The 57,280-nt window shown below is 44.7% G+C and overlaps 3 protein-coding genes and 2 long non-coding RNA genes across 6 annotated transcripts; 1 reads left to right on the top strand and 4 right to left on the bottom strand.

Annotated features, from left to right (window-relative positions):
- Window positions 1-3,359: 3,359 nt before the first annotated feature.
- On the bottom strand, window positions 3,360-8,466 carry LOC143420299 (uncharacterized). The gene is made up of 2 exons (XR_013100116.1): window positions 7,975-8,466; window positions 3,360-7,435 (listed from the first exon to the last, which is right to left on the bottom strand). It is a non-coding gene; the product is annotated as an uncharacterized LOC143420299 (long non-coding RNA).
- A 5,182-nt stretch (window positions 8,467-13,648) lies between these two features.
- Window positions 13,649-33,110, bottom strand: fbxo38 (F-box protein 38). Of its 2 annotated transcripts, none has more exons than XM_024803889.2 (22): window positions 32,952-33,110; window positions 32,292-32,491; window positions 31,593-31,726; window positions 30,414-30,577; window positions 30,034-30,199; window positions 29,583-29,858; window positions 28,442-28,535; window positions 28,051-28,181; window positions 27,717-27,887; window positions 27,427-27,569; window positions 26,954-27,134; window positions 24,614-24,666; window positions 23,905-24,022; window positions 23,639-23,794; window positions 22,795-23,430; window positions 21,031-21,131; window positions 20,761-20,863; window positions 19,400-19,566; window positions 18,346-18,491; window positions 15,717-15,820; window positions 14,347-14,460; window positions 13,649-14,270 (listed from the first exon to the last, which is right to left on the bottom strand). In XM_024803889.2, exons 2-22 carry the CDS (start codon window positions 32,423-32,425, stop codon window positions 14,092-14,094), a joined length of 3,471 nt encoding a protein of 1,156 aa, XP_024659657.2. In that variant the 5' UTR covers window positions 32,426-32,491; window positions 32,952-33,110; the 3' UTR covers window positions 13,649-14,091. The 2 variants fall into 2 exon arrangements, with proteins under 2 accessions (XP_024659657.2, XP_012778862.3); XM_012923408.4 differs by having other exon boundaries at window positions 23,905-24,025; window positions 32,952-33,109.
- Window positions 33,111-39,611: 6,501 nt separating this feature from the next.
- LOC143420296 (uncharacterized) lies at window positions 39,612-44,397 on the bottom strand. The gene is made up of 2 exons (XR_013100110.1): window positions 44,287-44,397; window positions 39,612-41,636 (listed from the first exon to the last, which is right to left on the bottom strand). It is a non-coding gene; the product is annotated as an uncharacterized LOC143420296 (long non-coding RNA).
- LOC112435394 (piggyBac transposable element-derived protein 4) lies at window positions 44,302-46,318 on the top strand. Its single transcript, XM_024803890.2, has 2 exons — window positions 44,302-45,686; window positions 45,785-46,318. The coding sequence occupies exons 1-2, from the start codon at window positions 44,433-44,435 to the stop codon at window positions 46,199-46,201; spliced, it is 1,671 nt and encodes a 556-aa protein (XP_024659658.2). The 5' UTR covers window positions 44,302-44,432; the 3' UTR covers window positions 46,202-46,318.
- A 2,759-nt stretch (window positions 46,319-49,077) lies between these two features.
- Window positions 49,078-56,885, bottom strand: LOC143420293 (immunoglobulin-binding protein 1-like). The gene is made up of 3 exons (XM_076888105.1): window positions 56,376-56,885; window positions 54,453-54,785; window positions 49,078-49,576 (listed from the first exon to the last, which is right to left on the bottom strand). Exons 1-3 carry the CDS (start codon window positions 56,850-56,852, stop codon window positions 49,304-49,306), a joined length of 1,083 nt encoding a protein of 360 aa, XP_076744220.1. The 5' UTR covers window positions 56,853-56,885; the 3' UTR covers window positions 49,078-49,303.
- Between the last annotated feature and the right edge of the window lie 395 nt (window positions 56,886-57,280).

The raw sequence follows: 57,280 nt of genomic DNA, 5'->3' as shown, positions 1-57,280 counted from the left end.
GCACACATGCAGGAACTGTAGGTGCAGGAAATGGTTAAACTCACTGCAGTATACTGAACATGCAGCGTGTTAGAGGCTGGGGTTAGGTGAACATGGTGTCATCATCCATGTGTGCTTACTGTAATAATTCATTTTGAAGTATTGATGTATATAAATGGTGTTTTTATTTTAAATTAAATTAATTACTTCAGTAATGTTTAAATGAATAAAATAATGTAAAAATGAATTTATTAATGCATATTTTATGGTGCTGTTCATTACTGAAGCACAAGCATCTTTGATGCACATGGCTCTTCTCCTCCATATCCTGCTGCCATGTGCACTTACAGACACTCGTGTTTGAACACAGTGTTAGTCATGTGCAGCTTGGGTTCAGGTCAGGCAGGCTGTTCCACCCAATCACGCCCCTCCACATCTCACCGTTGTTGCCCACATGAGCGCTGAAGTCTCCCAGCAGGAGGCCTGAAACTGTCGTGTGCTGCATAAGCGGCAATGATGGTGAGGTCCCACTCCCCGACCTGAAGGTGCAGGGAACAAACCAGCGAGTCTTCTTCTGGCCTCTGACAGTGGACTCATCTCTGTGCTTGTCCTGCTAGACCTCAGTGCAGCGTTCGATACTGTCGACCATAATATCCTATTAGAGCGATTAGAACATGCTGTAGGTATTACAGGTACTGCGCTGCAGTGGTTTGTATCATATCTATCTAATAGACTCCAGTTTGTGCATGTAAATGGAGAGTCCTCTTCACACACTGAGGTTAATTATGGCTTGAAGGAAAAATTCCCTTTTAACAGGAAGAAGCGTCTGACAGAAGCAGGCTTTGGGAGAAGCAGCCATCTGCACCTCCTCCACCTCCTCCCTGCTCTCGTTGCTGTCCCAGGTGAGATCTGCGCTGTTGTCTGTGAACTTCATGATGTGATTTGTACTAAACTTTGCATCAGCACCCCTGAGGAGAACCAGTGCTTGGTAGAGACGTGGTAGGTGTGTTTTTAACCACGTGTTGCCCGTGAATCAAAACCAGTACAGGAGAAATCTGCTCTCTCTTTCTAGTCCCTGTCAGGACTCTTGCTGCAGCACTTTGGATCAGCTGAAGGCTTTTCAGGGAGTTTTTAGGACTTCCTGATAATAATGAATTACAGTCGTCCAGCCTGGAAGTAATAAATGCATGAACTAGTTTTTCAGCGTCACTCTGAGACAGGATATTTCTAACTTTAGAGATGTTGTGCAAAAAGAAATCAGTCCTACATATGATGATGGATGTCCAGGTGTGTGTATGACAGCGGTGTGCTAAGACTGTGACACACCAGCACTAACAGAACAACCTTTGATGTTCTGGGCCGTGGCGGTCACGTAGATGAAAGTGCATTTAGTGGATTCTTCGTGTTTGCTTTGCAAAGACAACGAGGAGCAAAAAACTGTGCAAAGCACAATTAAAAATACATTTTCTGAAAACAAAATGTAAACAGGAGCCAGGACCTGTGCACACACTTGGGAACCTCAGCGATAACTATGACCGTTCAGCCTCCACGTTCAGTGCATTACAGTGAGAGGTGCTGTAATCCATGGAACCATGAAGCCTGCTGTGCCAGGAAATCCTGAAGGATTATATTCAGTCATCGGTTTCAAACGTGTCAGCGAGCGTCCTGGTGATTGAGGTCCTTTGACATAACTCAGTGAACACGAGTACCTCACGACTCCTCCACAGAGACGTGAAACACTTAATGCCTGATTTATATTCTTGCTGCTGAGATATCAGGTTTAGGAGGCGATGACTTTTTCACAAGCAGCTTTGTCTAGTGTTGTTTTAATAAATAAAAAGGAGAGAAGACAAAGAGACGAGGCCAGTGTCAACATCACAGATGCAGCTATAAGAAATAATAATATGATAATTCTATAATAATTCTTAGACCTGCCCAGTGAAGTCATTGTACCGCCTCAGCTGACTTCTTTTGCTCATTTTGAAAGTTCAAGCTTCATTACTCGGTGCTTCTGCAGACGTCGGGGTAACCAGCGTGGCTGAGAAGGCCGCTGAGCAGATGCACGTGTGCAGACTGTGTGCAGCACATTTTTATGGAGAGAAATATGTGTCAGGATTGCAGCTGTGTATAATCCACAGGAGTAAACCCACATGGCAAAGGGCTGGGATTAAATCTGTGTGTACTTCCTCCCACTGAACTGAAGCAGAGCAGTTGAAGCTATATTGAAATGTATTAGCTTCATTTTCTAAACCATTTCTTTTCTTTGCTGAATGAACTTTGTTTACATGATTGAGATAAATTAACAAACATATAAAACGATTTTACAAACGCACACATCCAAACCTGAACAAAGACTCGCAGTTTATTAAGCTCAGGAATCATAGGGAGCTTTCTGTGCACACAAACGTCTGAAACCGCAGGAACATTCGCCGTAAACACGCATGGACGAATCGCCTGATACGCACAGGTCACGCCGCGCGCCCACGTGGGGTTTGGGGACAAATTCGCACAGATCCACAAACGTGAGCTGCTTCCCAGTTCCACTGTAAAACTGGGACATCTGTGCTTCCACTGTGTACCTGTGTTTTTCCCCACAAATAAAACCAAAACAAAGATAGAAAGCGCGCTTCAGCAGTCACACGGTTTAAACCACCTGCTGCTACGTGCTGGACACAACAAGTACTGAGCATGGATCATCCTCTGGAGCATATCTGACCTAATCTCTGTATATTTTATTTAATCTGTGTAATGTGGAACAAACGTTAATCTTACTGTTCTGTAATAACTGCAGGCTCACATTAATAATCATGTTTTTGCAGGTTCTCATACATCTCACTGTGCGGCAGGCTGCGCTGTGTCTATGAGCTGTTCTGTTTATTACAGAAAAGAAAAAAAAGAAACGTACACACACAGAAGTTCACGGGGGGCTCCTGTCGCCCACCCCTCTGGTAGCACCCCTGGATAGCAGTAACATGTAGCCCCATACGGCTCGTGGTGAAGAAACGTGGCTCGACACTGAGCTGTGTGGCGGCTCCACCACGAGGGGAACAACGTGTCACCGTTTGTGTGGATGTGACTCCCGCAGCTCCAGCTGGTTTGGACCAGGTCGCATCTGTGGTGCTTCCTGCTGCAGCCTAATGTTTGATCACGTTCAGCTTCATCACCATGTCTGTCATGATGTGGTCATGTGTTCAGTTAGTTACTTATGGACGCAGGTGATGCAAGTATATACTCCTTTGTTTGGAGGCACTGTACTTGTACTTGTTTATATTTTCTGTTACTGCTTTTCTTCCCATTCATATGGAAACACGTTTCATTGTACTACACTGGAAAACCTAATGTTGACATCATTAAGGAAGTAAGAAGCACAGCAGACATCAGCAGTTGGAACAGTCACGAGGACTTTTCTTTATTGTTTCTGAACAGACGAACAACATAGTACTCCAGCACAGGCGGGATCATGACACACACACAAAAACGCTTCATATTCAGGATGAAATCTTTTTAAATAAAATGTAAAACCAGTTATTCTTCCATCTTCACCTAACGACGTGTGACAGTAAATATTTCTCCATCACGGTAACATTACAGCCGCTCCTCACTTTGGTTTCTCTTGTGTTTAAATAACACATGAATTCAAAAGTCAGTCAGTGCAAATAATCCGTTTTATTATACAGTTAAAGCATAAAGGATTGCTGATAAGCCCCACCCCCAAGAACAGTATTTCCAGGAATCCCCCTTTCTGATAGGTCAAGGGATTCCTGGGAAAACTGGACCCCAGGAGAGAGGAGAAGAGGAAGGTACAGTTTGTTCTCAGCTTGTTTCCAATTTCGTTTGTTCTTGAAATGGGACAAAGCAGCATTGTTAGAACTGGAATAGTTATAAATTCAATTTAATAGTCCAGTCACCTAAAATCCACAGCCATGCCTGCAGCTGCCTCCTTTCACAGGATCCGGGATTTTTTCCTATTCCAGCAGCAGGTCTGTGGAGACCTGCTGCTGGGCTACGTGTCCTGGTGGTGGATATGTTTAAATTGGTATTTGCGCCCTCCGTCCCGAGCTACAGTGCTTCATCTCAGACTACCAACTGACCAGAGATGCAGCACTGCACCATGGGCCGCAGGGATGGAAGGAAACTGCAGAAACACAGAGGGAAGCAGTTTAGATATGAATGAAAAGAGAGGACCTCAGAACACATATAGACAAGTCACACTTTCACGGTGCGTGTGTGTGTGTGTGTGCGTGTGTGTGCGTGTGTGTGTCTCTGTGTGTGCATGCGTGTGTGTGTGTGTGTGTGTGGGTGTGCGCGTGTGTGTGTCTCTGTGTGTGCATGCGTGTGTGAGAGTGTGTGTGCGTGTGTGTGTGTGTGAGAATGTGTGCGTGTGTGTGTGTGTGAGAATGTGTGTGTGTGTGTGTGTGTGTGTGTGCGCGTGTGTGTGTCTCTGTGTGTGCATGCGTGTGTGAGAGTGTGTGTGCGTGTGTGTGTGTGTGAGAATGTGTGCGTGTGTGTGTGTGTGAGAATGTGTGTGTGTGTGTGTGTGTGTGTGTGCGCGTGTGTGTGTCTCTGTGTGTGCATGCGTGTGCGTGTGTGAGAGTGTGTGTGCATGTGTGTGTGTGTGTGTGTGTGTGTGCATGCGTGTGCGTGTGTGTGTCTCTCTGTGTGTGCATGCATGTGTGTGTGTGTGTGTGTGCATGCGTGTGCGTGTGTGTGTGTGTGCATGCGTGTGCGTGTGTGTGTGTGTGGAGCGACTGACATGAAGTGCAGAGTTCAAACATTTCTGCAGGAATAATCGAGCCAGAGATGATTTGATTTGGTAGCTGTGCACCGGTGTCCCGTACTGGTTCAGCTTCTGTGTGCACGCAGTCACACACATCGTCTCAGGTTTTGGAGTTTTGTGCACCTGAAACACGTGAAAGACATCTGCAACATACACGAGTAGAAACAGAAGACGCCCTTTACAACGGCCGCCTCAGTAAGCGAGGAGTGGATTCTGCTGTGGCCTGGTCCTGGTCTGTGACACGGGAACATGCCGCTGCTGTTTGGGCCAGTCTCAGAAAGCTGTTCATCTCTCCCACAGTTTGGATGAGAGCTAAAACTCTGCCGAAGGCTCGGGATGGACCGGCACGTTACTCCGGATCCATCTGAGAGAACTACTAAGCAGTGATTATTCATAGAATTCCTTTTTCCGAGCTGTTCATCCATCAAAGGAAGGTGCAGCAGACTGAGACACTTAAGGCAATGGGAGAAGCAGAGGCCGGGTGTTTTCCACAAATGTTCTGACTCTGCTCAGCTGGAAACTCCCAGTCTGACCATATAAGGCAAGTCTCTTATTTTGAGGATCATGGAAAATGGGATCACTGCTTTGGATAAACATTCCCTCTTCCAGTCTGCGATCGCTCCCACTGATAGTATGTGACCCCCCCACCCCCCAACCTTCACCCGCACCTCCTCCTTCGGCAGCAACATTCCCTTTTCTAGTCACACCAGTAAAAGACTCACTTAAAAGGCAGCAGAGAGAGGAGGTCTTTATCTCACTCAGTCCTGCTCCGTGTGCGTTTGGCTCAGCACGACCATATTAAGAAGAAAACCCAGCTGTTTGCCTTTCTCACACACAGTGGCTGGCTGTGTGTGAGAAAGGCCACAGTCCCACAGTGGCTCATATCTGAAGAGACGTTCTCCACAAATGGATTCACATCAAAACAACGTTGCAAAGACATTTTGGTGCACTTTGCATTTAAATGACAGAAATAAAGTTTCTCCTGATAAACTGAACATTTGTGGGGAGCAGCGGTGGTTTTTGCCATTTATCAGATGCTTCTGCAGTTTGCTGTTGCTAAAAAAAAGCCCAATAATCTCTGAATATAAGAGCATGATGAATAACATCTTTACATCAGCGACCCAGTCTGAACTAATCATTACATGTTAATAAAGCTCGTCTGTAATCAGTGACGTTTAGCTGCTGGGAATCTGTGTGTGTTTAGACAGAGTGTGATAACAGTCAGAGCCGTGTCTTATGCTAAGACAAACATTGCCAAATATGGTCTTCTTTCTCTTCCCCCTGGCTCCCTAAATCACACACAGGAAGCCCCTCTCCCCATCTGTCACATCCTTACTCGAGTGCCCCCCCCTCTCTCACTGACAGGTGACACCTATGTTTGTGGAATTCATCTTTTTCAAATAAAAGCTGCAGGACAGCCTCGTGTAGCCAATGAAATGGTAAACAAAGTCACACAGTGTGCAAAAGCAGCAGGAGCCATAAAAGAAGCTTAAATCATCATTACTACCAAAAATGGTCATGTGCATGTGAGCACCGAGGCGAGCTGGGTCCTGATCAGCTGACAGTGTGGCCTCTAATTAGGGAAGAATCAGGGAAAGCAAACATACGAAGGAGTCGTGGTTTCTTCAGCCTCCCACCCTGAGAACAGGAACCTGAACGAGAAGAAACAACCACCTAAACCACTTTGGACAAATATCAGCTAAAAACATGGCAGGACGTTAAACACTGTAAATATCTACAAGTATTTAATCTAAACGTTTGTGTGGGCTCTGCAGAGTTACATGACCCCATCTGACTTTTGTGTGCAGGCAGGAAAAGACGTTACAGCAGCCGACGCAGCGTCAGCACCACAGACACCTGAGGCGAACACGCGGCCGCTCGAGCGGCTTTTTACACATTAGGATCAAAAGACTCAAAGTGTGACATTTGTGTGAAGACGAATGAAGAGCGAAAAGTATAAAAAGCACAAAGTGCTGCCTCACGAAACGTCTGATAATTATGGGATGTATTGCTGCGCAGCAAACGGGTAACAAACGCAGAGAAGCATCGAAAATCTGTGTGAACAGACTCTGGCTTCCCACTTCACAGACCCACTCCCACACCACCAGCATCACCACGAACCCCCTCGCCTTCCATGTGAAAATTGTCCTGGGAATCGCTGCTCTTTGGTCCCACAGGGAGCGTCTGAGTGTGTACAGGGGGTTATGTGAATGTCCTCCTAACTACCCTTAAGAATTTTGACTCCTTGGGAAATAAATACAGCATTTCCTCCCTCTCTCTCTGCCTGCACACTTTCTCACGTCCGTCACGGACCTCACAGGGGCGCCCACCGTGCTGCTGCTGTGACCCTGCCTTACAAAGAAAACCAAACTGGTAACCTGCAATGGATAAAGTCAGTCTGCAGCTGTCAGTGTGATTACGCAGATGAAAGCTCTCCTGTATTACGGCCCAACACTCAGAGAGAGAACAAGGTAACTGAGTGAAAGTAAGCAGTGCTTCATTAAATGCATGAATCTTTATCAGATGGATTTAATGAAACGTGTTGTTCTCGTTTGCACTTCTCCATAAACTTTATTAACAGCTAAACTGGGAATATATGGGGAATGCTCTTACCCAGGCTGTTGCTTCCACATATTCTCCTCTTCCATCTTTTCTCACTTACCACAACAAAGCAGTGTCCTGAGGAAAAAAGCAGAAATTAAGTGCTTTGCATTCATGAGTATTTTGTTCCTGTGACCTTTTCTTTCATCACACTGCTTTATACACCGACGCTTTCACGGGGATCACGAGCTTCAATCAATCAGTGATCACATCATTGAGGTTAGAGACATCCGGCCTGGGAAAGCAAACGGTGCGGTGAACCATCAGGCTCCTTGGTACACAGATGATATACAAACACCCTGTTAGAGGTTCCTGCTCGGTGGACCTTACAATCGCCTCAGCTTGTGTCTAATAACAGTGGAGGAGCATTCATTCACATCTAGAAACAGCAATGTGGAGGCTACTGTGTCCTCCTGCTACGATACAGATACACTCAGTGTAATGTTGGTGTAACAAATAACTTCCTAAAGGCTGCAAAGCAAAAATCGCTGACTTTTTAAAACAGCGTAACAGAAGACGTTCAGTTGCATCGTTACAAGATTACAGGCAGTCAAATATCGCTGTGACATCAACACGTTCCAGACCACAGTGCCCGAGAGACATCGCCAACATCATACCTGACGCTCTGCTGCAGGTCGGCGAGCTGCGGCGCCGCTGGGCTGATGAGAGGACTCTGCTTTTCATCTTCACTCGCCGGGTGCTCAGCGTTGCCTGGTGAAAGTAATTAACTGCCCTTTACTTTGGTTGTGTCTCTTGTTTGGTAGCTGCTGGTGATGAGGTCACAAATGTATCTGGCTTCCTTTAAAATTCCCTAAAGTTAAGATTTTTTCCACATTAAGTGGGAGCTCGTGGCACGACTGCTCATCAGAATGGGTCGCCCTCTCCTCCCGGCGTCTCGCTCTTATGAAGCTGAGACATTCCACTGTTACCTTGTATGGCTGTAAGAGGATGGGCCATACACCAGGAAATGCCCCCTTAAGATATTACTGATTGGATAATATTAGAGGAACCAAGGATCCTCAGCTAGGACCTGAGGAGATGGAGAGACAGAAGATAGCAGAGAAGAGAGGGAGAAACAAAGGAGTGGAAGAGGAAGTGGGGAAAGGGTTGTGACAGGAGCAGGAAGCTGAGAAACCAGGGCAACTGGAAGAGAGAAGGGGAGGTGCAGCCAAAGGGAGGCGGGAAAACTGGGAAGCGTAAAAGGAAAAGCAGGAAGAAAGAAAGTGAAGTGAGATTAAACGCCTGGCGTGTTGAAGGAGTTCATCTCCTCACTGCTACAGCTCAGGAGGCCGAGACAGGCTGACTAACAGCACCTCCCCCAGCCAGCTACAACCACAGTGACTGTACTTTACCTTTAGTTCAGGCAGTTTTACAAACGTATCAGCTGTTTGGGAATCTTTGGACAATTAACTGACAATTTTTTAATTTTTATAAAGCACCAAATCACAACACCAGTCATTCCCGAGCACTTTACCCTGTAAGGTAAAGACGAGGAAGCACTTTGGTGGGAAGCTGCCAGGCTGAAGCAGTAATCTGAAGCAGACCACATCACATGGTCCAGATATGTGTGGATCAAACTGTATTTATTCTGTAACTGTAAAGTCTGAGGTTCTTAAAAAGTCACCATCTCCTAAACAAACAGCTGCTCCTCACAAACCAATTCAAACGTTTCTCCACAAAAATGTCTGAACCTCGAGCACAGTGTGTGTGTGGGCCGGAGCAGCACATAAAGTCACTGTGGTCTGATTAGTAATTAATAATTATTGATATTCAGTGTAGAAATATCCAAACTGCACACGGCACAGCTTTCTGTGGATCCTTCGAGAGCTGAGAGAAGAAGACAAACGCAGACTTTCTGCCTCGTCCTTTTGTCTTAATAAGGTAATGTTTAAAAACGGGCCGCACACACACACAGAGACACACAGACACACACAGACACACGCACACAGACACACACACACAGACACACACACACAGTGGGGGATGAACTGAATAACTCTTCAAAGGTTAGACGACTGTCTCTGTGTGTGTGTGTCTCTGTGTCTGTGTGTCTCTGTGTGTCTGTGTGTCTCTGTGTGTCTGTGTGTCTCTGTGTGTGTGTGTCTCTGTGTGTCTGTGTGTGTGTCTGTGTGTGTCTCTGTGTCTCTGTGTCTGTGTGTCTCTGTGTGTGTGTGTGTCTGTGTGTGTCTGTGTCTGTGTCTGTGTGTGTGTCTGTGTGTGTCTGTGTGTGTCTGTGTGTCTCTGTGTGTGTGTGTGTGTCTGTGTGTGTCTGTGTGTCTCTGTGTGTGTGTCTCTGTGTGTGTGTCTGTGTGTGTCTGTGTGTGTCTCTGTGTCTCTGTGTGTGTGTCTGTGTGTGTCTCTGTGTGTGTGTCTCTGTGTGTGTCTGTCTGTGTGTCTCTGTGTCTCTGTGTGTGTGTCTGTGTGTGTGTGTCTGTGTGTGTGTCTCTGTGTGTCTCTGTGTGCGTGTGTCTGTGTGTGTGTGTCTCTGTGTGTGTGTCTCTGTGTCTCTGTGTGTCTCTGTGTGTGTGTCTGTGTGTCTCTGTGTGTGTGTCTCTGTGTGTGTGTCTGTGTGTGTCTCTGTGTGTGTCTGTCTGTGTGTCTCTGTGTCTCTGTGTGTGTGTCTGTGTGTGTGTGTCTGTGTGTGTGTCTGTGTGTCTCTGTGTGTGTGTCTCTGTGTCTCTGTGTGTGTGTCTGTGTGTGTCTCTGTGTGTGTGTCTCTGCGTGTCTCTGTGTGCGTGTGTCTGTGTGTGTGTCTGTGTGTCTGTGTGTGTGTGTCTGTGTGTGTGTGTCTCTGTGTCTCTGTGTGTGTGTGTGTGTCTGTGTGTCTCTGTGTGTGTGTCTCTGTGTCTGTGTGTCTGTGTGTGTCTCTGTGTGTGTGTCTCTGTGTGTCTCTGTGTGTGTGTCTCTGTGTGTGTCTGTGTCTCTGTGTCTGTCTCTGTGTCTGTGTGTCTCTGTGTGTGTGTGTCTGTGTGTCTCTGTGTGTGTGTCTGTGTGTGTGTGTCTGTGTGTGTGTGTGTGTGTGTCTGTGTGTCTCTGTCTCTGTGTGTGTGTGTGTGTGTGTGTGTGTGTGTGTCTGTGTGTCTCTGTGTGTCTGTGTGTGTGTCTGTGTGTGTGTCTGTGTCTGTGTGTCTGTCTGTGTGTGTCTGTGTCTGTGTGTCTGTGTGTCTGTGTCTGTGTCTGTGTGTCTGTCTGTGTGTGTCTCTGTGTGTGTGTCTGTGTGTCTCTGTGTGTGTCTGTGTGTCTCTGTGTGTGTGTGTCTCTGTGTGTGTGTGTGTCTCTGTGTGTCTGTGTGTGTTGCAGTGTTTCACGAGCTGCAAGTTTCTGCATCGTCTTCAATCATGGAGGCAACAGGAAGTGTCAGGTTTCATACTTCATAGAAAAACGTTTATGCTTCAGAACAAAGACGTTTTCTCATCTTCTGTCCTCATGCTCAGTATTTTTAAGGACTCTTCCGCTGCAGTTATTTCATGGTGACGTGTCGACACACTGATGGCAGGAAGATGAACCGTGCCGTCGTGTGCGTCTGTGCGTAGAACAACACCTAAAGGCAAACCCTCAGAATCACCAGCTGGACTTCATTTCATGCTTTGACCTTACATTTACCATTACAGTAAATTTCACAAATAAGAGCAAGAAGTGAAGGTTTCAGCAGAAGGACGGACAAACTGCAAGTGTTTCAAGAAGTCAGTACGTTGAGAGAATTTTAAAGAGACAATTCAGTCCCTACGATCAGCAGCCTGAGCTGACCTGATGTACAAGAACTCTTCCATCTTTCCTACTTCACATATTTATACATATAAATGTTTGTGAGTTAAAAAAAAACACCCAAAAACAAGATCCTAAATAGATAAAAAAACAACACCCACGTCTGAACAGATAAACTGTTTAACAGATCGAGTTACATTATTTAAAACTATACCAACTCAAACTGAAAAGAACAAAAACATCTCTGTGAAGTCGAGCAGTTGTGAAAAGCAGCATATAAACTTTGAACCACAGCATCTGAACGCTTCAGAAACAGAACGAAGCAGGTTTCAGAAACAAAAACCATTCAACTCCGTTATTCTACGATCTGGAAGAGTTTGGATTGAAATGAGTGCGTCTGCTAATATCTTTGTCACTTGTTGCATCATTGTCACATAAAATTATTGTCAATCAAATCTGTGCGTTCCAACCTAAAGTTTGTTATATTGTGCGTTCAAACACTCACACGTTGTGCCGTCCCAGACTACAGGTCATGACTGACTCAGGCCTTTGTCTTCAGCAGTTTTTACCACAGTCGTGTTCAAATATGGATCTCGAAGCACTGAAAGCGAGTCAACAGAACATTTAAACATATCTTGAGAAGTATTTGCTACACAAAGCTAACATTTCACAGCACTCGTATATGAGTGACACTCTGAGATGGGCTGTATTATAAATGAGTCATTTTAATGTAATGTTGCATTTTTGCCAATAATACTCCAAATTTGTTCACTACCTAAAATCTCTTAATGCAGGCCTCCCGTCCTCTGTAACTGTTACCCCCTTTTCTCTTGTAGCTATGGCTAAGTGACTTTAGATGAAAGTGACGGCTGGAACGTTTTAGGAAAATGACACCAAAGGGCCGTTTTATTGATAAACAAAGACTCTGTATCAGTTTTTCAAAGGGTCAGAATTACAAAAGTAGTGCTTGTACCTAATAAAAGACAAAGAAGGAAGCATGGACAGTGACACAGCCAGTGTGAGGTCCAGCAGGCAGCTATCTGGCCTGGAGCGAGTGCCCCGTGCTGCAGAGCATCGAAGCTGGTCTATGTCACAAGAAGCCCACAGCAGCAGCAGGAAGTGCAGGCTCGACGGAGGCGGGAGACACAGTCCTGTGTTTACACTGACTGAAAGCAGGATAGGAGTCACATTCACTGGAAACATGGAAGACTCCATCTTGCTTGTCAAAGCAGGAAGAGATGCGATTAGCGGAGCCAGAAATGGGATGAAATATGCAGGTATACCTGCCATGTCTCCACAGCTGCCAGAGCTCTGGTTTGTGTCACCCACTGGCTCTCCTGTAACTGTATAACTGGAAACACAGTAAATATGGATATTTCTCTAAGAACTATTGATTTCATAAATGTATTTGAGTGGTAACTTGATCAGAACGAACTCGACGAGCAGCCAGTCGTTATAGATGCCAGCAGCTCTCAGAAGACTGACCAACACAGCTGGAAACGTAATGTTTCACTAATGAACTGGAGACTAAAACAGCTGTGAGAGTATAAACGCGACAGCTCTGCAGAACTACACTTCAAACCAAAGCGGCTCATTTTTAGGTGGATATCATCAGGACGGTGCGGGGATGATTAGGACAGCTGGTTCAAAATAAGTGAAAATAAAAGTCGAGGATGCACTGATTCTCAAGTCAGCTGAAAGACACGTTGGCGTCTCCCCAGATGACCTGGAGGAGGTGGAGAGGGAGGTCCTGGTCTCCTGTTTAGACGACTGCTCCTGCAGCCCAACACTGGATAAGAAGCAGACAGTGGAAAGGTGGATGAACAATGAAACAAACTTGCTGGGTGGTTAAATTAGTAAGTTAGTTCAAAGTTCACACAAAGCCGAGCTGAACAGTCTGTAAAGCAGAGGACGAGCAGAAGACGAGTCACTGAAGCACATCGGCACAGGGAGACGTCGGGGAGGGGCTGCATTTCACAGCAGAAAGACCACAAACACCAAGGACGTGTGGAGCAGAGTCGGGCTAGGAAAACAGAAGCGGCCCGACCGTACGAGGCCAGACGACCTTAATCCTTTAACAAAGTCCACGTTCAGCATCCACGAAGCCAAAGGATTACGAATGAACGACTGTAGCTGCTGGGCCTGAGAACATCAGCTGTTGTGTAACTCTCAGCTTATATCAGCACAACTTTAGATGTGCCACAGAAGGATGCTAGGAGACGGGCCCTCTGATTGGTTCTGACAACACAGAGTTAGCTCCGAGTGTGCAATGTGAATACGTCAGGTCAACATTAAGAGCTACATATCTATATTCTCACTCAATCACACGATGCGACTGTAGCTCCGACAGAGGAGCTTCAAAAGGTGCAGAGGTGACTGACGGTCAACCATCAAGTTGTTTTACATATCCTTCAGCAACAAACAGGTCTCTGCTTATTCTGCTTTCTGATGAAACAAACTCGACAAACAGCGACACGGGAACGCTTCCCAACTGCAGTGCGACAGAAAACTGCAGTCGTGCAGACAATGCTGCCAGCGAAGGCAGGAGGACTCGAGCCTTTATTTGGAACAAAATCAACAACGTCACATGTTTGACCCTTTTTTATTTACTCTTGGAATTAATGAGTTACCATACGTTCAGAGTCGTGTATGATAAAAGAGAAAACCAGCACAGATCTCGAGCTTATCAAATCCCCCAAATAAAGATTGAAGGCATGTTCTTGTATTTTTTCAAAGAATTGAAAAGAGTCGGCCTTCGGTGTGAGCCAAATGAAACATCATCATCACCCTCTCCCCACAGTGTCCACGTTTCACTGTCCAGCTCATTAGCGCCCCCTTGTGAGCAGCCTTAGACTCTGCTGTTCCTCCGTAATGCTACTGAAGAGTCATTAAATATTATGTGCATGTCAGTGCTGACCTGCAGCTTTCAACAGGAAACCAACTTTCTCATTTTTTAATAAAACCAAGTGTTTTCAGTCAGAAGCCCGAGCGTCGAGGCTGACATCCTTCTGGTTCTCGGTCTTTGGTTTCTAGATGTAGTCGTCATCCACGGGTTCGCCTGGAGTATCACAGTGATGAAGGAAGAGGACCACTACTCTCTGAAACACTCCTCTTTTGCTCTGCCGCCGCTCCGAGATCTCTTCCCCAATGGTCTCCATGCAGATGTCAGCCGACAGCTGTCCTTTGCGCCGTGGGGCGTAGATAGTGGCTAACACAGGAGAGAAAACCGTTTGAGTACAGAGAGCAGCCGCACGGAGAAACTGCTGACAGACTGACGCACTCACTGCTTTCATCGTCTTCAAAGTCGTAGCGGGAATAGCCGTTAGGATCCGCTGCTCTCAGGGTCCTGAGCCAAGGGAAGTCTGTTATCATGCTGTAGGGCGCTCCATCCACCAATCCTGAGCAGTGACATCACAAAGAGTTGATGGTGAGAACATGCACTACCAGTCAAACGTCTGAGAACAGTTATACAGTTATTTGTTGCAGTCGTTCAAGTCCAGTGAACAGCTTGAAATGGTACAAAGGTAAGTGTTGAGCTGCCAGCGGTTTAAAACAAAGGTAAGGTCACCAAAACTGTAAAATAATGTACATTTCACAATTATACAAAAAGGCCTTTTTCAGGGACAACACGGGTAAACATTTTAAATCTGTTCTGCAGCAACGGAGGCTGATCAGCCTTGAAAGCTGCTGCTGTTACTTCCTACATGCACCGAGTTGGTCAGGGCTTCATCCTACAGCAGGATAAAGACCCCACACAGTCCAAGCTGTGGCAGAACCACCTCAGGAACAAAGAACAAGATGAGCTTGGAAACATGGAGGTCCGGCACAGTCTCCAGACCTAAACCCATCGAGCTGGTTTGAACTGGACAGAAGAGCGAAAGCAAAGCAGCTACAAGGTCCACATTCATGGGAACATCTGCTCCAGATGTGGGAGAAGATTTGATTCGTGTTGTAGAAAGAAGCCACGGCTGTGTTCAGCTGTTATATCACAGGGGGCGACTTTGATGAGTCAGAATATATTTGGTCTATAAACTGATTTTGATAGTTTTTTCACTCTAACTTCTTATTTGTCCTATGCTTTCATTTCAAAATGCAATGAGACATTAAACTGTATGATTTTCAATAAAAACTGGAAAAACTTTTTTTGTAAAACGTTTGAGCGGTAGTGTGTGTTTGATGAGGAGCTTAAGAACTAGCCTGTCAGTAACTCCTTCAGTGCGCTAGTTCACCAGTGTAGTAAATAAGTCACTGCTATTCAAACAAGGAAGAGAAGTTTCTACATCCAGGGTGGATTTTATCAGTGTGGCTGCAAAGGTAGAGCAAGCAGTCAGCTGACCCAGGAATGATCAGCTGGGTGAGGCAGTGAAAACCATCTGTAGATGGCCAGTAACAATCAATACACTACAGACTCGCCATCACTTTTCTCACATTTACATCCACACAGAAACAAGATCAGAGATGATAAAACAGTGACGTTTAGAGCGGTGCACCTTTCCTCCCACCTGAGCCCGGCTCAGTGTGAAACTACACCAAACAGATCCTTCCTTCCATAACATCACTGACCAAAAACAAACCTCGACTCCCAGAGGAGGCAGAATATAAGCAAGCACTTATGAAAAAAAATTCAACAAGCGATGTGACGTAAACACGTTACCCTCCAGTGTGTAGATGTCTCGGCCCCAGGGGTATCTGGGAAACTTTTTCACATCCTCTTCTGTCCTGGTGGCTTCTGGGAAGAACTCGTACTTTATTAGCTCTCTGTTAGAGACAAACACACATATATGAAAAACTGAAATTTGGCTTCATAAAGAGCAGTGACTCTATAGACAGTACATAACTCCCTTACTAATGACCACTGTTCCATTTTTGTTTCGTTTTGCTCTTTCTTGTTTGAAACTTGCTCATTAACGTCTGTGCTGAGAATAACCAGTCACGCTTGTTTTAAGCGCGTGGACACAGTATAGGCCACAGCCATCTGTGGTGGGGATGTGGTCTGCAGCTCCACTGCAGAGTGGTGGTGCAGTAGGGTTCGGGGGCAGTGCCAGGAGGCTGGCAGCACAGGTGGGAATGATTTGGTGATAATTTCCTGCTATTTCAGGAGCCAGCTGGACCCGGAGGAGCGAGCTGCAGCAGGAACGAGTCCTGCACAGAGCAAACTTGGAAAAAAGCTTAAAATAAAACAGAGCAACAGTGTGCATGTGTTGGGCCTGCAACCAGTACAGCCAGTAGAGGTAGTGGCCACGATGCTGGTGGATCTAACCACCATGCAGACAGTGGTGGATCCAGGCCGAGTGCAAACCTGACATAGTGGCCGGGTCACCCTTTGAGCAGCCACAGCTGGTCGGGGCTCTACGTCAACCGTGCTGGCTGTGGAGAAGCTGCCACGACTGCCAGCCTCTAACTCGCTCGCCACCATCGCCCCGCACCTTCCACCAACTAAAGGCGATGTCCTAACTCGCAGGGAGCCTCGCAAATGCTGAAGCGGAAGTGCTGGAGGTGTGGGCGGCCGGGACACCAGCGCCAGGAGTGCCTGCTGATGGAGGTGGGACAGGTGGGGCACCAGCCCTCCAACACCTTCCACCGGTCCAGGAGGGACGTACTGGTAAGGTGCCAAGAGGGTATATGGGGATGGAATAGGGCTGCACGCAGACCCTGGTTCAGCCAGGGCCATTGGTGGAGGCAGAGCAGGTGGAGGTTAGGTGCGTGCATGGGGACATACACAAATATCCCATAGTGCCACTACAAATAAATACAAGGGCAAAACGCAGTAAAGGCTGCAGCATCTCTGAACGGCGTCGACGGATTGGGATTGAGAGATGCGCTTTAAAAACCTTTAGTGGAAGCTTGTGGGCGGGGCTTGTAGTGTCTGAGCTGTACTCAGTGGTGACACGAGGTCGTGCGACGCCGGCTTTGGGGAGGAGGAGATGGCAGGGCCTTCTCGTGAGGCCCCGCCGCCTCCAGCGATTGGCCACTGTTCTAAAACCTCTGGAGCAGGTAGGGCTCACAGCCAACCTGAAGAAGTGTGCCGTTGGACAGATGGAGGTGCAGTATTTGGGGTACCACGCTGAAGACGTCCTCAGGCGGAGAAAACAACAGCCTGTATCCCAAGACCAAAAGAGAGGTGAGGCGGTTCTTGGGGACAGTTATCACTGCAGATTCAATCGATCGATCAATCATGCCAAACTTGTGCATGGAGCAGTGCCAGGTAGCATCTGTGCAGGTAAAGAAGGGGGGACCCCTGCTTCACACACCTAACGTCTGACTCCCCTTCATTCATGCAGATGGACACCTCGAACAGAGGGCTGAGGGACACTTTGTCCCAGCAGGTAAGAGGGCTCGACCGCCCTGTCGTCTGCACCGTTATTACCTCCTGGGATGCCCTCGGTTCAGACCATGTCCCACTGCAGCCCCATGAAGGAGTCCAACATCCAGATCACCCGGATCATCGTCCAGCTGCTGGCTGCTAGTACCTGCTTCATCTACATCTGTACAAGAACCCTTCAGTTTTCTGAAGTTTGGTAAATAAAAGCAGCAACACAACCCTGTTCATGTAACACGTGTGACTATAACAGATCAGTGGCCCTATAAGCAAATGTGTTACTGAAGTCCACAGCAGCTGTTATGCTGACGAAACACTACCATCAAAGGCCCCACACCCACGCACGGACACATGTACGCACGCACACACGCACTCACCCACGCACGCACAGACGCATCCACATCCACGCTCAGACGCACCCACGCACAGACGCACCCACATCCACGCACAGACGCGTCCACATCCACGCACAGACGCGTCCACATCCAGCCACGCACACACGCATCCACCCACGCACACGCATCCACCCACGTCCACGCACACACAGACACGTCCACGCACACACAGACACGTCCACATCCACGCACAGACGCACCCGCATCCACGCACAGACGCACCCACATCCACGCACAGACGCGTCCACCCACGCACACACGCATCCACCCACGCACACACAGACACGTCCACGCACACACAGACACGTCCACGCACACACAGACACGTCCACGCACACACAGACACGTCCACGCACACACAGACACGTCCACGCACACACAGACACGTCCACGCACACACAGACACGTCCACGCACACACAGACACGTCCACGCACACACGCATCCACCCACGCACACACGCATCCACCCACGCACACACAGACACGTCCACGCACACACAGACACGTCCACGCACACACACAGCAGCCCACTGCTGTCTTGTGTAATGTTGCATGTGACACTACTCACTGGCTGATGTTAGCTATGGTGTCCATCCAACTGCGAATGCGAACTTTGTTGCGTATATTTGGCGGGTTGCTGAATTCGTGCACTATAGCGATGTGGTAAGGATACGGCCCCTGGAACAGCTGGCGCTCCAATGCTACAGAGTCAATCTGACAACATGAGACAGACAGAATTACACTGAGTGTTTCACATAGAAGTGTCTGGAAAATGAGACGAACATTTGTTTATCTTCATCTTGTTTAACGTTATCGTGATTTTAGCAGAGAGAACTTGTCTGAGTCTGAGAGCTTCTCTTTTATGTAGCCAGATGTTCCAGCTGTTTTCAGCAAGCACAGTTATATCTGCTGTCAACAGCTTTACAGGCACAACCAAAGGTCTGAAGAGCCGGGGTGTCAAACGCAGCCCACGGGCCACATTCGCCCAGCAGAATAAAGTGATCCCCATTTTTATTTTGATCCTTTTCCCATTGTGGGGGACAAAACGTTTCAAACACCTCACCTGTGTTCTCCCTGGTAATAGTAGCAGTAAGTAGATAACACATGTTGCCCAATGTGTACCTTTCTCTTATTTTTCATACATTTCTCGCTTTCTTGTAGTCTATAAAATAAACTCCATACAGTCTGTGAATGGCAGAGATGTGTGCAGCACAGAGCCATGGCTCAGGCTCTGCATGAAGTTATAGTGCTCAACTTGTTTGATCTGCTCATCACAAACAAGCAGAACATTCGACTGCATCTGTATAAGTTTATAGTTTTTCCCACAGGTAAAAACCTCCATCATTGCCATTCATACAACACAAAGTAATTAACAAGTTTGTTTTTCACTTTCCACTGTAGCACAGTCCTGCTTTTTTACGACTACAGTAAAAACCTTTATTTTTTACAGTTTCTGTCTTTGCTGAAGCTTTTTGTAAGATCGAAGTGGCTGTATGTGGCTCGCCATGTGAAGTGAGTCTGACACCCCGGCCACAGGAAAAGTGCTTTTTGTTGCAGTATTGCGACATTACAACATTTTATACACCAGCAGTTAAGATTTCTAATGACCAAAGGCCACCAACCTGATGCATAGGACGCATGTAGATTATGCGATTCCTCTCAGGGGGCATTCTCAGGATCTGATCCAGGACCTGTTCCATGTCTAGCTTCTTACACTGAGCGTAGTCAAATCTGTTTACTATGGGGGCACTTTCTACTCTCAGGTGCTTTAACACGCGGCATCTGGTAGCTGTAGAGTGTAAACACACAAAGACGCTGATTACTCGAGACCTTCCAACTCAGCATAACCAAAGATGTCGTGGGCACTTTGGAGCGTTTGAAACACGACAATTTGATTTTTAAAAAGTACAAAAGTTAGTAATGACTTCTTGTATTTGCACAATCTGCCAAAAATTAAAAACATTCATCTCAGATTGAAGCTAAAAAACTAGTTAGTGTTGACTTGTTGTTCCTAGAGTATTTAAAAGTAGAATGGGAGGCAGAGCCTTCAGTTTTCTGTAGAACCAGCTTCCAGTTTGGATTCAGGAGACAGACACTATCTCTACTTTCAAGATCAGGCTTCAAACTTTCCTTTTTGCTAAAGCATATAGTTAGGGCTGGACCAGGTGACCCTGAATCCTCCACAGGAGGTCTGGGCTCCTGGGTGCTTCACAGAGCGCCTGTACACCTCTCTGCATTTAATCATGAGTTATTATTAACCTCTGTCTCTCTTCCACAGCATGTCTTTATCCTGTCTTCCTTCTCTCACCCCAACCAATCACAGCAGATGGCCCCACCCCTCCCTGAGCCTGGTTCTGCTGGAGGTTTCTTCCTGTTAAAAGGGAGTTTTTCCTTCCCACTGTTTGGCCTAAACATGATCTCTTAACAAACAAGAGTGAAGACTAATTGTTTTGAACATGCAGTGACCAGCACTGACAATTTTGTGACTCATTTACAGACAAATTCGTTTCTCAAACGCAGAATATAAGAACCTCGGGAGATGCAAGAACATTTTACAGCTCATGTGCAGCACGAACACTCAGAAAAGTAGCAGCAGTTACATCTACTGCAGTTACATCTACTGCGGTTACATCTACTGCAGTTACATCTACTGCAGTTACATCTACTGCAGTTACATCTACTGCAGTTACATCTACTGCAGTTACATCTACTGCAGTTCATCTACTGCAGTTCCATCTACTGCGGTTCCATCTACTGCGGTTACATCTACTGCAGTTCCATCTACTGCAGTTACATCTACTGCGGTTACATCTACTGCAGTTACATCTACTGCAGTTCATCTACTGCAGTTACATCTACTGCAGTTCATTTTAAATGTTAAAAAGTAACTAAAGACTAGAAGCACTCTGATAGCACACACCTTATGTTTTTAGTTTTTGGCAGAACAAAACATTAATGTAAGTTAATTATCAAATATGAGTACCGTGAATGAACATCATTTTGGGGCAGTCTTTAAGGACCAGGTCAGTGATTCCACAGTTGGTCAGAGTGATTCCCACCAGGTTCTTGCTCTTCAGAGACAAAATCTATACAAGCAAAACCATCTCAGTACATCTTTGATAAAAACACACTGCAGAACCATTTGACCAAACTTTAACCAGAAAGGAACCAAGGACAAAAACATCTGTGTGCTTTTCTTTGGATCACAGAGTAAAGTGCCAGTCCCCGTGTTTGTGTCCGAGCGCACACGTACCTGCACATGGTCGTCCTCAGTCACCGGGTCCGAAGTGCTGGTTGATTTGTCAGCCATTCGTTTCCTCCTCACTGCCATTCGAGGCCTGGCTCTGGAAAGATCTACACAAAATAACAGAGTCCAAGGTTAAACACACCTGCCTGCAAAGAGGCTGAAAAGACACTGCTGTGAGATGGTGAATCAGGTCAGATGGAAAACCCCACAAACGTGGGAGAGTGGACTTGTACAACATGAAAAGGCTGGATGGTCACACACTCCTGCAATAAAGAGGCTGTATCACAAGGAGGCCGATCAGTTTGTTTCCTCTGCACGGAGCGTGTCTGACGGTGCAGCAGCCGTGGAAACAACAATGTAATCTGCACATTTTCACTTTTTCCTCCAAGTAGATTTCCACTTTTTTCCTCAAAACAGCGTTCAGACTTTTTTCTTAAAATGCTCAATACAATTTTTATTGCTAATGTGGCTGTAACACTGCTTTGTACCTCAGCCGCCAGCAGACAAACCCGTGGCACCAATTTAAAAGAAGAAAACTTCCTCTGACTGTGAGATCAACGTCACTGAGAACTTATACAGAACATTTACTACATTTGGTAAATCTGTTTCCCAGCAGAGCTGCTCTGCAACAAAGAGGAAGCCTCGATGTCCCAGCTGTACACAGGAACCTGAACACAGCTTCCATTTGTGCAGCTGAAGCGGCAAAGTAAAACTTGTTTTAAAACCCCACGTGGACACGCGTGAGTCCATTTATTCAGGTTTGAATGTAGAGGTTTGTCAAAAACTGTCTGCTCAAAGTTCGTGTGCGTGCGGATGTAATTCCTTAAAAGCCAAATCACTGTAGAAACTTGTGGATCGTATCGTACGCACTCGAATCACTTTTGAGGCAAATTTCTCAGCTTAGTTTCTGAATGATCTTGTTAATAATTTCACATCCTCGTTAAGTTGGACTGTGGATCCTGCAGCTCCTGTGACAATCAGAACAACCCCAGGTTTCTCTTCAGCTCTGTAGCCAGGCTGACAGTCAGAGCTCTGTCGGGCCAACCATCCCTCTAACCTTAACTAGTAACGACTTCATGAATAACATTTGAACCATTAGAGAAAAATGACCAATAATCATCCCACAGATGTAATATTATCTACAGCTGCTCTTAGCACCACTGATGTTAAGTCAGACTCTTTTTCTCCAGTCGATCTTTCTGAGTTAACTTCAATAATTACTTCCTCCAAACCATCAACGTGTCTTTTAGACCCCATTCCTACAAAACTGCTCAAAGAAGTCCTGCCATTAATTAATTCTTCAGTCTCTAATAATCAGCTTCGTAGCACAACATTCATCCAAGCACCAGCTAACACTCACACACAGACTCTGATGGTTGGAGAGAAACTTGGCTCAGTATCTGGCCCAAGGACACAGACTGGGATCGAACCACCGACCTTCTGATCAGTGGATGACCTGCTCCACCTCCCGACCTACTGCAACCAAAACTAAAAGATTCTCCTTCTGATCTTCATATTCGTTGCACATCTACCTCTCACATGCTGCCTGATGTCTGGATCAGCGTGGCCATGTTAACATGTGTGACAGATTTTGTTCTGAGTGAACAAAAGTAAATAGCAACCGAATCACAAACAACTTCACAGAGGTTTTAAACACAGCGATGTACTGAGCCTGATGTATACTAACATCTGCACGGAGCCATGAATAGAAGAAAGAAAAGCTTTAAGTTTCACTCCTGAGAAGCTGGATTCCTGTTGTTCCAGTCTTACCTGTCTCTGAGACCAACGGCACAGAGGACGTGCGGGTGCACGATCGGGTTAAAGGTCGCCTTGGAACAAAGTTCTCCTGCTGTGATCCTGAGCTCGCAGCAGAGGAAGGCTGCCTCTTCCCCTGAGCAGTCTGAGGTCCTGGTCTCCTGGGATCATTTTTTACAGCACCACCTCTGGGCTCCACTCTGTCCACACTGGCAGGACCAGAACTCAGAGGGACAGAGGGTCGCTCTACGCCCTCTCTGCCACTCGCAGCTCTGTCAGGGGCTGTTCCATGGGTGGCATCCATCACCACGCTCCTACATCCACCCGCATGGCCCGATGTGGCTCCTGCAGGTCCAACTCTGACCAATGAGCCGGTCATTGTCCTTACTCCAGTCCTTGATGCTGGAGTATCCTCTGATGTCCCGCTAGCTCCTGGTCTTGCCGCGGCCTCCACAGCCTCAGTAGTAGTTCCTTTACCGCTGCTCCTCCTGCTGCTCTCAGTAGCAGCCTTCATGTCGGCCTTAATCTGTTCACTGGTCACCTGGCAGCTCTTCTCACAGCTGTTCTCTGCAGCGTGAGTCTTTGGCTGATCAGCGACTGCCATGGATATAGCCACACTGTTGCCCCTCCTCAGCGGAGTCTTTCCTTTACCTGGAGACGAAACACACCCTTTACAAACCTCGACACCAGCAGCCAGTTTTTAAGCCGTCATAATTACAATCAAATTAAGAATATCGGACTGATACATGAAGAAAGACGCTTGAATCAAAACACATCCTGAATGTCTGTCCACCATCTCACGATCCAATCATCAAGCACTTGCTGGTGCCTTCTGGCTGTGAGCCGTATCGTGCATCACCTTTTGTACATGAGGCCGGCTGCTCCAAACATGAAGGTGGCATTAACCTGGAAACAAGGCCTTCCTCTTCCTCGCTGTCCGAGTCCGAGATGACCTGTGAAGGTTTGGGCACGTTGGCACAAGCTGATCTGCACTGCTGGACTAAACCACTGGGACCTGGAATTAAAATCAAATATTAATGTGCAAAGTGTATGCAAGACATGTCATTTATACCTTCATTTTTCCAAACACTGCTTGCTTTGTTCAGTGAAAGACCAACGTCGGACCTGCTTGTTCCTCATCAGGTGGCTGTGATGCTGGAGCCTGGTGACTGGGCCCCGGAGCCATGTCGCCTTCTTCAGCCTCTGCTTCCTTCAGCTCGATCTGAGGCTCAACGTCCATGTTCTCCTTCCCAGAAAGTTAACACTCATATCAGAACCCAACCCTGACTATCAGCCCTACAATCTATCATATTTGACACGTGCGTTTCTGAGACCTCCGTCTCATCAACATGATCAATACTTGTCATTATTTCCAAACTCTTTTTGTCTAAAGTGAACATTGTTGTTAACAACAATTCGCCAAAAACACCCAACCATACAAAATATATATCACAGAACTACATCACAGAACTACATCATAGAACTACATCACAGAACTACATCATAGAACTACATCATAGAACTACATCACAGAACTACATCACAGTACTACATCATAGAACTACATCATAGAACTACATCATAGAACTACATCACAGAACTACATCATAGAACTACATCACAGAACTATATCATAGAACTACATCACAGAACTACATCACAGAACTACATCACAGAACTACATCACAGAACTACATCATAGAACTATATCATACTCAACATGATGTAGCAAAAACATTCTATGGGCTTTGTTATCAGGGTTAATAAACATCTGTTATCTCTGGCTATTTGTGATGGGTTGGGTCTCACAGGGTGAAATACAGAATATTTTTACCTCGTCTTCATCCTCTTCATCTTCTTCCTCCACTCCATTTACTTCTGCTGGTGCTGTAAAAACAAGCGCTAGTTCTGTAACTCAACATTACGTCCATCATCTTTTACGACAGCGTACGAAGTAAAATACTTTATATAACTGAAGAAGTGAAGGTTAAAGGTCGCACTATGCCAGAACCACAGGTTGAAAAACATTTCCACGCCGTGTGTGACGCGCTGCGCCCTGTCAACCTACAGCTGCGTTGGAACAAAAAGAGTGAGGGATGAAAACATGCATGACTGTCCCCCCCAAGCTCCAACTAAGCAACTGCAGACTGAGACTTTCACCCACAACGGATCAGCGACGGAAACAAGACAGCATCTGTTTAAACAGCCAGACTGGTTCAGCATTTTTTAGGTCATGGTGAGTATTGGTGTAACTTTACTAATCATGTTTACACATGATACACATGACTCTGTAAACACAGGAAAGGCATGTATGAATAACTCACAGCACTCCCTCACTGAGAATTTCAACCACTTCTCTAGTCTGACTTAAATTAATGCAACAAAGAATGATTCAGTCCGAGGCACTATCCCAGCACGGTAGGTTTAATCGTTCTCACATTATATCGATAAGTACAAAGCACACAGTCAAACTGTCACAGGATTCATATCAGGGCTTGCATTTGCTGATATGGTTATTGTACTCGGCCCTGAAAAGCTTAGAAATATGGTCTCTAAGCAGGTTCTTACTCTGGATGGCATTACCTTGGCCTCCAGTAACGCTGTGAGGAACCTTGGAGTCATTTTTGACCAGGACATGTCCTTCAATGCACATATTTTATTCTATTTTTTAAAAAGTATGGTTTCTTGCGCAATGTCTCCAACATCAGAAATATCCTGTCTCAGAGGACACTGAAAAACTAGTTCATGCTTTTATTAGCTGCTCCACAATGCTGCAGCCAGAGTCCTGACAGGGACTAGAAAGAGAGAGCAGATTTCTCCTGTTTTGGCTTCCTGTTAAATCCAGAATTCAAAATCCTGCTCCTCACATACAAGGTCTTAAATAATCAGGCCCCATCTTATCTTAATGACCTTGTAGTACCATATCACCCTATTAGAGCACTTCGCTCTCGCTCTGCAGGCCTACTTGTTGTTCCTAGAGTATTTAAAAGTAGAATGGGAGGCAGAGCCTTCAGTTTTCAGGCCCCTCTTCTGTGGAACCAGCTTCCAGTTTGGATTCAGGAGACAGACACTATCTCTACTTTCAAGATTAGGCTTAAAACTTTCCTTTTTGCTAAAGCATATAGTTAGGGCTGGACTAGATGGCTGCCCTTCCCTGATCCCAGTTCTGCTAAAGGTTTCTTCCTGTTAAAAGGGAGTTTATCCTTCCCGCTGTTGCCAAGTGCTTGCTCACAGGGGGTTGTTCCTCAGTCAGTCCTGGCTGTAGCTCACGAGGTATCGCTACAGCCATGAAACTATTAATTGTAAAGTTCGATCCCCGTTTGCTCCAGTCTGCATGCTAAACATCCTTGAGCAGGATACCAGCCTCAAGTTCCTCTGTGACTCATCCATCAACGTGTATAAACGTTAGCTAGAAAGCACTTAAGCACAGAAAACAAAGCTGGTATGAATGTGTGAAAAAGTCATGTTGTAGTGCATTAAGCGCTCAGGCAGAGAAGAAAAGCTGTGTGTCAGCACTCCTGTCTTCTCAACACACACACTTTCCTCATTTTAACATTTCGTCTTTATCCTTAATAAACCAAATCTGCTGCACATCCTTCTCTTCTTTCTTAGTGTCCACCCTCACACACCACGAACTACACACCCTTTTCCTAGTGCTCATGTCTACTGTGGTCTTCTTAACCATCACACTTTTTCTTTGCAAATCTCTTCTTTTAAATACTTTCTTGTACTCTCTCATTCCATCATCCAGCACCAAGTCTCCTCGTCCTCCTTCCTCTGCTCAGAGGAAACACCAAACACCTCCCTGACAGTTTCCTTTACCACTTCATGGCCCATGACACCACTGTGTACTCTCCAGTCTCGTTCAGGTTCCTCCATCTGCATAAGATATAATCTACCTATGCGCGTCTAGTCTTATGTTACTCAGTGTTCCTCCTCTTCTGAAGTATGTGTTCATAGCCATCTCCATCCAGCACATGTGTCCTTTAGCACTGCTCCAACCACGACTCCGTCCACTCTGGGAACACTCCACCGCTTCATCCAACTTACTCCAGAACTCCTCCTCATTTTCTAACCGACATCCAACTTGTGGGCCATCAGCATTATTAAAAACATATGACGTTTATTTTAATACAATTGTTGGTATTTAATTATTAAAGCCAGTGAGACTTGCCATCGTGTTGCTGCTGCTGCCGCCGCCGTTGGTTGTTTATGTTGTTGATGGGTGGGGGAGGCATGTTTGGCTCATTGTGGTGATGGTGGTCTTCATTGTCATTGTTTGAGTTCTGGTTGCTGACGAGTGCTGAGGACACACCGATCCCAGTTCCTGCACTCAGACCCACCCTGGCACAGCCCTAACACACAGGTGCGCACACACAAACACACAAACGATTACAAATTGTTGCTGTGAGGTGATAACGACTAAATCCCTGTGTGCACAGGACTAACACGTACAAATGAGTCCAGCTACTCGGGTTCATTAAGAGCACGGCAGTCACACTGATGCACTGCATGAATGCACCGGTGCAGGATCCTCTGTAAAGAGCCTGACACACTTGCCATGCAGTTCTTTTGAAATCTGCTCCCTTTGAAGACGACGCGTCTCTGGGATGATTCGTTTCGAGAAAGCGACCATAACAAACGTACCTTGGGTGGTTCTCGAAACATTTGGTCCAGACAGATGAACTCCAGACTGGGCAGCAACTCTACAAACTGGGAAAAAGACTCCAGCTTGATGGCGTGACAGCGAACCAGAGTGAGATCAACCAGACGGCTCCATCTGGACTGATCTGCAGACAGAAACGGGGACAGCATGGTCCAAATGCATGACAACACTATACTTTTCCAATGATGTGAGAGGGAAAAACACTGCAGCATAATAAAGGCTGCATTTGTCTCTGCTGCTTTGTTATTATTCACCAAAACCAAAAATGTACCAGTAATCCAGTGGTGAGGGTTGTGGAGGTGAGGACAGTTGTAGATTAGCAGGTATTTAATATTGGTGAACACCTCATTCACCACCTTGATCCCAATATCAGTGATGATTCCTGGGTTCTCGATAACATCCGCCAGCCCATATTTCACCAGCTCCGAATGGCTCATTTTACCTGAGTTTAAATAAAAGCAGGAAAAGCCTCGTTTCCATCATCAGTGTACTGAACATGGGGCTTTATTACAGAGTTACTATTCATTCTCCTCTTGGTTTAAGGCTTCGTCAGCTGCTTATCGCCTTTTCATCAAAGCAAAAGATATTTGAGAGGAAGCACTAACACTGCAGCAGAAACTCATCCACATAACCCAGATGAAGAGTCTCAAACTGGGGAAACTCCAGCTCAGCCATCTTGAGAGCTGAGAAGACTCCATCTTTCGTCAGTGAAGGCTGGATACGCAGCTCGTGAAGCCTGATACAAAACACAGAAGGAAGTGAGAATTTCAGCAACGCCTGCATCTTCATGCAAACATCAAATAATCCAATCGTGTCAAATGTGTCACAAACCTGTTAATGTCACTGCCCTGGTGCACATATTATTCTGAGTTATTTCTGGCGTCTTACTCTACTGTTTATGTTTTAACCACATCTGAACACTGAAGCTATGAAATATGCAGCAGAATGTCCTGATTCTGTAATCCCTCTCACACAGCACTGTTCGTAAGCAGGTACCTGCGAGCAGCAGTTATGATGAGGTAGCCCAAGTCCACCTCCAGGGCATTCTTACAGGCTCCAAACGCAATGGTGTGGAGGTTCCGAAATCCTCCTGGATATGCCGTCAACATCAAAACAAACAGCAAAATATTACTACAGTACAGAAGTGAAGTAGTGTTTGAAGTGCTGAAGACAAACGTAGGGACACGTCATGTAAATCCACAGACTCTTGAACAGCTCGGACACAAACGAGTGAAAACACCTGAAAGACTCTTTGCTATAAAACACAGACGAAAACAAGCTGCGTCAGGGTCGCGGTCACTTTACTGTTCAAGCAGCACGAAAACAAACAAGAAAACAAAGATTTCTGAAAATGTTTTGTTTTAAATTTCAAATATTGTATAACAAGACATCTTTTTCCTCCCTGTTAACTGGAGCCTTTCATTGAACGACCCAATGAACACACTGGTGCTCTCTGCCTGTGCAGACATGTGGCAGCAGCTCTGTCACTGTGTGGTGTTTAACTAAATAAAACTGCAGACATAAGTGTGCGCACTAGTGTGTCACTGAGCGAACACAACCTCAGCATGTTGGGACTCTCTGCTCGTATTGTCACCATATTCAATCGAACGACAAAAGTCACCTCGGGGTCCAAACTGCGTTACATTCTTCACGCCACAGTAGGGGTGACGTGGGCCGCGAGTTTAACCCTTCAAAGCCGAGCGTATCGTATGTGATCCATGTGTTTTTGAGACTTCTGCATCGTCAGTGTAGCTTTTTTATTTTACCCTCAAAAAAACATTTTTAATGACGCCACTGCAAAAATATCGCTTATGGAGCAAATGTGATACAAATACTCATATATGCAGATTAAAATGTGACATATTTCTATATATATTTTGTCTAAAGGTTCAACAAACACTCCATCATCAAAAAATAAAGATTTCTGGTAGTAATTTCATGGTTCAGGTTTTAAAGGGTTAACGATTGTTTCCAGGTAATGTGATTCATTTCCATGTGACACTCATGAACATGTAAATTCTAACACGCAGGCATTAAAACAACAACAGCAAAGCCATGCATGAATCAATCCTACTGAACAACAGTGTGATTTAAAGATGCACTGAAAGTGCAGCAGTGTCTACAAACAGCTGCTCACCTGATCTCCAGCTGTCCTCCACCACGTGCTGAATCAGCCCTCCCAAGAAGGGAACTCGTACCAGCTCCAGCTGCTCGAGGTTCCGGGCTGAAGCCAAGCCGGTAATCAGGGGAACGTATTTGAGAGAGTTGGTCGGCCCTGCACAGTTGCGCATAACAAAGGTCCTTAGGCTCACACACAGAAAGTCCTTAAACGGCTGTGGTTTGGTAAGGCGGACCCACTTCAGGTAAAGGTGCCGTAGCATGGACACGCAGGGGATCTCGGGAACATTCACACCTGGGTTGGTAAATATAAAAGGACACAGATACTTTAGACCTTAAGATTATCCTTCTGTTCTTTTTAACAACCACACATCTACACAACAGCAGACACGACGCCGACTTACATCCAGAATTTTGGATAGTAGCTCTGATGTATTTGGACCAAGTCTGTGTCATTATGTTGTACTCACCCACCAGATGGAGGGTCTGGATCTTGGCATTTATGGGGACGGTGAGTTTGTTCTCAGCGGGAATGGGAAACGCTCCGTTACGGTTGCGGAACTTTCCGAGAATGTGAACCTGGGGCATGTAGTTCCAAATGGCTTCCACCAGCTCCAGGTGGGAAGTCTCAACACCCTGAAATGACATCAGCGAAGGTAACTGCAAACGTAACTCAACGATTACACCTTAAGGCTCTTTCAAATGGGACCCGGCGTGCGCTAGCTACAGCAAAGGGCCTTTACACATATCATCAGTCTACCAGGTCAGAGAATGTAGCAACAAATAAAGAACATAAAACACGTGTTAATTATTTAATACACAGCAGATCAGTCACATACTGTTTACCCACCAGCAGATTTGGGCAGGCTTGCAGAGCCTCCAGGACTCCTGGAATACTGAACGCCTCAAAACCACGGATTCGTCTCCTTTCCAGGTATCGTGGGTGGAGACCATACAGCTGCTCCAGATCTGGCATCTTCTTCAATAGGAGCAAAAAGCTGCTATCTGTAAAGCCTAAAGATAAAGCACAACAAACATAAATAAATCCCTTTTTTTCAATGTTTCAAAAGCCCGGGGGTTGCAGCATAAACCGGTTACTATGGACGCATTTACACACATATAAACAGAAGGTGAAAAAAACCTAAGTCGTTAAAAGTACAGTGGAACCCTGACTTACAAATGCCCCATTTAACGAAAAATTCAAGTTATGCAGGGACTGAACGCCAATATTTCTGCCCGTGTTACGGGCCTGCGTAACAAAATCCGCCGGCTCTGATTGGCTGAGCCCACAATGCCTTCCGAATCATGTGACAGCCCTCTTGGCTTTCGTATTTGCGCTTTGCTGTTCCACTTGAACGACGTATTGTTGTTGCAGTTAGCAAGTAGCCTAAAGCCTGTCGTTCACTCCAAAGGAGCGATGGGTGCTTCGACTAACGAAAGACCCTCGGGAACGAATTCATTTCGTAAGTCGGCGTTCCACTGTATTAGAAATATGAGCAAAGATATTTTTGCTCATTTTAGTTTTAAAGTTGCAAGGCTTGAACATGCATCTCTATCCCGTTCTGTGTTTAAGGGTCTCCACATGTTATTGCACTGTCAGAGTATGACTTAGACACGTCCAGGACCTCCTGCTAACCAAAGCTCTTTGTGTTTTGGTGTTAAAACTTACTTGGAGGTGAAAAACACTCTGCATAAATATGACCTGAAACATCACCAGAAGTTACACAGCAAAACAGGAGTGAGTCTAAAAGGAAACATGGGCCGTTTGTAACATTCAGGACCATTATTTTATAGAGTTACTGTTATTAAGTAAATATCTTAAAATTTTAAGATATAAAAATAAAAGATTTTTGCAGGCCAGTAAAAACACCACTAAACTCTCAGCCTGACCTGGAGCTTAGGCTCGATACATTCATTATTAAAACTGACAACATCAGAATTCATATTTGGGAACGGCAATGCCAAAAAAAGGGTACCATAGCACGCTCTTTGTTGTATGTTGGTGAAAGGCAGACTGGTTGTACTGTACCTGAAGGCATATACTCCCACCAGTGACCAGCACACAGGTCCACCACCTTGACCACTCGCAGGTACAGAGTTACTGCTTCTCGAAGCTTTCTAGATAAACATTCCATACACATGATATCCTTCATGGGCAGGTACCTACAAACAAGACAACGATGTTTAAAATCTCAGAAGCTGTTCCTGTGATCACCATTAAAACTTTTACTGGGAAAAGCGAGCGGGAGTCCTTCATCGAAGCTTCCGATCAACAAACTCCGACATGAAGAAAAGAAAAGCGAACTTTGCAGCTGTTCCAGCCACCGCGGTTTGTTTTACACAGCGAGAAATCTGCAGTAAGGCTCCAGAAGTAAGAGCTGTAATAACATATGCAGATGAGCTGCTGACTTAGTCTCAGACCGTGCTTGAATTATACAGCTTGACTTTGCCTAACGGAAGCCGTAGGTGTACCGTTCTGCCTATTTCCATCTACGCAACATTAACAGGTTACATTCTTCTCTTTCCACCCAGTCTACGTCCATTCTTGTCCACAGTCTTGTTCTCTTTGACATACAGTCACCATCATGGACCAAACGTTATCTTGTTTTCCAGTGGGTGTGTGGCAGTCAAAGGTACCAATACTGACTGGCATAATGAGCCAACACACTGGTCTCTACAACGCATAGTAAATACGACAAATGATAAGTGTAGCCTGAGCGCAGCATACCTGAATATATGACAGAGGACTTCATGGGACAGCTCATTGATGTAGTCTTTGGGCTCACTGAGTCTTTGCACAAGATCTTCCCCACTGCTGCCCACCAAAGCGTGGAATTTATTAGACTTCTTCCTTGGACCCATTACTGCTGTATCATATCCTCCCACGTGAAGTCTGGAGCTTCTATATCCCGAGCGGGGACCTCAGTTCTGGACACATTATGAGGGAAGATGGGTAAACTGGAGTAGGAGACTCATACCACACGACCTACTTTGAGGACACTTTAAGCTAATACCAATTATGTTCAAGACCTGCTGCGTGTTTGAAGTGAGGATGTAAAACCAATAATTACTGTGCACTCAGGGACGCTACGTCATCAACATGCACGAATATTCATGTTTGGTGGTAAACATAAGAAAAACAAATAGACCTTTTAATAAAAATAAAAGAACACATTATTTATTTTCTTCCATTTAAATGTGATGGCTACCACTCGGGTTATTTTACGACTGGCAGGTTCGTTAAATTATACTTTAAAGTTAAAAGAAGCCTTCGTTTAAGCTAGCTTAGTAGATAGCACAGCCGCTGCTAAGACCGTACTCCACACAATGGGTTCGCAGTCACAACCTGGCCCCTTTATCAAGGCCTGACACGGTGGTTCTAACCTACCAGTATGTTTCTACTAAAGTCTCCGTGAAGCTTCTTCTCAGCCATCCTGTCTCCACAGAAAATGTACTAAACACAGCCAGAGACGCATTAGCACAAGCCAATGTTAGCTTGTTCTTCTTCTTCTTCTGAGTTTCTCGGCAGGCCATACGCATTAAACATGTGTTGCTGCCCCCTTTAGGTCAGTGTTGTGCAGAAACAATAAACAATTGATGGTTTTCTCCAAAGTTTTCGTTATAATCACTGGTTATTATTGACATTGACATGAGGTCTGCCTCTATAACACAGCAGTCCATCAAAACATGCTTATCAGTTTGTCTTTAATGTGGTGGAGAAATTTATACAACAGCATGAAAACAAAACACTTCATTACACATAAAACTGTAGTACTGGAAAACTGTGCATAAACTACCAGAAGTAAAAATAAATGTTAAATGAATTAATATTTGTGGGGATAGGTTAATTGGATAATCCAAATTGCCACTAGGTGTGAATGTGAGTGTGAATGGTTGTCTGTCTCTGTGTGTTGGCCCTGCGACAGACTGGCGACCTGTCCAGGGTGTACCCCGCCTCTCGCCCGATGACAGCTGGGATAGGCTCCAGCGCCCTCCGCGACCCTGAAAAGGATAAGCGGAAGCGAATGGATGGATGGATGAATTAATATTGTAAAAGAAAAACGTAAGCCTGAACTGATGCTCTCTGTTGTTTATTTCAGCAGCTTTGCTCATTGCAATGTTCAATAAAAACTATTAGTAACTGAAAAAGTAGCAAGTACTCTACGTTTGATAAACCAGAATGATCAAACACCTTATTTAACACCATGCTGCCTTCATTACACTGTGTTTTTCTTTACTTCTCTTTCAGTAATCTCTCAGCTTCCTTTCCTGCTGGACTTTGTTATGTTTAAGGTTGACCTATTTTGAATACTTTATATTCTCTTCCAGGATCATATTTTATAAATCACATGTTAGTAGTGTGTGTACTGTGAGTTCAGGAACACAGGCCTATATCTTGATTCAAGTATATTCAGATATATTACTAAGAACAAAAAGCAGCAGAATTAAAAGGTGTCAGGAGTGTGTGACAGTGTCAACTGTCAATATAAAATAAGACTTTATTGATCCCACGACGGGGAAATTTTTGCGTTACCTCAGCTCAGGTACAGATATCAGAAGGAAATACAAAAAATACAAATACAATACAAACAAATAAATATCTATGGGAGGAGTCAAATACTAATGAAAACTGAAGGTGCTGTTGGCACAACAACTGGTTAAATATATCACATCCAGAAATCCCCAGAGATGAAAATATGAAAATGCTGGCTGAGCCTGCACCTGCTCTGCTTGCTGTTTTATTAGATTGCACAACTGATTATGCTGTGAATGTTTTGGCAGCAGTGGCACCGAGGCTTAAAGTGGGATTTGTTAGGTGGAGGAACCTTCTCAAGTGTAGCAGTACAACTAACCTGTTTAACCCTGCCTCCTGGCACCATGTGCAAGGGTTTTCTCCAGAGCCAGAAAGGTTATTTCTAAAAACATCAATCAACTGAGTCCAAGCACGGCGAGAAAAATATTTATTTCTTAATAAAATGACTAAAGTTACCTTCACCCCAGTACTCATACGCACAGTCACTGTCTTTTGAAACCACTGGAACAGTTTTAACATTTCATTATTACATTTAATCAAACATTGACTGAAATCCTATTGCCATGCATTCTAACACTGATAGGGCTTTATTTCCATTATCCACATGTTCATCAAAAACACATTAGATGAATGAATTCACCACACAAAATCAAATTAAGGTGTTTGTATTTCCATTCCATGCCTACACTGTTGCACGAGGCAATCACGGACAATTTAAACGACAATAAAGACTTTGACCAGCAGGGGGCTTTGTGCGCACATGAAGCTCGAGAAATGAGCCTTTGTTTGAAGCAACTGAATGGAAAGCTTCAAGGCTTTATGAGGCTTCATCTGCTCATCACCGACGATTAGTTATTTTACACATCTGTGCGTCAAGCAAAGGGGGCGTGGTTTACACCCTGGACAGGTCACCAGCCCGACACAGACAACCATTCACATTCACACCTATGGGCAATTTAGATTAACCTAACACCGCTAACTAACTGCATATGGACCTTAAACTGTGAGAGGAAGCGGGAGAACCCACGCAAACACGGGGCGAACATGCAAACCCCCCACAGGCCCGATCAGGTGGTGCAGCTGAACTCAGCACGTTGCTGTGAGACAAGAGAGCTAATCACTGCGCCACCGTGCTGCCCGGTCTCACGGATAACTGAACAAAAACACCTACGTTAGATCAGGGGTCAGCAAGCTGCGGCTCCGCGTGGTTTGGGGAAATAAATTAAAGTATTTAGCTGAAGTGTAATTTATTTATGTTAGTTCTTTTTTAACTTGTAGTTCTAAATTGGAAGATTATTGTGATATTGAAATATAAAAATAAAATTATATTTTATTATCTTTTCATCGCTCAAAATAAGCGGCACACTCGCGGAAGCCGGTGTACCCGCCGAAACGCTCTGCATTTATCGAGACTTTCAACCCCAGGTAGGCCAATTGTGGACCTTCGGATCCACATTATGTCAGCAGCGGTTTTTGATAAGGGCGACACGGGCGCTTGCCCGCGGCGGCATTGTGGTGGGGGGCGGCATTACGCCCATTTACTCGCACTCATGCTGCCCGACGTCATGCCAGCGCATAGCGGGGATGTCACAGGCACCGATCGGTTTTCTATCGCCCATTTGCTGGGAGTAAGGGCGCCCTCCGTTTGCGAGGTGCGCCTGCTGCTTGCGGCTCAGGGAGGAGAGGGCGGGGCGGCGGGGGAGTCTCTGACCGGCTGGGGCAGCGTCTAATAACCAACTCGCAAAATAAAAGAAAAATAAATACAAACACGAAAACACCAGACATCATGATACAGACTTATAATTTGCACCGATGTCTTTTTCGAAATTCTATACCCGAAAAGTGAGCGCGAGAGCCCTCGGTGCGCATGCTCGCTGCTGAAGTCAAAGTAAACTTTATTGTCATCTCCGCTACATGCAGTCCAGGATATAGAGAGACGAGACGACGAGGCTCCAGTTACAGCAGTGCAAGTAAACCAACAGTATATATAAGAGGAGTAAGAAAATAAATATACACTTTAGGACTCGGGGTAAAGGATCAATAACAATTTAAAATTTATATTTATTTGATGATTTAAAGTCTCACACACAACCCGTCGAAAGGGGAGGAAGACCTGCTGCTTCCAAGTAGAGCACATTTCATTCATAATGTTGTAAATCCAAGCCCATTATGTATTCATGATTTGAATCCTGGGTTGTGTGAAATCCCAGGAATAAACAAAGTGAATCTGTGAACTAAGGTGTAGGTCTGTTAGATCATGTTGTGGTGATCCTCGAGTTGGGGGATGATTGTTCATACTGGAGTGCAAAATTCAAACCAAGATGGACAAGAAAAGTTCAAAGCCATCAGGTGCTCAGTTTAGAAAAAAGAGAAAAGAAGACGAGGAGAAGCGAGCAACAGATGGAGGTAAGCAGATGTGTGATTGGATGATGGCAGGTCATCCTGAAACAATCAGAATCAGAATACTTTATTAATCCCTAAGGAAATAATGTGGGTTACAGTTGCTCCAAGAAGAAATGGTAAAAATAGCAACAGTAACAGACTAAACTCCAAACATTATGTTACAGATTTTAATATTAATTAGTCATTGTCAGTTGTTGATTTGTCCTGTTCTCATTGTATGACAAATTATGATGGCTGTTTGGTATTCGTTTGAATACCATGCATACTCTCTCTCTCTTCATATGTGTGTGTGTGTTTCTCTGGTGAAATGGTATGGTTCCGACAACAGTTTTGTGTTAATGTACAATCCTTAATATGTTTTGTGTGTGTGTGTGTGTGTGTGTGTCTGTGTGTGTGGTGGTGGTGGGGGTTCTGGGAGGAGGAGTTGGCCGTTCAATTGGGGTCTGTAGTGTGGGGCCTCCCTGCTGCTGCCGAGTCGGGGCGGTCTGCTTCTCTCCACCCCAGGGAAAAGGGTAACACTACCTCGGTCTGGGTGCAGTTTCCCCTCCAGGGGCAAAGGTACCTAGACCTGGGGTATAGAGTATGCTTGGGGAGTGTGATTGTGTGTACAGTGTCTATTTTTGTCTGTCTCCACATGTTGAGTAAGTGCATATGAGAGCATGAGGGTGGGAGTGGATGTTTGTGTCTGTGTGTGCCTGTTTGTCTATGTCAATATGTCAGGTTGGGTATCAGACGCCACCTCTCTGGGGACATCTCAGGCCCTCCAAGGTATGGAGGCCTATCTCCCCCCACCACTCCCCCTGCCAGTGGCAGATGCCCTCAGACATCGGTGCATTGGTGGTTCTTAGTGTCCAGGGATGGGCGTTCAGGTATGCACCGGCTCAGTCCTAATGGCTGCTTGCCGGGGCGTGGAGCCTGGGGCTCCCTTTGGGGCCCGGTCCACTCTGGCACAGCTGGCTGCCGGCAGAGCTCACGGGCGCGTCACTGCAACTCCCTCTGGCTTCTGCTCCGCGGCTGCTGAGTGACCCCTCATCTGGGGCTCTCCTCAGCTCTTTCTGAGAGAGTGGCACGGTTGCCCCTCTGTTGGTCTTCCTTGGTCTCTTGTGCTCCGAGGGACTCTGGATGTCTGGAACCTGAAACTCCTCCATACCTGCTTCATGCCCTGGAGGACGGGGCTATGGCTCCCCACACCCTCTAGCAGATCATCACAGGTGCTCACTGACACAAACTACACCTTTTTTGGCTGCTAACTCAAAACACACTGTGCACTGTCGATCTTATGTGCTGCACAATAATATTCAATATTTAGTATTTACTGTTATATTTACATAGATCATCGCAATGATGTTGTTTATTATATTGCTCTCTTGTTGTTCTCTTTTTTGTTTCTCAACAGGTGATCCAGGTGATTGATATTTGTATTTTTTGTCTGTTTGTTTGTTTTTGTTTTTTGCCTTTGTTCCTCTTCCCTGCTGTTTTTCTTTCCCTACCTCTCTTTCTTTCCCCCAGTCATGTTTGTCCCGTGTGTAGCAAGTGAAAATAAAATAAACAATAAAGACAAAGGTCAATCGAATGGACCAATACAGTAATGATCAATTTGGTAAAGTAAATCCGTTGGGCATCTTTCTTGGCCTTTAGACAATAATTCTGATGGCAAAAGAACAAAAAGGAAAAAGAAAAAAAAAGAAAAACTCATGCCCTGTATAAACTGGAAGTATTTGTAATGACCAATGTGGTGCAACTGCTGTGGTTCCAAAGAAAAGGCCAGTTGTCTTGCCTTTGGTTTCCATGACCACTGATGTCAGAAACTTTTCAAATTGTATCATTTATTTAGAGTTTATTATTTGATTTTCTGGTTTCAGGTATTAGTGAAGACAGTATACATCATGGTTATTTTGTGATGTATGACAAAATAACCCATTACAGTCTAAATGGACAGTAAAGCAGCGTATGCTTTCAGCTTGATCTTCAGGTTGCTGCTATATAACTGTAGCAAGTCATACAATCACTTGATCAATTTCTCAGGAAGATCCCTCTCTGGCTCACAGCCAATGGGTGAGTATTGATCAAGTGTGCAAACCATTCCTCCCTCAAAGTGGTTTATGCAGTTGATTAATGGTGTCAATTTGGGTTAAAATGGCATTAAATGCCTTTTGTTTTTACTTTAATCAATGCATAAAATCTTGGTCTCGTCTCGACTTTGTCTTGGTCTTGACTCGGTCTGTCTTGGTATTGTCTTGGTCCTGGTTTAGGCGGTCTTGACTACAAGTCTACCTTATAGTAACATATATTTTTTAAACCTGGCAACGAGGCTTTATAAATAACAACGTGGCCCAACACGTTCGCACACCCAAAGCGTAACATTTTACGCTAGGTGACAAATCGTCACCATATTACGTTTTCGGCTACCCACCACGTGCCTAAATGACGACCTCGGAAAAAACAGGAAATATGAGAACCGTCTGGACTGAATCTACACATGTTCGCTCTTTTTCTTCAAATCGCTTAGAAACACGCTATTTAACATCATTAAAGTCCTGGTTACGGTCAGGAATAAGGTTATGGTCAGGGCTAGGGATAAGGTTAGGTTTAGGGCTGGAATACAGGGCTGGAACGTCTATTACCGCGGAAGCGTCATTGCACTGGATTCCAGCCATAACCCGCCACGTACCATAAGAACGCCGAAGGTCTCCTTTCGCGTTCCTCAGGAACGCCGCGGGACGTGACAAAAAGGTCGACATGTTACGCCTCGGGAGTGAGAACGGGCTGCGTGGCCCCCACATGTGACAAATAGCCATAGACTAAGCAATAGGTATATCATTGCTCAACGTCCTCCATTGTTGTGGTGTTCACAACAAATGACATCACAGGACTTTTGGCCAGTTCGTGGACGAGTTGAAAATTCCGACTTCAACTGGAAAACACTACATGATTTAAAGGAGACAGAATTTAGAAAGAAAAGATGGGCAAGAGTACTTCAATTAGATCTTCTGAATGTTGGTTTTCATTTAATATCGATTAAGTGCCCATGGCTGATGTCACGATGACTACGTCCATCGTTTATATACAGTCTGTAATCACTTGCCTACAGATGAGAACTTGTAACAAGGATTAAGTAAGTAAGTAAGTAAAACTTTATTTATATAGCACCTTTCAAGATAAAAATCACAAAGTGCTTCACAGAAGCTAAAACCTAAAAATAAAAATCAACTAAAAGCAAGTTTAAAAAGATGGGTTTTTAGCTGTTTTTTAAAAGCGACCACTGAGTCCACAGATCTCAGGCTCAAAGGGAGAGAGTTCCACAATCTGGGGGCCACAGTTCCAAAAGCTTTGTCGCCTTTTGTTTTCAGCCTCGTGTGCTGGACAGCAAGCAAGCCCTGGTCACATGACCTCAGGGACCTGCTGGGAATGTATGGATGCAAAAGTTCACTTATATATGTTGGTGCTTGTCCATGCAGGGCCCTGAAAGTCAAGGTCAAAACCTTAAACTGGATCCTGAATTTAACGGGGAGCCAGTGCAGCTGAATCAGCAGGGGTGTGACATGGGAAAACTTGGAGGACTTGGTCAGAAGCTTTGCAGCAGCATTCTGAACAACTTGCAGACGATCCAAAGAGACTTTACATAAACAAGTAAACAAAGAATTACAGTAGTCCAGACGAGATGAAACAAATGCATGAATGACAATTTCTAATTCGGAGCGCGATACAATGGGACTCAGCTTAGCAATGTTTCTCAAATGATAAAAACAGGAGCGAACCAAAGATTTTACATGGGCATCCAAAGTCAGAGCTGAGTCAATACTAACACCAAGGCTCCTGATAGATGGTTTTGCAAATGTAGCAAGTGGACCCAAGTTTTCCATACCACTAGGTAGTTAGTTAATTAAATAGTGCTGTTTCAAAGTGACCATCCAAATGATCCTAATGACCTGCACATCAGGGTTGGTATCCAGTGAGGTCGAAGTAAAACATGTCCCAAGTACTACAGAAGGCATTTTTTACATAGCTGCTGCAGTGGACCTGATCAGAGGCCCACTGATAAGACCTGCCACTAGCTGTCAATCACCATATAGCATAAACCGTTTTGTGTTGTCGTTGAACCTTGAAGTCCAGCCAAGACACCCTGAGGAACTGGATGTGTAACAATGGTACACATATTTTCGATATTTTCGCCATCAATCACGACCAGTCTCTCCCTGGTCATTGGATGTGCTTTTGGCAGACTGAAAACATGGTTTGGAGTATTGTGGACATTAATCTGAATGACCTTCCCCTTATCATTTATGCCAGATTTGTCCTCCACAACTACTGTGAAGCTAACAGGGACATGATAGATTACAGTCACTGAAGTAATTCAGCAGGAAAAGGACAACCACCCAGACACACAGACTTACTACAGAGCTGATTGCATGACATCAGAAAGGAGGAGGGTCAGGAGAGTCCTTACTAAATTCCCCATCGATAAAAAAGGGTTTCTGTTCTATTGAAGGACTGTGTCATATCTACAGAAATTGTAAGTCAGGATATGTGACACTTTACAATCTATGCACTGTGATCCTGAACATGCATCGGTGTAACTTTGTGCTGAACATTGGGGGGGGGTTAAGATCTCTGTCTAAATAAATAAATCTGGGTAAATTCCCAGATGATTAAACATGCAACTATTTTGCTGGTAATAACTGAAACGAGTAAAGAAAATCAACAGCCTATTTATGTAAGATAAGATAATTTTATTGAAGGGGTTATATTGGTTGGGTCTGATTATTTGGAGGGGTGGGTAGGGTGTGCTGCTTGGCAGCTCAGTTATGGTACTGTTGGGTGGAAATGAGCCAGGTACAGCGTGTGGTGGTGGTGCACATGCATAGATGTGCCCACCATGGTGTGGTGGCAGGTTGAAAGGTTGTGGTGGTGGATGCATGACTTGTCTTAGCAGTAAAAATCCATCTGCAACTGAACTTGTCTCTCAAGAGTGACTTATAATTTACTGTGATGTTCAGAAGCTCGCCTCTCAGATGTCTCCATCATATCCAGAATTCTTTTCTTCATCTGTATGTCCACCTCTGCAACATTACGCAAATGTGTTTCAGTTGAAAGTCTTCTTTCAAGTCTGTCCTGTCTGTGGCCCTTGAGTTTTGCCTTGACAAAAGGTAGAATAAAACAATGAAAAACTAATTAACCACAATAAATGTTAAAAATAAATCAGTGGTGGAATACCAAGATTAATATTTACTTAAGTGCTACACTTAAATATTTTAGGTTAAGTGTTCTCTTTTCCTATACTTTTAACCAGAGGTGTGGACTCGAGTCACATGACTTGGACTCGAGTCAGACTCGAGTCATTAATTTTATGACTTTAGACTTGACTTGAAAAAATGTTGTAAGACTTGTGACTTGACTTGGACTTTTACACCAATGACTTGGGACTTGAATTGGACTTGAACCGGTTTACTTGAAAAGACTTGATATTTTACCCCAAATATAAAATTTAACATGCATATTATATAGAGATTGAAAATGTGACGTCATTCACGGGTAGAACCGCAAAGGATTCTGGGAACTCGTGGCAAGAGGTACTAGCGCACGCAGGCTTTCAATTAAAATCAGTTATACAGCGATAAAAAGAAACACAAGAAGCCGTTGTTAGCCGGTCGCATGACAGCCACGGGAAGTCGACGGGTAAAGAGATCGGTTGTTATCGGATTACCTCGTTGAAGAGAAATTGTTCGAGCCATGTTTCCGAAGTAACAAAGAGGCGACGGGTGGCCTGGATTGCAGCCATTCAAAGATCAAATATAACGTCCCAGAACCCTCCAGCTCACAGGTTAGTCTGCTCCAAGCATTTACACAAAAGTCAGTGTTTTTTAGTAGTTAATACGTCACTTTCATAACATAACTGGTGATATAGGTTACAAGCAAGTCTGGTGCTGAACAGAAATTGTCGCGCTATGCTCCTTTATTTATTGTGCATAAATAGTAAATTGTCCTGACACAATATTGCGTTTCGCCTCTGTTATTATGGTACATTGACAAAAACATATACTTTTATTCACAGGATAAAACAGTTTTTTGTATCACTAATTGTCCAGTACGATTACAGCATACAGTATTATTGTCACTGCTACATTTCTGTAATGCTACCAGAAATTATTTCCACTACTAATTAATTACCGTTGAGCTCAAAGGTCCTATTAATAAACGGTTAACGAATGTGTATTTATGACGACGATTTGTGAGACTGGTAAACTTATGATACGTACGATGGTCTTTCGTTCTACACGGTGCATTTCAAGGTCCTGCACCCATCCGTCGGTAAACTGTACCTGGGCTTGTTGCAGTGACCTGAAGTTACTAAACTTCATGAGTGTATGCGCTCACTCCAAGAACCGTATGATTATAAATATGCATATAAATATGCTACAATGAGATAGCTGACTTCATCTAACTAGCAAATGTTGTCCAGGCTACGTTGGTGATACAGTTTTTTTAATGTGTATGATATTTTTGTCATGCGATTTTAAAGCCGGTCCTACAACCGCATCCAAGAATAACATGCAGCTTATCTCAGAACTGTCGGTGAAAATTATTCTTGGAGCTAGGTTTAATTGAGCTGCATTTTAAAGAGGTGCAATTTCACAATTTGTGTATATTTTCTAAGTTCACTATTTTGTCATGTGTTGAGAAAAACACAGATTTTAAAATTACATGGTCTAATATTTACATTTAGCATAACTGCAACATTATTTTTTCGTTTGTTTTTTTTAAAGACTCGAAAGGACTTGAAATTCAAAGTTTCAGACTTGTGACTTGACTCGGACTTTTACACCAGTGACTTGAGACTCGACTCTGACTTGCCTGACATTACTTGAGACTTGACTTGAGACTTGAGGATAAAGACTTGAGACTTACTTGAGACTTGCAAAACAATGACTTGGTCCCACCTCTGCTTTTAACTCTACAACATTCTTGAGGTAGGGATTCAACACCAACACAGTTACACTGCAGATTCAGATGAATATAAATCTGTCATTATGATGACTTCGTGTAGGTTAAGCTACACAGTAGTTAAAGAAATGAAGCCGAGCTGTATCATTACTAGGTCAAACCTAAAGGTGCTAAAGGCATCTATAATTGGGCTACTGAAATACAGTAGGGCATTCGTTTATACATGTATGGTAGGCTAACCTTATTTCCCCTGACAAGTCTCCCAGTCCACGTTTTCTTGTTTTGTTTTTTTTGCTGTTTCATATTCCAGTGTGATATTGAGGAATAATTCCACCTCACTGTCTGTCACATGTACGACTCAGTTCTGCTTCTATGCGATGTCTTATCGGATTTTGTGCTTTTTTACCAAAATGTGCTATTTGGCTATACTGACTCTAGTAGGAAAGACTCGAATGCTTTTTAGTTCTCAAGTAAGAAGCCAAACTTTTTATATTTGTTGTTATTGTTCTTAAGAAATAAAGTTGGAAGTAAAAAAAAGTTCCACCGTCTTTGTTGATGCTTTCCCGCCCTGGCTTCAAGACTTCCGATTGGCCAACATTTCTGCAAGGTTAGGATTATATCGCCACCTGTTGCTTTGGCGTGCTCATTACAGCGTTTGCCTTTGTTTTTGTTTTGTTGGAGGGGGGGTTACGCGTGGACTGAGATATTTTTCTCAAAACTTCACGTGTGGACGGGATTTTTTTAAAACGGAAACGGAAAATCTCTGTTTTCAAAAATACCCGTGTACGTGTGGACGTAGCCTAAACAGTAGAGATGTTTGTAGCTTTACATTAGCTGGACTGACCGGAAGCAGGGTCCATGCGTCACGACTAACCGGATAGAGTTTTGAATCGGTTTAGTCCTGCACGTGCTGGCAAAAGGGAAGGCAAGAGAAACGATCTCCTGGCCGCATAAGGAAATCTATTTAAATATCCGTGATATCCAGTCATCATGAACTCTGAGTACGAGGATAGCTCCGCGTTATCCCCCGTGGAATCTGGGGACGAGGAGGAAGAGGTATCGGAGGCAGAAACAGAGCAGCTGGGGTCCAGTTCCGACTCGGATGAAGATGAAAGCGAAGAGAAAATTGATGAAGCAGCAGCGGCCGGAGATGAAAACGGAGAGAAAATTGATGAAGCAGCATGGACGTCAAAAAATGGAAAAATATCTTGGTCTCCCACAAACGCTGAGACGTTCCGCTACATCCCAGCAGCCACTGGTCTGACCCCGGGACCTACACGCTATGCCACTCTCCGAATCGTTGACCCCATATCCAGCTTCGCGCTGTTTCTAACGGATGAGATCGTGAAGCATATTGTGTCCATGACAAACCTGCATGGGAATCGCAAAATTCCCGGCTGGCGAGATATAGACGCAGAGGAGTTTCGGGCTTATGTGGGGCTGCTCGTTTTGTCCGGTGTTTACAGGTCAAAACACGAATCCACGTTGAGCCTCTGGAGCGAAAAATGGGGACGGAGCATTTTCCGGGCTACGATGTCACAGAAAAGGTTTAAGAACATCAGCAGAGCACTGCGGTTCGATGATAAGCTATCCCGCCCCCAACGCCATGTTGACAAGATGACTCCCTTCCGCAAAGTCTGGAATATGTGGACGCACCGCCTGGAGATGCTGTTCAGCCCAGACAGAGATCTCTGTGTGGATGAACAACTCGTCGCGTTCAAAGGCAGGTGTAGCTTCAGGCAGTACATGCCAAAGAAGCCGGCCAAATATGGTATCAAGATTTGGGCAGCCTGTGATGTCAAAACATCCTACGCATGGAGACTGCAGGTGTACACGGGCAAAGCAGCTCCAGATCGTGTTGAAGTCAACCAGGGGATGAGGGTGGTCCTGGACATGACAGAGGGGCTCCAGGGACACGTCGTCACCTGTGATAATTTTTTCACTTCCTGTGCACTGGCAGATGAGCTACTCAAGAGGAAAATGGCCCTGGTTGGCACAATTCGCCAAAACAAGCCTGAGCTTCCACCTCATTTGCTCCAGGCAAAAAAGAGAGAGATCTTCTCCTCCATCTTCGCTTTTACAAACACCCACACACTTGTGTCTTACATCCCCCGACGGGGCAAGAATGTGCTGCTACTAAGCACAAAACACCGCTGCCCAGACGTGAGCAAAGAAGGGAAGAGAAAGCCTGTAATAATCGAAGATTACAACAAATGCAAAGGAGGTGTCGACAACCTTGATATGGTAGGTGTCATTACGAACCAGTTATGCATATATTTATTCATTCTTGCTCATATTCATGTCTAATATATATGTATGTTTTATGCTTCTTTTTTTGTTAGGTTGTTGGCACCTACTCCTGCAGGAGGAAAACAAATTACTGGCCACTGGCCCTCTTCCACAACGTCCTTGATGTTTCACTTTACAATGCCTACGTCCTGTGGACATCAATCGAGTCATCCTGGCCGAAGCAGAAAGGACACAGACGGAGGGTCTTCATTGAAGAAGTGGGAGAAATGCTGGTGAACCCACACATAGCAAAGAGAGAGCGCCTTCCTCGCTCATCAGCCGCTGCAGCAGTAGTCACAAATCTGACTGCAGCGGCTTCATGGACCGCTCCCATCATTCAATGTAAGAGCAGGAGGCAGTGCGAACTTTGCAAAGAAAAAAGGAGAAGAGTTGTCAACGCCTGCTGCAAATGTGAGAAGCATACATGCAAGGACCACAGTGTGTCCATTTGTAACGACTGTGCCGTCTGAGCAGGACTCTCACACCCAGACACATACTACCTCTCTCCCTGTCTGTCTCTCTCCCCATCCCCAACAACATAAATGTTCATGTTTATCTTTCTAAAATAAATGTTTTTCTAGTTCAAACTGAGCTTGTAATTTTATTTACGTTAGCAAGGTAATAAACATTTAGTGTGGAAAAAGTGAAAAACATCATATACCATTATAGGTTATGATTATTACATTTACTGTGCCCCTGCAAAAAAAATAATGATGAATCAAAATCAACCTTGGTGCCAATCTAAAGGCCTAATTATAATAGCAGTGAAATCTTTCTCGAAATGTATTTTATGGAAAAAATTTTATTTTTTAAAAATAAAGGTTAAAAAATGCCAAACACGCTACGGAGAAGCAAGACAGTCATAAGAGTTAGTTGTCAATACCGGCCACCAGAAGCTGTTTTTGATACGGGCAGTTGCCCGGGGCGGCATCGTGGTGAGGGGCGGCATCACCGGCACCGGCAAAAAAAAATGCTCGCACTCATGCTGCCCCGACGTCATGCCAGCGCATAGCGGGGATGTCACAGGCACCGATCGGTTTTCTATCGCCCATTTGCTGGGAGTAAGGGCGCCCTCCGTTTGCGAGGTGCGCCTGCTGCTTGCGGCTCAGGGAGGAGAGGGCGGGGCGGCGGGGGATTCTCTGACCGGCTGGGGCAGCGTCTAATAACCAACTCGCAAAATAAAAGAAAATAAATACAAACACGAAAACACCAGACATCATGATACAGACTTATAATTTGCACCGATGTCTTTTTCGAAATTCTATACCCGAAAAGTGAGCGCGAGAGCCCTCGGTGCGCATGCTCGCTGCTGAAGTCAAAGTAAACTTTATTGTCATCTCCACTACATGCAGTCCAGGATATAGAGAGACGAGACGACGAGGCTCCAGTTACAGCAGTGCAAGTAAACCAACAGTATATATAAGAGGAGTAAGAAAATAAATATACACTTTAGGACTCGGGGTAAAGGATCAATAACAATTTAAAATTTATATTTATTTGATGATTTAAAGTCTCACACACAACCCGTCGAAAGGGGAGGAAGACCTGCTGCTTCCAAGTAGAGCACATTTCATTCATAATGTTGTAAATCCAAGCCCATTATGTATTCATGATTTGAATCCTGGGTTGTGTGAAATCCCAGGAATAAACAAAGTGAATCTGTGAACTAAGGTGTAGGTCTGTTAGATCATGTTGTGGTGATCCTCGAGTTGGGGGATGATTGTTCATACTGGAGTGCAAAATTCAAACCAAGATGGACAAGAAAAGTTCAAAGCCATCAGGTGCTCAGTTTAGAAAAAAGAGAAAAGAAGACGAGGAGAAGCGAGCAACAGATGCAGGTAAGCAGATGTGTGATTGGATGATGGCAGGTCATCCTGAAACAATCAGAATCAGAATACTTTATTAATCCCTAAGGAAATAATGTGGGTTACAGTTGCTCCAAGAAGAAATGGTAAAAACAGCAACAGTAACAGACTAAACTCCAAACATTATGTTACAGATTTTACACATTTAAGAAATGGCACTGATATAGCCCCGCTATGGTTGCAGTGTCGCGCGACACATCTCGTGCACATCTCGGTTTCTGTATCTGCGCACTGCGCCCCGGACACCGCAGCTGTGCCGCGTGTGCAGTCGTGTCTTTACCGCCATGGTGATGAGATTCCAGTACAGCCCAGAGACACAGAGGGAGATGCTGGCTTACGTTTGTGGGAGTCTGGGAGACTCACGTGATCTGTGCGTCAGGCGATTCGTGCACAGCCATTTATGTAAGAGAGAAAACGATCCGAACATCCGGTGGACTTCAGATTGTTTGAAAATGCTCGTATAACCCAGAAACGGGCAGCAGCGGTCGCTTCATTAAGACCGCTGCTGCTGTTTTTCTCCTTGCCGCTGTATCAACACCAACCGCAAAAAACGCACATGGAGGATATCAGTGAGTGTCGTCAGCCCCACCTGGCTGCGACCTGTTTTTTACTGACCAACCCAGATGTCGGCCGAAGTCTCGGGGTGACCGTTTGCTCTGGCTGCCCCGGTCCTCTTGATATCCGCGCATCTGTAGCACCGTTTAAATCACGACTAAAAACCCACTTATCCAATCTTGCCTTTCCCTCTAGTTAACACTTCACTTATGATTTTATATCATGCACTTTTATGCTCATTTAATTCCTTGTTTGTTCTGTATCTGCTGCTTTCCTATGTATCAGTGACAGCTACCTGCTTGCATACCTACTTACTTTGGTCCTATTTCTATTATCCTCCTCCTATTCTCTCTGTTACTCATTAAGCACCTTGGCATACCCTTGGTTTTTAAGTGTGCTTTATAAATAATGTCAGTGCGCCCCAGGGCAGCTGTGGCTACAATGTAGCTTACCATCACCAGTGTGTGAATGACTGAATGTAGTGTAAAGAGCTTTGGGGTCCTTAGGGACTGAGTAAAGTGCTATACAAATGCAGGCCATTTATCATTATTATTATTTTTCATTCCCGTGGGAGCAGTAAGCATGGACATAGCTTTTGTTAAACAGATTTGAACCAGTGTAATATGTCGTGATGTTGTAGGACAAGGTTGTTATTGCTGTCTTTATATATAAAATCAAACAGAGACCAGCCATCATCTTCAAATCAGTGTGTGAGCAAAACGCTTCCAGTACGCAGCTGTGGGAACTGAGCAGCTGATGCACGGAGACATTCCAGGTCACAGGCAGACCAGAGACAGTGAAGTGTCAGAGATCACGAACTCTTTCAGAGCTGTTTGATAGGTCATTCCTAAGGCTCGGGGAAACGAGGAGTCACACTCCCCATGACATAACAACAGGGATAAGCACGATGGTTTCAAGCTTCCAGCTGAATTATTATTTTTTTTATTGTAAATGGAAACCACGACGGTACATAGGAGAATGTGATCCAATCAACAGAACGGTTGTAACATGAGTTAATCAGCAGTAGTGTTCATCTCCAGACCAACTAACCTGCAGACAAAGTATTGAATGTACATATTTATTGATGCGGTGGTGTTTTTCTTCATTTAGTATAGAAATGAAGCGAGAGACAAGCCCGGTTGAACACATGAGCTAGCCCATATTCTGGCGGTTCCCATAACCTCTGCGGTGAGTGTCTTTCCAGTCATCCCAGTTTCTGGCCTTTAGCAGAGATTCGTCGTCATCGTTTTCAACCTTCTTCTCTTTTTCTTCTTCGTCCGTCTCGCTCGGATCCCCGTGATCCTCCGCAGTGGGCTTCCTGGGTACACCCTGGTCAGGCAGGACGCCGCGTTTCTTGTGCTGCTCATACCAGTCATCAACTGTCATGGTAGGAAGACTGGGATAACCGGCCCCGAACACCTTAGCCTGTGTGCAAAGTGAACACATGGATTTAAAGACATCGATCCACGTTCAAGCAAATCGGAACAAAGTGACTCAGATTTTTTAAACAATAACTGATCTGATATGAGCTTGTTAAATGAAGACATTCAAAAATGTACCTTCAGTTTTATGTTTTTGAGTGGCGTGATGTTCAAGTACAAAGAGCAGAGTGACATTTGTTACGTTTTTGATCCCTCATCAGATTTCAAGTACAGCACTTGCTGAAAACTTCAGCTAATCAGCGTTTCCAGCTATTCAGTTGAGCTCTGTTAAAAATTGTAACCCAACCAATGTTTCATCCGCTTCCAGTGTAAATGTCAGTGTTCAGAGGCACTGAGCTCTGGGACTAGCAGCTACATTTATGACAATAATTCTTATTTTTAAGCAGACTGAAATTAAATTTCCAGTATTTGGTTGAATGTTTTCGGTTCAGTCTGCTGACACTGTGATGAGTCAGTGGATCCACATATCACAGCCGACTTCAGATATTAACACTTTTATGCTTTTCGTGGTCGATTCCAGATTTCTGTTTTTTTTAACTGCAGCTGTAAAAAAACATAACTTTCTATAGAAAACCATGTCATTTAATCGTCTAATGCAGGGGTGGCCAACCAGTCAGAGACCAAGAGCCACTTTTTTTTTTTTTACTGTTCTCTCTCTCTCTCTCACACACACACACACACACACACACACACACACACACACACACACACACACACACACACACACACACACACACACACACACACACACTCTCAGTTCAACCAAGTCCACAAACAAAAATACTTTATAATGCATGTTGTTTAGTGGGACTTCTGGCATTCCTTGCCTTGAACAATCCTCTTTAAATCTGGCTTGTATTCCGTTGTTGTCACTCGAAGCAATTCTTTCACATGTGTGTCAGTCAGAACAGATCGATGCTTTGATTTCACATGTTTTAGGGTAGAAAACACAGACTCGCAGACGTATGTTGACCCAAACATTGACAGTATCTTAAGCGCAGCCCGTTTGACATTGGGGTATTTTTCCATTGGCACACTTTTCCAGAACTCAATGGTCCCTTCCCTTAAAGCAGGTTTCAATTGGTCCTCTTCACAAAGATCGATCATCTCCAACTCAGCCGCAGCTTCATCTGTGACTAGCGGGACTTTCAAACAGCCGGTCTCTGCATTAAATGGGTCGACGAGGAACGTAATCTGTGGCCTTTTCAATTGTAGATCATGGAACCGGGTCACGAAGCTTTCGTGCAAGTTTTCAATCAGCGTTGCATATCTGGCTCTTTGCTTACTCAGGGCAGCACTGGCGACTTGCCCGCTGGCTTTTAGCAGAGTGGGAAAATGCATTAAATCTCCCTTTTGAATATGTCTTGAACAGCTTCAGTTTGTTGACAAACGCAAACACACTTTGCACCAGGTCAGGCAGCATTTTTAACTTACCCTGCAGGGTCAGGTTCAGTCTGTCCAAGTGACACAGCATGTCGACCAAAAAGGCCAGATCCATAATCCACTTGAGGTCCGAGAGCTCGGGATAGTCCTTGTCCTTCTTTTCCATAAACAGTTTCACGGCATCCAAAAGCTCAAAGAAGCGAGAGAGTACCTGGCCTTTTGACAGCCACCTCACAGTGCAGTGCAGCGGCAGGTCACCTGGAAGCCCTTGGTCCAGCTCAGCGATGAGATTCCTGAATTGCCTGTGGTTAAGCGCATGTGTGCGGATATAGTTGACGATTTCCATCACAGGCTTCGTGACGTTATCTAAATTCAATGATTTAGACACGAGTTGCTCCATGTGGATGATGCAGTGGAAATTCCAAAAGTCAGGAATAGTTTGGTCAGCTTTGCACAGCCCCACAAGCCCGTTCACAGATCCCATCATGGCTGGTGCTCCATCCGTGGCTATTGCAGTTCATTTCGTTATGGGCAGATTTGCTTTTTCTAATGCAGCCATCATGGTTTCTTTCACATCTATGCCACGGGTTCTGTCTTTTAATGGCACAATATCCAGGAGCTCTTCTTTGATCACACAATCGTTTGAAACAGACCGTGCAAATATTGCCCACTGAGGCTTGTCTTGTATATCACAACTCTCATCCAATGCGACACTAAAATACTCACATGCTTGAAGGTCAGAGTGCAACTGTGTTTCAATAGCCGTGTTAATGTCCGATATTCTGTGTTCAACAGTGTGGCGGGACAGTTGGACGTCTGATACCATGCGTTTTAATTTGTCGTTTTCAGGAGACAAGATTTCAACAACATCACTGAGGCATTTTTTAACGAACTCCCCTTCATCGTATGGCTTTTTAACCCGTGCAATGTTCCAAGCCAGCTGATAGGATGCGAGCGTTATGGTCTCTGACCGCTTCGTAAAGTTTTGGAAAAACTGTATCTGCTTTTCTGCCTGACTTTTCAAAGTGGCCGACTCGTGCTTGCGAAGTTCAGTCCCTTTTGGAAATTCCTGGTCGATGTTAGCATGGAGTGAGCTGAAGTGGCGCTGAAGATTTGAAGCTTTGAAATGCGCTAATGACGTCTGACATATAAGGCAGAATGGCTTGCCATTGCGTTCAACAAAAAAATATAAACTCTCCCACTCTGTTAAAAACGTCCTGTGTTCATCTTCATATTTTCTTTTTGCTGTGCATTTTTTTCCTGCCATTTTAAGGGCGAACTTGCTCCTACTGGGAAACTTTGCGGTATTTTCATCTCACACACATGCGCATTTGATGAAAATACCGTATTGAACTCAAGCGAAGCGAACGCGCACATTTTAAAACAACAACATAAAAAAAATCAAAACACAAACTTTGATATGAACGTAAGAGCCGCATGAAACCAGGCAAAGAGCCGCATGCGGCTCGAGAGCCGCGGGTTGGCCACCCCTGGTCTAATGCGTCATGACTCTGTGTAGTGTGAGTGGCCATAAAGGAGGGTTTTTATCAGTAGGAAACACTGAAACGTTCTGCTTGTTTGTGGTGATCAGCACCACAGGAATGATAAATAACCTGTGAGACTCATTGCGACACTGAGTCGGTGTAGTACATGCACACATTTCTGTTTGATGTAATGTTCAACACTGAACTGTAACAAGTTTGTATTCAGCCTCATCTTTATAGATTGACTTCCACTGGGGAGAACAGGTGAGGTTTAAGGCCTGGACAAGTTTGAGACCTTTTTGTCCTCCGCAGTGAAAAAATGGCTCAAAAATAAAAACGGGATCATTTCAGCTCCTAATTTTACACATTCTGCACTCAGCTTTGCAGCGTCACTGAAATGCAGCCAGGTGCTGCTCATTTTGCATTTTCACTTGATCCCGTCACCGTTTAAATCCATCTCCCCGTCTCTCTGTCCACCTGGCCTGCACCACTACACCTGCTGTCTTCACAATGCCCCCCTTCCTTCTTTCACTAATGGTATGATCCCAGTCTCTGCGTGTAATTGGCTGCATGGTGTGTCCATCAAAATAAAGAGCATCCATGCCTGCATGGATCCTCAGCAGGGCTGAAGATTCAGTCCCACATACTGACAGACCTGTGACATAACTGCGCCGTGAGTTTGACACGCCTGATCCAAACAGAAGGCATAATTCAAACTTTTACAGTAAAGCTTCAGATGCTACATAAAACAGACAGATGAACTGTTATCGTAGTTTGATACCATGTTTAAATTCGGTAGCTTGCTGAATGCTGGTGGCAGCCGTCCCACCTTGTTGCTGTGATTCCTCCACAGAGCAGGCTGAGGTCTACCAGCCTGTCTCCAAGGATTTGTAACATTAGTGAAATGAAACACAGCGGCCTCGCGTATCGCGGGAGTTACGTTCTAAAAATAACCTGCGATAAGTGAAATCCGCGAAGTAGCCAACTTTATCTTTTACAATTACTATAGATGCTTTAAGGCTGTAAAGCCCTCACTACACACTTTATACTCGTTTCTCAGACAGGCAGGAACATTTTCACACTTTTCTCTCGTTTAAGCTCTGAAAGTTCAAAATCAGTCCAGCATTACAGAATGAAACCAAAGGAACCCGCAGGTGACGACGTTTCATCGACACTGTTGTTTGTTGGGGAGAAAACTTACAAACATACAGTCCAGCACTTCAGAGTCACGCTGCTAGTGATCGAAGATTTATGTAAATGTGACAAGCTGAACATAGCCAATCAGGACGCAGGACACAATACGCCGTTTCAAAAAGAAAAAGAAATTTCACACACACAAAAAAAAAAAATCTGTGAAACAGTGAGACCGCCACAGGTGAAGCGCGTTATAGCGAGGGAGCACTGCATCATATTAATAAAACTGCATGAACATAACGTTCCACAGGCCAATGAAAAATGACCATTCTGAACTCTTGGTTATTTCTTATTGCTCATCAATAATGTTGTCAGTGCAGCAATGAAACATGAACAGGGGGCAGATGGACTGAGACGTGTCACAGTGGATTACAGTCACATGGAGTCGGGAACTGATAAGAATTCAGTGATCCCATTATCAGTATTACTTATTGATTCTCACGGCGTTCTCACGAACACCATCACTAAGCAGCATATCAAAGACATTTGTGCCAATTCATTACATGTTGTGAGGTCAAATGTTTGTGCATGTTGGAGCTTTGCTTTGATCCGTGTTGGGTCATTACTGGGAAAAAGAACCGTATCACGCTGACACTGTTACAACAGTATGAGACATGGACTGGCCTCCCCAGACCCTGAACATCACTGAAGCTGTGTGACGCATCATCCTCACAGATGACTAACGAGCAGACCACTTTAGCAAATTACAATAAAGGCTGATTAAGAGAGTCCAGGCTGCACGTGCAACCTTGTGACTGCATGCACCTTAATCAGTCGTACAACAACAAACCAGCTCACCTGCACAGCATCCTTGGTGAGGATGAAGGGTTTCATGGGGGGCCTGGGTGGGTGAGTGGGTTGCTTGGGAGCATTCTCCTTAAACATATCCATCTTTTTGAGTATCTCCACCTCTTGGTCAATGCTCTCTATGTCCTCCAAACACACAGCGACCCATCTTCGGACATTCAGGAGGTAAAAATCTCTGGTGACTTCATCATCAGCTTGTCCGCTCTCCACAGCTCTCCGAACATCAGACAGTTTGGCCTCAAGCTCCTTCTTCTGACGGTACCGCTCAATTTTAGCTTGTCTCTGTGCTGCCATAGCAACCAGGTTGGTCGGGCCGGGGAAAGACTGAAACAAAAAGCACACGTCACCGATTCATTATTGACACATCCTCCAAATCACACACAGGTGAACTCTGTTATTTAGAAGCTTTCATGTAAACAACTAAAGAAAGCATCACTTTCTGGTTGTGTGACTTAAATCTGTGGAGCTTGGTGACATGTTCCCATCGGACACTTTTCTGTGACTGACTTATGTGACATAAATAAACCCAGACTTACAGCCTTCATTAACAGTGCAGTTAACAGAAAGAACCTGTTGTTATATGAACACTGCAGCTTGTTCAAAGTAAAGGTGTTCAATGTGCTGTGTTAGTTCATTCAGAAACAAAGGCACAGGTGATTAGGGATGTACCAGTGATTTAGATCAAAGACCAACAACACAGTTTATGGCTGATCCAATCAGTTCAATTGTTGTTTACTTCACAACTCATTGGTCGCTAACATGAAGTGAACAGCAGCTCGAGGATTTCACTCCAACAGCTTTTCTTTAATGTCAATTTTGTAGACAAACTAAAAACAAAGAAACATTTCTCCTCTCTCACCATAGTGTTCAGTGTGGCTTGAAATGCAAATAGAACTTGTAAACGTCAAAAATGTGTGAAAATATAAATATATTTACAGAACAATCTGGTCCGTCTGGTTTCCACCTGGAGACAGTCTTTACACTTTGAAATACACTACAGGTCAAAAGTTTGAAAACACCACAATTTTGCAGTTTTCTATTGAGAATGATGCAGTTTGATGTCTCATTGCACTCTGAAATTAAACCATGGTACAAATAAGCACCTGGAGTTAAAAAAGCAATCATGGAATCAGTTTATAGACCAAAATATATCCTAAACCTCTGACTCTTCAAAGTAGCCACCTGACCCAGTGTTCAGCTGGAGTACCCGGAGAGAACCCACACAAACCAGGGGAGAACATGCAAACTCCACACAGAGAGGAGAGAACTCCTCAGAAGAAAACTGGCTTTGGTTGGCACAATCATAGACTGAAGCACACTTTGTCCTGTGGAGATCAGTCCTCTGAAAGCTACCAATGAAGGATGTTCCCGGATTCACACAAAGTAACGACGCATAAAAATCACTGAAACTTAATCACTGATATACAATCAGCTGCAGTGGTGCTTAAATTGAACGAGGCTGTAATTATTTGATTAAAAATGCTTTTGCATTTCGAAATTGGGATGATGTGATCTAACTGATACACTGAGCGGGACTTTTTTCTAAACCCACTCCGGTGGGTCATTATGCAAATGTAAGGTTGAAACCTGCAGTCAGCTGAGACTGAAGACGTCACCTGGATGATGACGAAACGTTTCTCCCACTGAAAACGTCCAGATGAACAGAATCCCAGCACAAAAATAATAAACGCTTAATAATCAATTATTTATCCCAGAGTGTACTTTCAATTCTACACGAAAACCCACTGAGGATACAGGAAACGCTCATGACAAGAACGGATGTTAGTGAGAAACAAACCCACCCATCTGCTGCTGACCAGTTCTGACCACGACCAAGCTGAGTGGGTAGTGTTTATGAACACAGCCGGAGGGTTAGCTCATTTGCTATTTACTTGCTCTTAGTTAGGTACTTACATTAGCTTTAGCGTTTCCATCTTCTGACCCTCCGTCAGGCCGTGCTTTTTCACCCGTGGAGTCTGGCAGTTTAAACGGTGACACCTTATACTCGTCACATCTCCTTAAAAAATCCATAAAGTAAGCGCGGGCCGTCTGGACTATTTCCAACCGTTTGTCCCGGGTGGTCTGCTTCATGGTCAGAGCTCCTAACAAAGCGGGCAGCAGCAGGTACTTCAGGTCTGCCGTGGCGATCTCCTCGAGCTCTTCGTTGCGACTAAACAAGTCGAGCTGAGCGACCATCCGGGAGGCTTCCTCTAACATTTGAACCCCGCGCTTAACTTTCACCTGAATACTGTTTGAGCCAAGAGGCTCGTTTGTGCTGTCGACCTCCTCGAATATTTTCCAACCACGATCTAACAACTCTGATAATTTAAGCGGTTCTGCGTCCACATTTAATGGCTGTCTAACACTGTTGCTGTTCTCCGATTCCGCCATCTTGCAATATTTTCCGGGTTCGTTCTTCTTCTTCTGTTTTTAGTGTAGTTCAGTATTACCGCCTCCTGCAGGCAAACGTTAAAATAACACGTAAGACTTACGAAATAAAAATATACTACAGTCTCTCTATAGTCGCTCATAATCTGACCCGAAGGGTGAAAAAAGCTTTTATAAAATAATATTAACTCCATAATATTAATTAATTATTAATGTTTTTTGTATTTTGTCTGTCCTGTTCAGCACTGTAGCAATTACTGTGTAAAGGCCAAGAAACAAGATTTATTTCCCCAACTGGACCTTTTGTTATACTTTGTCCACTTAACTGTCATAGCTGATTAGATTTTTATTAAGACTTTTTATTATTTATTTTAACTAAAAATTACAGAACTGGAAATGGTAAATAATAAATGTTGAATGTTACTGAGCAG

Source organism: Maylandia zebra, linkage group LG2 (genome assembly GCF_041146795.1).
Source record: "Maylandia zebra isolate NMK-2024a linkage group LG2, Mzebra_GT3a, whole genome shotgun sequence".
Taxonomy (NCBI): Eukaryota; Metazoa; Chordata; class Actinopteri; order Cichliformes; family Cichlidae; genus Maylandia; species Maylandia zebra.
This window is presented reverse-complemented; position numbering and strand designations above follow the sequence as displayed.

Bases quoted from the DNA above. Each gene is read 5' to 3' on its own strand.
- fbxo38 (XM_012923408.4), bottom strand. From the start codon at position 32,425: ATGGGTCCAAGGAAGAAGTCTAATAAATTCCACGCTTTGGTGGGCAGC. The intron at 30,578-31,592 runs GTACAGTACAAC...CTTTATCTTTAG, and splicing joins GTGGGAGTATATGCCTTCAG to GCTTTACAGATAGCAGCTTT. The intron at 28,182-28,441 runs GTACCTGCTTAC...GTTTTGTATCAG, and splicing joins ATCATAACTGCTGCTCGCAG to GCTTCACGAGCTGCGTATCC.
- LOC112435394 (XM_024803890.2), top strand. From the start codon at position 44,433: ATGAACTCTGAGTACGAGGATAGCTCCGCGTTATCCCCCGTGGAATCT. The intron at 45,687-45,784 runs GTAGGTGTCATT...TTTTTTTGTTAG, and splicing joins GTGTCGACAACCTTGATATG to GTTGTTGGCACCTACTCCTG.
- LOC143420293 (XM_076888105.1), bottom strand. From the start codon at position 56,852: ATGGCGGAATCGGAGAACAGCAACAGTGTTAGACAGCCATTAAATGTG. The intron at 54,786-56,375 runs GTAAGTACCTAA...TTTTTGTTTCAG, and splicing joins ATGGAAACGCTAAAGCTAAT to TCTTTCCCCGGCCCGACCAA. The intron at 49,577-54,452 runs GTGAGCTGGTTT...CTTTGCACACAG, and splicing joins TCACCAAGGATGCTGTGCAG to GCTAAGGTGTTCGGGGCCGG.